The sequence below is a fragment of the Chenopodium quinoa genome, unplaced genomic scaffold (genome assembly GCF_001683475.1).
Source record: "Chenopodium quinoa cultivar QQ74 unplaced genomic scaffold, ASM168347v1, whole genome shotgun sequence".
NCBI classification, from domain to species: Eukaryota; Viridiplantae; Streptophyta; class Magnoliopsida; order Caryophyllales; family Amaranthaceae; genus Chenopodium; species Chenopodium quinoa.
In genome coordinates, this window is record NW_018744362.1 from 1,157,897 (window position 1) to 1,229,985 (window position 72,089).

The window sequence follows — 72,089 nt, forward strand, 5'->3', positions numbered from 1 at the left end:
TAAACCATCTAATCTATTTCACAAAAGTTCCATCTCCTATTAGCAAAGTAGCAATACCCCACAAAAAAACTATAAACTTTCACCAAACAATATGTTAGTGTTACATTCAAAGAAAAGATGATTTAATATATCAAGCAGCAAACATAAGAAGGTCCAACAAATGAAAGCTTATATAATATGGTCTGGTAGCAAGATCCTAAATCACTTCTTCAGTCTAAACCCCACTTGATAGAACAATGTCTACTACAAGAGGGGGGGTGAATTGTAGACTATAGAAAATTTTGCGGAATTAAACTATTTACTAAGAGAGAAGACACTTAGAGATAGGCAATGAATAATTTCACTATGTAAAGATGAATTACAATCGCTAATATTCTGCCTAGACTCAAGTTCCGTGAGGAACTCAAGTTACCCAACTACGATCCCTCAATCGCAGTTTCTCACTCTTTGTGATTCTACTCCGAATCACTTGCACAATGTGAAAAACTCTCTCAAGCCTCACACTTACAACTCTCACAAACCCCAATCCCAATTACAAAGTAATTACAGGATTTTCCTAATGCACTCAAAAGACTATAGAAGGAACTCTGGTTTCAAAACAATTAGAAACTTTAACGCTAAGAAAGCTTCAATTGTTTTTCCACACTTTAAAACAGCAACGTTGAACTCTTTTTATGGAGAGATTAGTTAAGCCTCAACCATGTTCCCACTTCCCCCTCAATCCCACGTTCACCATAACTGGGAAGTTAGGATGTAAGTTGAGGAAGTGGAGATACATGGTTTCACTGACTTGTCTCCCAAGTTCAACGTGATTCCTTGAATTAAGCAAACTGAATTTTTTACCAAGTCAAAAATCAGTTAGAAGAACTTTTATTAAAAGATAATTATTTATTTAAAAAATATATTAAAAAAAGATAAAATAAATAATTATTTAAATTAAACTTATCTTTTAATTTAAAGAATTATTTAATATTTATTTATTTCTAAAACAAATATTTTCAAACTGATTTTATCTTTTCCTTAAATCAAGGACTTTGAAAACCATTTTAAAACTCTCGTAAAAATCGTTTCTAGTCATACGTCCAATAATATACTTTTGCTTCAGGAACTTCGATTTTATCTTCAGGAACTTCGAGTTTCTTATTAGTTCCTTCCAACACTTTTGCTTCCCAACTACTTACAATAATATACTAAGTATTTGGAGCTTGTGAGGATATCTTGAAAGCTTGCTAGTAGGAACATTTAGCTTTTGTACCTGAATCTTCTGTTCAACCAAGACTTCAACACTCATTAGTCAAAGTTTGTTTTATGTATGTCAGTCATCAAAATATTAAGGTAGTCAATTCAACACCACTAAAGTGTTCAAAGAGGAATTCACAAGTTTTCAAATATTTGTATTTCCCCTAAACATTACCAAGAGTGCAACAAAATTCTCTTTTCTTTTTGTTTTTGACCTCAAGTAAGCTTCTCAGTGGTGAAGGACATGAAAGAAAGAGTACCTCCTATTATGCTTCTATGTCTCTATAAGCTTTTATACAAAATAATCTAACTTCCCTTATATTTCCTTAAAAAAACTAGCATATATATATAAATAACTCAACATCCAAGTTTTAACAATGATGTATTTAATTCCTCATGAGGCCAAACTTCTAGACATTATCAGTTTATCACCAACTTGAGGTTCCAATCATTAGCTAGACATCCTTAGGCAGTCTATTGACCATTCACTTTAATAGCTCATGCTATTATCATATTGCTTATAATTGGCTTTAGTCACTAATAATACGTAGTATATAATTTATAATTCAAAACAAAATAAATCTTAAAATCACAAAATAACCTAACAAAAATTGAAGGAAAAGGGTTAAAACCTAGAAACCCAAAAAATTGCTTCAATAAATTAAACCCACATGATATGCTCTCAACTAGAGCGAGATTAAATTATGCAAACTCTGCATCAATTAGCTGCAACTCACATCACCCGTCATTAAATTAAATCCTAAAATTAAACCCTTTCTACTTAATTAGCTTAAATGAAAGTAAATTCATATCACAATAACATGTAAATTGGTAGAAATTAACAAAATCACAGCTTTAAAACATCAATAACATAAACCCTAATTTAATAGGGAAAATATAAAGGATTAAAATCTAAAAAAATATAGGATTAAGAGGGAGAAGATTACGAATAGTGACTTCGTCAAAGCTCCATCGGCTGAAAAGCTTGACATCGTTTTGCAAAGGATCATGAGACTCAACTGGAACTGCTACATTTGTCGCCGCCATGGGAAGAGATTGGGTGAGGAAAGAAATGGAAGAGAGAGAAAGTGAGAATTGTAGAAGTAAAAGCCCGTAAAAACCCTAGAATTCCAAGCTATAGGAGAGATAAAAGGAAAATGAAGAGAAAAGTGGTGGTCGGTGGTGGTTGTGGTTGCGGCAGTGCGGCTGCACCTCCATCTTTGACGGGAGAGAGGAGACAATTAGAGGAGGGAGAGAGAACGGATAATGATTGAGATGATGACATCGAGAATGAGAAGAGGAGAGAGATAGAGGAGTGAAGGAGATAGAACGAAATGGAGAGAGAGAGAGAGTTATTTTCAGTTTTTAATTTTCCCACGTCCCAAAATAAAAAAAATGTATATAATTGTAACTGCCATTTTAATTGATAAACTTTTGTACAAAATGACCTTACTATTTGTAATAGACAATATTTAAATAGTTACAATTACTATTCTATTTGTAAAGGACAATATGTTGTCAGTTACAAATAATATGTTTAGATATTTTTCAGTCATTATTTGTAACGAACTTTTTTCCCAGTTACAAAAAAGGTATTTGTAACTAAATATTTTTTGTTGGTTACAAATAGCCCGTTACAAATAGGATTTTTTTCTACTATTGGATGCCTGGGTGAACTTCACAAAGAGTCCGGAATTCTAGTTCCTTCCGCCGTAGTTGTTCCCTTGGCTTAGGGAATGATCTCCCTAGAAGTTTTGGCCTTTTGGGTAGGTAAATCCTCTCTTCTTTTCTATCTTCCGGTTCATTCACTAGTTTATTTTACTTGTGAATTTATATTAGGTAGCTCTTAAATTCTTACTTGAACTTAATTACTAAACTAAATTGACCCTTTTAACTTATTTTTCCTTGTCCGAACTCATCTAGAGAGGTGAGAATATTTTCACTTTGGAAATGCATTATTTAATCTTTTCTTCTCTTATTAAATATGATAATACAATAGTTTGGCACGATAGGCATGTAACACCCCGACCCCAAATTCACTCATGCGCACCCCGAAAAAACTTCCCAGGAGGTCACCCATCCCATGACACTACTCCTAGCCAAGCACGCTTAATTGTGGAGCATCTTAGCATATGAGCTCCCTAAAAGGAAGATGCACCTTGTTGGTATGAGTAGTATATTAAATCCTTTTTAAAGCAATCATGAGGGGTATTACATATACCCCCACTTGAGAACGACAACGCCCTCGTTGCGCCAGTATTACGCCTAATGGCAACTTGGTAGCCAAAGTGTTACATCCAGTTTGGATACGGCCATATGGCACCAGAATTCTCCTCTACTAGGCAACTAACATAGGATTAATTATCCACGATCAGTACGCGGTCGCAAGGTTACTATAATACCATTTTTAACGCCCTGACCCCAAACAAATTAGAAAGGGGCCGATTGTCACGAAATGCGCATCAAGAGCGAACAACTGTCCCCACAAACCAACACAAGTTCTTCTAGCGCATTTTGTCCTCACTCATGCGCACCCTGAGAAAAATTCCCAAGAAGTCACCCTCCCAAGACTACTCCCTGCCAAGCACGGTTAACTTTGGAGTATCTTAGCATATGAGCTCCCTAAAAGGAAGATGCACCTTGTTGGTATGAGTAGTATATTAAATCCTTTTTAAAGCAATCATGAGGGGTATTACAAGGCATCTATACTTGATAACGTCCGAACAAGCATTATAGATTTTTTCTACTATAACAAGTTCATGTTCAATGAACTAACTAATCTGCAGGAATGGTCTCAACACATTAATAAAGAAATAATAGGAAAAAAAAACTTTCATTAGTTGCAGATGACCTGTAATGCAGAGTCTGCTAAGAGACTGTGATTGGGATTCAGAAGCAAGTGAAAGAGAAACCAAAGAAAATCTGAGATATGTTAGCAAAGTTTTTTTAAGTAGTAAAGTATAGACTAATCACATATGCCATTCACATTCGTTGTTATGTTTTTCTAGGCAAAACCATTATTAAGAAAGAATTACACCAAAGAGCTCTTCGATCTTGCTCTTGATAACCACTTCAACTCAAAATAGTTGAAGCTTAATTTTTTTTATTTTGTTAATTTCTTTCGAGTATGTTGAACTTAGCATATCTAAAGAATTTTTGTCTTTATTATTGTTTGGTTGGGTGGGTGTTTCGTATCTTTTTAGGTTATCGAATTTGTCTATGGTATTTGGTAGATTTTATTGGTTTGATTGTTTGAATTGATATCGTTTAAAAAGGTTTTTTTTATTTTTATTTATTTATTTATTTTTTAATTTACTTGTGAATTTGTTCTTTGTTTATTTGAAATTTGCTTATTGAAAGTGGGTTTATGGTCAGATTTTTTCCCCCGGAATTGATATTCATAGTTGGAGGAAAATAAGGGCTTGTTTGATTTCTTGAGGCTGCTTGTGGGGATTTGGGAGGAGTTCGACATAGATAGGGTTCTTGATTTATGGTTGTGTTTATTATTAATCAAATATTAATTGCAAAGATATAAATTGTGGAGATAATAAGAACAATAAAGGAGGTTTTTTACTCATTGAAAAAGAAATTTGGGGTTTTTATGTGAATTAGATTTATGGTAATGGTTTTGGTGATTTCCATCACCGTGGAGATGCATTTGAGATTACGGATAATTGTAATCTTTTATTGTTCTTGGAGTTGTTCAAAAGAGTGAATTGAGTGGCTTTGTTTGGTGGATTGGAGGGTTTGGAGGTATATAAACATAGTGCATCTAAAATCCCTTTTTTTATTGGATAATTTATTTGAAATTTTATGAATATTACTAAGAATTTATGTTAAGGTTTTTTAATTTTTCATTTGTTACTATATGACGCCCCGTTTTGAATTACTGATGGGGCTCGGGGAAAGGATATTGCTTAATATATGTCGCCTTTCTAATTGAGTAATTGTTGTTCTAAGTCATAGTAGTATGTTATTGTTGTTCATAGTAGTTTGTTAGTCTAATCATGTAAAGGTGTGATTGAGTTGTAGAAGTTAGCCAATATACCACTGCTAATGAACTTTGAACACTATTTGTTTTGGGGTTTTTTGGAATCCCTCGGGATACAGGTCTTGAATATAGCCAAATGGTCATGAACACTTGCAGAACAACGAATATTCGCCTCCTACGATCAAGTTAGTGATCGGAAAACAAAGTAATTTTAGAGAGAGAAAGTAGAGAGAAGTTGGAGGAATTTAATACACTTGAATGATATGTCTCAATCCACCCCTTCTATCATAAATGATTGGGATATTTATAGGGGTGGGAAAGTGTGTCATCTAGGGTTTGATGACCTAGAATGGTGTGCTCTGATTGGCGGCGCAATCAGGAGAGGACAAGTGTCCTTCTGGGGGCGCCGTTTTAGCGCTTTTCTCGGGAATTGAGCCTCCTGGCATAAGGAGGCCTTTCTCTCATTCAGGTGTTCTTAAGGTTGCCAGTGTTATCTTCCTATAGGTACACGGGTCGCCCTTTTATTGCGCCACTTGTCACTATGGGATTGGACCACATGTTGGGGTATTTTTTACCCTAAATATTTGCCCCTCAGATGGGGTGGCTCGTACCTTACAGGCCGCCTCCTCTGATCTTTACTCGTCCAGTATCGTTTGAATATCGAGCTGTTATTAAAAAGACGCGGACTGTTCCGTCCGTCTGGTCATGGGATTATTCCTTTAGGCTATTTGCCTTAATCGGTCCGCCTGATTACATAAGTGGGCTTAAGTCTTCAAATCAGGTGGATGGGTGGTTCCCCTAGTATTAAGTGGGACACCTGTCTTCTGTATTTTCAGACTAATGGTACAAATTCTGCTGACCTGGTCGTTTATTTTAACGCGCCGTTAGGTTAGTCGTACATCTTCCTGTCTTAAATGACGGGGTGGTTTTTTTAATCGTTTAAGCTTCTAGATTTTCAAAAGTAATCGTTTGAGCTTCTTGGCGGGAAAAGTGGTTTTACCATTTTTCCCTCATAAACTTTGCCTATTAATAGAACCAATTTGACTTCATAAAAACACTTTGGATTTTTGTGTTTTCTAGAGAGAAGTTAGAGCTTTTAGAGAGAGAAAGTGATTTTATTCCCAAATCTTCAAGAGCTCCGCCGTGTCTTTCACTTTTCCGTTCGAGTTTCCTTGAGTTTTTCGGTCAACATTCAAGATCTTCAGAAACTTTCAAAGTTTTCTACTTATACGGAGGTAACCGTCTGCTTTCCTTTACTTCTTCTTTTTTCATACTTGTTTTATTTTTTAAACACGAGTTGGCACAATACTCGGCTTCGTCCATTTCTCCTCATGAGGTCAGCCGTTCGCCTAGGACTAAGGAATATATAGTGGATGGAGACGATTCCTCTCTTTGGAGTGGTTCCATTTGTAGTGCGTACCAACTCACCCCACCTATTCTTCTCTGTCCCTGCAATCAAACATGGCGTGTAAGAGACAAACGCACGAACGGGGCGTCCCTAGAAGACCAGAAGACAGTATGGTGGACCCCTTAGTCCTTTATGATCCGAGTAATACGGACAGGGAGAACACGGACACCATTATTAGTGGTAGTGCATGCTCTTTAGTAGAAATGACCGCCTCTTTTTAAGAGCGCCAAATAAAATCAGCAAGGCACTTCTTCTTCTTCTAGGGAGGCATCTGGGAAAAATCCGGTATAACGCCTCTCCTAATATACCTGCTCAGTCTTGATGCCGTCCGAGCTGCCATCTTCTGAAAGGCATCCATCTGGAAATCAGGCGGACGCTAGGTCTGGCCGTGTGAGGTCGTCCGACCAAAATCCCCAACAACCCTCATTCCAAACTACCAGGTCGGTTAGGCCTAGAATTGGCATTCACATTGTTGAGCCGACCGACCTGCCCCCTCGCAAAACTCCTCCTTTTGGAAATCAGACCAACGTTGGAGGAAAACAAGATAAGGGCAAGAAACCCTTGGTGCCTGAAGGCACCATTGTTACTAAAGGTGGTCAGGGCTCCAAGGGAGGGAGCTCAGCCGATGCTGTTGAATTGGACACAGTGTTGTCCTTCGAATTTGGCTCGGCCAGGGTCCTTGCACCCCAAGCCGCGAGGGAGAAGTCGAGAACCTAGACACCGAGGAGGCCAACGGCGATAATTTAAAGGACCCGTACACCTATACAGTCGGCGATGTTTCCTTGGCTTTTCTGCATTTGAAATTTGAGAAGTTCAAAGAGTCCCACCATCTGGGAGAAGGCTACGAAATCGTGGCGCCTACCCGCTCTTACTCAGTGGTCGCCTGGGAGAGCAAGAGGCAGCGGAAGAAATGTTTTAGTGTCTACCACGCCACCTTGGAAGTGGGCCTTCGCTTCCCCTTACATTCATTTGTCCAGACTCTGCTGGACGAATACAACATTGCTATCTTCCAGCTAGTGCCAAAAGCTAGGTGAATATTTTTGGCTATTTGGTGACGTGCCTTCGGTAAGGCTTCAAATGGGACGTCCTAGTTCTCTGTGAAATGCATTCCATGGTCCGCCTGGATTCTGGGACGGATAACTGGTTTATCCTGAGCCCCTAGAAAGAGTATCTGGTAGTTCTGAATAGGCCGTCCAAGTGGCGAGAATGGAAGCACCGACTCTACCGCATCAAGACCAAGGACGAAGAATTTAATTTGCGGATGAATCGGTTCAATGCCGATCCAACTTAACTTGGACGCGGGCATCACAGACCCTCAAATCCACCTGTCTACCTTGACAACAGCTTTCAACTAGATTACTTTAAAGTCAAGAAGGTAGTTAAAGATGGAAAGACAGTGACCATGCCATCTAATTGGATCCCCCTAGGCGAATGGCTTAGGAACCCAGTATTTATGTTAGCCTACGACCTATACCGAAACTACCCTCAAGGTGGAACCTTGTGACTTAACCGTTCGAATGCTCTTTCCATCCTGAAAATATTCTAACACTTTATTCATTTTTCTTCTTTTCAGACGTAGCTCTCGGAATGTTGGATCCTGAATAGAAAGGAGAGACCAACATGTCCGAGCTAGACGTGATGCGGTACAAACTCCGCCAACAACAACGTGAACAAGCCCAAGAGGTACTGATAGTTTCTTTTTTTTCTCTCTTTTTTTTTTTTTTTTTTTTTTTTTTGTGCCGAGCTGATATGTTGGGAAGGTATCCTTTCCAGATTTGCTTGGACATCATCTTTTGACTTCGTTTGCCGAGCTAGTAGGTTGGGAAAGAGTTCCTTCTTAATTTTGCTCGGACATCACTTTTTAACTTTGTTTGTCGAGCTGGTAGGTTGGGAAGGATTTCCTTCTCAGTTTTGCTTGGACACTTGTTCCATTTTTTGACTTTGTTTTGTTCTTTTCAGGCGGCCACTCCCACTCCTTGTACGAAGAAGAAGCATTCGGCCTCGGCTTCCAAGGACGGCCAATCTTCCAAGGCTAGGAAGACAACAGCCTCGAAGGCTAAGTCTTTTTCTAATGCGGCCAAGACCAGGCCTCAGGCTGCTCCAAAGCAGTCTAAAGGAGAGCCACCCGAGCTGTCACCTAGTGAGGTCTCTAAGTCCGTGGAGCCGCAAACTGAGGCAGTCCACGATGAGTCCGTCCATGTAGGCGATGGGGGTAAGTCATCCCCATCTAAAAAGACTGGCAACTCGGCCTCGACTCCGCATGTCGAGGTGATTGATAAATTTGAGTGGCAGAAGGATGCCTCTCAGTTGGCCGAAGAACAACTGCCGAACTCAAGAGGAAGGGGATCAACCGCTGCCCCCTCACTCCTCTACATTTTAAATTCCATCTCCTCCATATTTCTCGGACAGTATGTTAAACATTTGTACGCTTCTTACTTGTGTTTTCATGAAGTTGTTTGGTCAATCTAATATCCTTTCTTACTTGGCGCAGACATTGTCGAGGAGATGCATATGAGACTGCCCGGCCAGTCGCTCACATGCGCTGACCGGAAGGCTATCCGGGTGGCCATGCAGTGGGCCGTCCCTAAAGAGCAGCGGGACAAATTTTGCGGTGTTGTTGAGGGCTTCCTCGACCCCATGATCAACTGCAGCACCGAGGTAATGTCCTTTATCAGCACTCAGCTTAATTTTTTATGCTCTAACACTTGGTTTATTTTCATATTTTGCTCTTGCTAACTTGTATTTGTTTGAATGCAGATCTTCCTTAAGCTCAGTGCCTTCATAGACTGGAAGGCCAAAGAAAAAGAGAAGATCAAGGCGGCCTAAGTTACCATAAAATGAATAACTGATGAAAACATCGGGACAATTGCTATGCAGGAGATTCATCACAAGGCCAACATTAATGCACTGTCCAAAAAGTCTGCTCGGCTGGCCAAAGATATCATCAAGATTGGCGATGCTGTCAAGCAGGAGCGGCTGGTTTGGGAGACGCTGCAGCTAGAAAGGGATGAGGTGGTCGTGAACGCCGCTCAATGGAAGGAGGGCTTTAATGCCTCCGAAAAAATGAGGAACGAGTTGTCCTCCTCCTAAGAAGCTCTCCAGACGGCCTGAGATGAAGTAGACTCCCTCAGGCTTAAGGTTGAGAGCTTGAACAAGTCCATTGCGGACTTGTCTGAGCAACTGAAGATTCCTCGGGCGATTGATCCTGAAGAGGCCATCCGAATTGAGCATAAGGTCGAGGAGAAGCTGAAGAGCCGCTTCTATGAGGACTTCTCCATGATGGTTAACGAAGGCGAGACGACCTATTATCAAGAGCGCTTCACTCGCCGTCTCGAGCACGTCTGCCTCAAGGATGAGGCCGAAGCTATCGGTAAGCCTCATCCTGAGTTTGTTGAGACTTCCTCTGACTCCGAGGTCGAGGAAGATGTTAAAGGAGAGGAGCCAAAGCCGGTTGAGTGAGGAGCTCGTGTCCCTCTGCTGTAGTTTTCAAGCTTTTTGTACTTTAATTTTTTATTTCCTTGCTTTGAACAATTTCAACTTTTGCCGCCTGTTTTGAGCGATCTTGTAATATACTCTCGTTTTATTTTTCCGTCTTTTTTTAACAGCTTTAATTTATGAAGTTTTCTTCTTTCACCTATACTTAGCATTTTTAAGCAACTTTTCATGCTTTTATTTGCTTTTGCGTACGAATGATTTTTGCTCGGGGTATGCCCCTTTATTTGGCATTTGCCTAGTCCATATTCAAAGAGGTTTGATTAACTTAGTAGATTTTATACCTCAAAGGGTATGATGACTAGTAAGTTAATCAAATCATAATAACGATTGCCCTTAGACTAGGTGAATGCTGAATGAATTTTAGTCATACGGTCGTTTAATTGGCTTGTTCCGAGTCGTCCTTTGATACTATCTCTCGGATGCACTCATGAAATTTCAAGTATTATCTCAGCCTGATCATTTCAAAGTGTTTGTAGGGCTTGGGAGCCTAGGTATGCCCTTGCCCTTAGGGTAAAAATACCTTAGGCAATTTTTTGGACTGCCTTATGTTTCATCCGTCCGTCATGCCACATGGCCGGATGAAGCTAATAGCATTTTGACCATTATGGATGAGTTGCTTTGGGAATGCCCTTACTAGGCGTTTTACCCAACCGCCTAAACATGCCCCGTTGAGGGCCGAGCTTCTATGTTGCAAGCAGCCTCGTTTCTGTTTTTGGGCGGCATTTCTGCTTATCACAATATAAATGGCAACAATTTGATAACAATGTTTGACATTGTCATTAATATTGTCAAAATTACATTGTTTTTGGCCGTACGACTTTAATTACATTGCTCGGTCATTCTGAACTAGTTGCATATACACATTTCTAGCTAAGTACAAAAACTTTATGCATAATATATTTTGAGATTGTCTGTATTCCACGTTCGGGAAATGGGACGTCCATCTAAGGCTTCAAGACGGTAGGTACCATCTCGCACTTCTTCCTTAACTCGATAGGGCTTTCCCAGTTTGTGGTTACCTTGCCATCCTATTTTTCTCAGCCTACCGCTTCCATTTTTCTCAGAACTAAATCTCCAATCTTAAGCGGCCGCTTTGACACTTTGCGATTATATGCCCTTGTCGTCTTTAGACGATAGATTTCATGTCTAAGCGCCGCATTGCCCCTAGCTTTTGGAAGGAAGTCTAGAGCGGTCTTCATGGCCTCCCAATTGGCCGATTCGTCATATAACATCACTCGTAGAGTGGGTTCATACATTTCAATTGGGGGCACGACCTCAGACCATAGACTAGAAAAAATGGGGTCTCCCCTGTTGAACTTTTTGCTGTCGTTTGAATGGACCATAACACATTGACCAACTCATCATCCCATAGGCCACCTGCTTTCTCAAGCTTTCGCTTGATGCCGTTGGAGATCAATTTGTTGTATGCTTCAACTTGGCCATTGGCCTTTGGGCGTCCGACCGAAGCAAAGCAGAGTGCTATGCTCTGGTCACTCAGCTAATCCCTGAGTTGGTCGGTCTCGAATTGCGGTCCATTACCGAACACCATTAATTGTGGCACACCAAAACGTGTGATTATGTTCATCCAGATGAAGGCAGATACATCTCTCCATTTAATTACTCGGACAGCCTCGGCTTCTACCCACTTCGTGAAGTAGTCAACTTCTACTAACACGTACTGCCTTTGCCCGGATGCAGGAGTATACGGCCCCAAGATGTCCATGCGCTATTTTGCAAAAGGAAGTGGACTACTTATGGCCGACAAGCTGTTTGTCGGGCGGTGAATAAGGGTTGTAATTCTCTGGCACTACACATTTTTCACCATTTCCATGGCGTTTGAATTCATGCTTGGCTAATAGTACCCCAGGTGGGTAACTTTCTCAGCTAAGGCCCGTCCGCCTATGTGTGATTCTTAATGCCCCTGGTGGAGGTCGTCCAGCACCTCATGCCTCCTCTCGGGCGTAACACACTTTAAGTAAGGCTTTACAAATGATCTTTTGAACACGTCCTCTCCCTTCATTTCAAACCATGCCGCCTTTTTCTTCATCAACCAACTCTCCTATGGGTTGTTCGGAAGAACTCCATCTTAGAGATAGGAGATTATTCCGTTCATCCATGTAGAGCTTTTGTCAATGATTTGCACAGGCTCGTCATCGATACTCCTCTTTTCCTTGACTTCCCAGAACACAGATCTAAGAGTATCACATGGTGTCGAGAAGGCTAGCTTGGACAGGGCGTCCACTTGATGATTCTCGGACCGAGGGACTTGTTGCAGCGTGAAATGTTCTAGGCTCTCGGCCTCATCTTCCACCATTTGCATATACTTCATCATTGTCGGCTCCCTAGCCTCGTAGTCACCATTCACTTGGCTGACTATGAGCTGAGAGTCCGAGCAAGCATCAATCTTAGTTGCCCTGGCCACCTTACACATTCTAAAGCCGGCCATAAGGGCTTCATACTAGGACTCGTTGTTAGAGGCTTGAAACTGAAATCTCAAAGCATATTTAAACTTATATCCTTCAGGAGATAGATATATGATACCAGCGCCACACCCGGTCGCTGTTGCACTTTTATCCACAAAAACCTTCTAAATCTGATCCCCTGCCGGCTGTAAATCCGGCCGTGTCATTTCAGCCAAGAAATCTGCAAAGGCTTGGCCCTTGATTGCTTTTTTGGTACAAATGTGATATCAAATCCTCTCAATTCTAAGGCTCATTTGAGCATTCGGCCGCTGGCCTCCAATGTCGTGAACGACTTCTTCAATTGTTGGTCCGTGTAGACCACAATTGAATGAGCAAGAAAGTATAGCCTTGGCTTTTTTGATGCCATAAACAATGCCAAGCCGAACTTTTCAATGGGTGGATAGCTAAGCTCGGCATTGTGCAGAACGTGGATAATGAAATACACCGAGATCTGATGGCCGTCCCTTTTAGCAAGTAGGACGACGCTTAAGAAATGATCTGAAATAGCAAAATACATGTATAGCTTCTCATCTTTGAGGGGACTAACGAGTCGAGGAAGGGTATGCAAATGATTCTTTAACTGTACAAAGGCTTCCTCGGCCTCCTCTGTCCACTCGAACATTGCTTTTTTCTTGATAGTCTGGAAAAAATAGCGACACTTATCCCCTGATCTTGACAGAAGTCGTCCGAGTGTAGCTAAGCAGCCGGTCAATCTTTGAACTTCTTTTATGGTTTTGGGAGATTTCATGTCTAAGACCGCTTGACTCTTTTTAGGGTTGGCCTCAATGCCACACTAATCAATTAAAAATTCGAGAAATTTGCCGGACTTAACACCAAAGACACACTTCTTTGGATTTAACATCATCCTATGCTGCCTGAGTTTGGTAAACATTTCTCAAAGGTCACTCAGATGGTTGGTCAGCCTCTTTGATTTAACAATCATATCATAAATATAAACCTCCATGTTCCGGCCAATCTGATCTCTAAAGACCGTATTCACTAGTCTATGAAAGGTGGCAGGGGCATTCTTCAGGCCAAATGACATGACTTTGTAGCAGTATAGCCCCTGCTCGGTCACAAATGCTGTTTTTTCTTGGTCTTCTTACCACAAAGGGATTTGATGGAATTCGGAGTATGCGTCCATAAAGCTCATCAGGGCATGCCCAGTCGTTGAATCAACCAAGCGGTCAATTTTAGGCAAGGGAAAGCTATCCTTACGGCATGCCTTATTGAGGTCAGTGTAATCCACGCACACCCATTTGGCTTACATTGGCCACCCAATCAGGGTAGTAACATTGCCGAATGAAACTGACGTCTAGCAGCTTCTTTACTTCGGATGCGGCCGCCTGATTCCTTTCTTCACCATGGTTCCTCTTTTTTTGACGGACAGGTGTCACAGCCGGATTCACAGCCAGCTTATGAACTGCTAAGTCTTGTCTGATACCAGACATCTCATGAACCTCAAACGCAAACACATCTCTGAACTATCTTACCAGTTTCACCAAGTCATCTCCAAGCAAGCCCATGGCCATAGTGCCCACTTTCACCGTCCGATCAGGTTGGTTTGGGTCAAGCACTATGTCCGTATGTTCGTCGGCCGGTTGTGGCCTCAACTCTTCTGGCCAACCGATGGTCATTAGCTGCTATGCTTGCTCTTTCTTGGTCGACTTGCGCTTTTAGCCGACTTGGTATGCTTGGAGTGACCCTTCTTCAGAATTTTGCTTGTATGCTTTTCCCTGTCCATGTGCTGTTAGTTTTACGGCCAACTGATTACATTCTTTGGCTATCTTCTGATTTCTTTGGGTGGAACCTATCTTCTCATCCGACCGCTCAAATTTCATCAGCATCAAATGAGGGACTATTACTGCCTTTGCTGATATCAAAGTTGAGCGGCCGATGATAACATTGTATCCGGTGAGCTCCTTAACAACTAGGAAGCGGACGACCATGTCCCTTCCTTCTCCCTTCTGCCCAAATCGGACAGGCAAGTCTATGCGTCCGATTGGATGGATAATGCTCCTACCAAACCCATCTAACGGGTGGGAGTATCCTTTAGGGAATCCTCTTGAAACTTCAGATTCTTTAAACAAGCTAAACTGATTATGTCGGACGAGTTGCCTGTGTCTTTTAGCACTCGTTCGACCTTTAAATTGGCGACTTTCACGATGAACACCAAGGGGTCATTATGGGGGGCTTTGATTTTACCTCGGTCTGCCTCACAGATCATCACCTCTGAAAAGGGCTCGACCTTTACCCCTTCAGCGAGCATAACATTCCCTAAATTCCAAGCGTCTTGCTTGATTCCCTTCATGGTTGGGCCGCTTGTAGAAAAGCCGCCTGATATGACGACCACAAACCCTAAGTCCATGCTATTTCCATTGTCATCTTTTTCCTTTTCTTTCTTTTTCTCGGACTTGTTGTCTGTCCGAGAGTAAGTGAACTTGGACTTCAGAACATATGAGTTGAGCATGCCCTTCTCGGCCAGCTTATCCAACAACCTTTTCAAATTATTGCAATCGTTCGTGTCATGCCCCACATCCTTGCGGTAATGACAGTACTTATTCTTGTTTCTGTACTGGGCCGGCCCTCTCAAAGGCTAGGGCTTCTCAAACTCGAACTTATCTTTGATTTCCATCAAAATTGAATAACTATCTTTATTGTACTCATACTGCGGCTCGTACGTCTTTGCTTTCTTTGACTTTGTCTGTTAGTAGTTAGCCACCCAGACCTCTTTTCTTTTGTTGTTCCCTTCCTTCTTTTTGCCGACCGAGTCTTGCTGAGAAGATTGTTTCTTCCCGGCACCATTGGTCGGCTCTTTTGTTTATGTAAGCGAACAAAAATTAGCTGCCTCAATATATGATTCGGCCTCCCGCAAAACACCTGCATATGTTCGAATCTTTTTTCTGATCAGATCAAATTTGAAACCATTGTGCCTTAATCCTCGGAGAAACTCTGAGTAGGCCATTTTATTCGGCAGATTCTGAATTTGTTCCTTGTCCATATTGAACCTCTATACATACGAACGCATCCCCTCTTTCTTCCCTTGGACGATGGTCACCAAGTTAAGACTAATCTTGCGGGGTGGTATATTGTAGGAGAAGTTTCCAACGAACAATAAGCTGAGAATTGTGAAGCAGTTAATGCATCCAGCCGGCAGACTATTGAACTAGTCTTGAGCCACACCCTTAAGGGTGACCGGGAATCATTTGCACCAGGTGGCATCATCCACACTTTGCAAGTACATCAAATTTCTGTACGAGGAGATGTGTTCTTTTAGGTTGCCCATACCGTCATAAGCGCCCACAAGTACACTCTTCACTTTAGCTAGATGAGGAGAGTTGAGAATTTCTTGAGAAAACGGAGGCGGTTTGTCACCAAGATTCAACAAGCACATTTGCCAATCAATAAGCTGAGTTTGTGCGACTGGTCCTCCTAGGTGTACGACCTAGTTATACAGCGAGCGATATTGCCCATACTGCCCGTACACTGGGGTTATAGGCGGCAAAATTGCTTCATAGTCATGGGGCATCTGAAACTGAAGTGGTTAAGTTAAAGGAACTAGAGTTAGAGTATGGTGAGCTTTACTCTTGCTGGTCCTGGCCGAGCTGGTATGCTTGGAGAGGGTGTGGTTGGAGAAATCATCCGGAATGGTTGAAGTGGAGGCAGTGTCCAAGTAGTAGGACTGTGTTCGCTCTTGCCGCTTATGCCGGAGATAGTCTCTAGCATCTTTCCAACACTGGGACGACTTGTTTGGCTGCCTCTGTGGCTGCTTGGTCTGCCCCCCAGGGGACTTTATTTTCTTAAGTAGCCTGAACCAGTTCATCCATGGCACCCTTGGTGACCTTGCATGTCTCTTGAACGGAGTATTCCCGGCATCCTTAGTATTGGCCGTCTTGCCCTGGGGTTGCTTTCGGACACCCTCTCCTTCTCTTCTGGACGACTGTTTAGAAGAAGAGGGGATCTTACCCTCAAGCTCCTTTTGGAGCTTTTCTAAGGCGGCCTTTAAGGAAGCAGTCGTGACAGGTGGATTCTCTACCTTATGAAATGAAGCGGTCAAAGGATCGCTTGTGTTGATTATTACAATGAGATCCTCTACATGGCCGTCATGGCCAAGACCGAGTATCTAACCATCTTTAGCCATTTAAGACGTGTATCCCCACAGACGGCGCCAAATGTTTTGGGGTTTTTTGGAATCCCTCGAGATACAGGTCCGGAATATAGCCAGATGGTCTTGGACACCTGCAAAACAACGAATATAGTCAGTGATCGAAAAACGAAGTAATTTTAGAGAGAGAAAGTAGAGAGAAGTTGGAGCAATTTAATACTCTTGAATGATATGTCTTAATCCACCCCTCCCATCATAAATGATTAAGGTATTTATAGGGGTGGGAAAGTGTGTCATATAGGGTTTGTTGACCTAGAATGGTGTGCTCTGATTGACGACGCAATCAGGAGAGGACAAGTCTCCTTCTAGGGGCGCTTTAGCGCTTTTCCCGAGAATTAGGCCTCCTGACGTAAGGAGGCATTTCTCTCATTCAGGTGCTTTTAGGGTTGCCACGTGTCATCTTCCTATAGGGACACATGTCGCCCTTTTATTGGGCCATGTGTCACTATGGGATTGGACCATGTGTTGGGGTATTTTTGACCCTAAACACTGTTGATAATCTCTTGAGGGTTAAAATGATTTTCTGGTAGTTAAAAGATGATGAAGCGAACTGCGCAGTTCTAACGTCCCCAAGGAGCTATAGCAGTGCTGTAACACCCTAAAAATTCCTTTCCTTTAAAATACTGTCTCCGTTCCTTATTTTTTGCCCAATTTGACTTTTCACGGTCTCCAAGACGCGTCTTTAAACGTATATATCTCTATTTTTATGCGCGTAAAATTATAAAAATTTGATATTAATAAACTATACAATGAAACGGTTCTAACAAGACCATACATGAATATATTATTACTTATCGATTAACGAGAATTCATGGTCGAAGTTTTAAAAGTTTGATCCATATTTTTGCAATGGGGCTAAAATTAAGGGATAGAGGGAGTACCTGTTTTGCCCTTTTCAAAATACGAAATAGAAAAATCCAAGACTCCATCATGATAACGGCTAAATCAATTATCAAAGACACACAATGGAACACTTGTCTCAAAAACCTTTCAAAAATATAACTAACTTCAATAGTCAAACAAAACAAAGTAAATTCAAATTAAAGTCAAACAAAGTCAACCTACAACTTGGAACCATTGTAGATCCTTTCAAAACTCAAACCAATATTTAAAACAATGCGTTAGTCCAATCAAGCCAAAAAATTATATTTAAAGCAATTAAGCAAATCATATACTCATAGGAACTAAATAGGGTTCACTCTTCAATCAATCCCCAACATGAATATGCTGCATTACCTGAAAAGCTTCTCTCTATTTGTCCCCACTACTCGCCATAAGAAATGGGTCGTCGTAGGGCCAATATAAAAACAAGGCCAAACAACCACACAAACACACAATCAACAATGATGAGTACATAAGTGTAAACGAAACACACTAACATGCATTCATCCTAGCAACATTCGGCTTACCTGTAGATAGCTTAGAATTCAACATACACCCAACAACACAATTCACAATACAATTTATCATTTACTTATATTGATTATGCATCGAACGAGTTTTCCATCAAACCTGCCCCATTAAAGGGGTACTAACATGTGAGCTAATTGTGCTAGTATAAAATAAACCACCCGAAAGTGGCAGAATTGCTACACATAATGAAAAGGAAAATACAGCGTCTTGTACTTCCAGTAGAAGTTATGGTTATATATAAAACCCTATAACCCCTCATATGTTCAGACTCTTGGTGTATATATACGTTCCAAGAGTTTTGGTACATAACCTCTTTCATTTTACGTTATTTACATATTTTAAACTAAGTGATGACTCTCAATCCTTAAAACAATCAATCAACAAAGCTCATTCAAGCAATCAATTATTCAAATTTAATTCTTGAATATTTAGTGATCACAATTACTATAATGTTGAACTCTTTTTAAACTATCTCGGTGTAGAAACACCTTACACTACAAGAAAACAACCGATTTCCGATAGACACGTTATTTCGTCGGAAAAGTCAAAATTTCCGACGGATTTAAATTTCGTTCGTCAGAATATAATTTATTTTAAAAAAAAAACCCTAAACTCTATTTTTCCTAACCCGCATTTCGCTTATATCACTTCTACACCTCTTTCTTCCTCTTCTCTTCTCTAATTCTCTCCTCTCTCCTTTTCTCTGTTCTCGTCCTCATCTCCTTCTCCTTTTCACTATTCTCGTCCTAATCTCCTTTTCCTCTTCTTATCCTTATCTCCTTCTCCTCTTCTCTCCGCTTGTCCTCATCTCTCTTCCTCTTCTTCTTCTCTTTCTTTCTTCTCTTATCTGATGTTTTTATGGTTTTAACCCAAAGACCTGGTCATGGGTTAGGGGTTTTGGTGGTGGTGGGTCGTGGGATAAGGGTTAGGGCTTTTAGTGGTGGTGGGTTGTGGTGGATATGGGTTTTGGTGGTGGTGGGGTGAATTTAGGTGGTGATGGGGGGTTTTGATGGTGATGGGGTGGATTGCGGTGGTGGCTTAGGAGGAGTGGGGGTACAATTTAGGGGTTTTGGCTTTTTTTTATTTATTTATTGAAATTTTTGTCAGACTTTTTCGGGCCGGAAAATCTTTTTCGACGCCTGAATTCTGTCGAAAAAGGTAATTTTTCAAACAAATACGTTTTTGACGATAGTTTCTGATGGATTTCCGTCGAAAACACGTTTTCCGACAAAAACAGGGTGTTTCTGACGGAATTATTCCGTTGAAAATTGCTTGTTTTCCAGTAGTGTTAAGCGCATAATGCACAACAAATAAATCCTATCCCTCGGTGTTTAAAACACCTTAAGTTCACGTAGGCACCAAAATATAATTTAATCCTCGTGTATTTAGACACTTAATAGCTTAATTCCTATGCTTATAGCATAAAAAAAAATTATATGAACCGTAATAAAATTCCACTTCAATATTCCAAACCAAATCAAACATTTAGTTTAATTAAACATGCCTTTAATCATGCCAATAATAAAAGTTTGGTTCATACATAACTGTTGAGGCAAATACTATTCCTTTATTTGAACCCTTGTGGGTCAAATATTTCATAACTCAAGCCCACTTATTTATTAAGCACAACCATTTTCTTCCTTCTCTACTCTGTAAATACCTCTTAAAATCCTAAAATTTGCCACATAAAGAGATAAAAAATATCAATGTGAGTTTTCTAATCATTGTCCTTAATTTTCTTTTCCTTTAATTTTTCTTCTTTTTCTTTCTTTTTTCTTATTCGTTTCTTTTCTGTTTTTCCCTTTCTTTTTCCTTGGGTGATGCGTGAACCAACTTGTGTGGGAATTGTGGCTTGTTGTCACCGCACCTCACGCATGAGTCCCCATGCAGCCACCTCACACCGACCACCTTGCTGCCATGTCACCAACGGTGGAGCATCGGCTAGTCGTCGTCCTTGGCCACCACCCACGGTGGTTCCCTCATTTTCTCCTCCTTGTTTAATTAACTAATTATATAATTATATGTTTTAGGTTTTGATTTTTAATTATTGAAATATGATTAGTATGTTGTGTAATTACGTTTTGATTATTAAAGAGTATAAATTTCAGATTATAAAGTGTTTTCATTTAAGATTTCTTAAAGTATTTAAAGTTAGGGTTTGATTTTTAGGGTTCTAACTTGCAATCAAATTGATCTTTTTGTATACCTATTGTTTATAATTCATAATTAGCTCTAAAGAATGTGTTTTTATAAAGTTTTAATGAGTTTTTTTTTGTTAAAATAATGTTGCTGGAATTTTTATTTAAACACCACTTTGTGTTTTTTGTGAGAAGGGTTTAATTACCCATAAGTGGAGAAGATTTAATTGGTTTTAATGGAATTTTTAGATTTATTTGAGGGGTTTAAACCTTAAAAAGTGTGCTGGAATTTTTATATAAACACCATGAATGAGTTTTTACTCTGTGGTTTTAATTACCCAATTAAAGAAAGAGTTTTAAAGGTTTTAAACCAAAATTTCAGCTTATTAGAAAGGTTTTAAAGTGTTTAAAAGTTGCTGGAAATTTGTGTAATCAAGGGAATAATTGAGTTATGTACAGTATTGTAGGAGACTTTATATTTGAGTGATTTCTAGCATTGTGGCTAGTTGAAAAGATGATCTAAGGTACGTATGCGCGTAGGATGTGTTAATTATGAGTAGTATCATGTTAAGAAGTTAAATTGGTAAAAAGTATGAGATTAGTATCATGTTAAGTTGTTGTTGTGATACTTGGAATGATTGGTTGTTTATTCATGTCTTATTATTATGAGCTTGATACATGTTGAAAGTAATTGAATCATGTTATATTATTTATTAGCTAGCTCGGCCAGCGCACATGCGTGGATGCTGGGCTTGATACCAAGGCTAGAGCATGGTTAGCAGCCTTTCTTGCCTAGGATGCCTAGTCCTCGATTGGCTAGGCCAGTGCGAGCTAGGTCTTTGCCCTGATGACTTGTTATTTGACTTATTTTCTCGTCTTCTCGATCCGTTGAATCGACTTGACGTTCGACGCTTGGCTTTAACGCTTTAAGCTCGAAATATGATGTCTGAGCTTGTAAAATCTCTATCGACTTATCTAATCCTTCGGATTAATTCGTCACCTTTGTTCGGTTACACAATTAGGTGTGACCTGTAGGGTTCAGTCAAGAGTAAGCTCTAATATTAATATACATTAATATTATTGATCGAAAGCGGCCTCTAGCTAGGAATTTTGATCACTTGAATTCACTAAATAATTAGCTTTCCTAATTAATTCCGAACTCTCTATAAGAAGAAGACACTTATTCAAAGGACACCATTCCTTTCACATAATTTACACAAGCCCAAGATCAGACATAAACAGAAATTAAAGAGTTAAGACATGATCAAAAACATGCTTAGATACTTAGTTTCAAAAGAACTAAGAACCATGTAACACTTCATGTTTGAGTACTTAATTCCTTAGCCAAAAGTTAGTTCAATTGGACAAAAGAAATCGAACCAAGGAAACCATAACATTTGATCGATCTGAAGTGTGCTAGTTCATACATATTAGAGGATAAATCACAGCTATCTCCTTGCTCTATCTTCATCATTCTTCCCAAGATTTTTAGTGGAGACCTCTTTGCTTTTCTTTTTCGCCTCTTCTTTGAGGGCTCACCTTCAACTCTCCTGCGTTTGTGGCTTTTCTTCCTCTTCACTGGCTCATCCCCTAACACCAGATCAGGGTTGAAGCCAAAACGCGCATTGCCAAATGTAGCCTGGCGATGGAACTCAACATCTTCTGCGTGCCTTTTTAGCATCCTTCTCCATAGCATCCCACTTCTCTAAAGCTAACACCTTTAGCTCTTGGTTGTCCTCATCTGAGCAAAGCTTCTCTATCTCAGGGAATTCCATTAATAGTTTATCTATGTCTATATCAACTTTTATTGTCTTCCCCTTGGGATGAGACTCGGCTGTGCTAGAGTTTGGACTCTCCATAACAAAAGTGAAAGAAAGATTGTTAGGAAGATTTGAAGTGGATTTTCAGACAAAAGATTTTTGTTGAGAGAGAAGATACACCTTGTGTGTTTCGAGTAAAAGTAATTTTATGATCTCAACCTATATTTATTAGTTAACATAAATAATTAGATCACTTTTAGATTATATAATTTTCAGAAATTACCTAGCAATTACCCTATAGAAGCTATCAATTGTGTTATTTGATAAGCTTTGTTTAATGGTAATTTAGTAATTTCTTAATTTCGTTGCTTGATTTCCAATTAACAAATTGAGCCCTAAAACGTTGCGTTAAAGGTTGCACAACTCAATTCCAATTAGGAAATCAATTTCTTTTTAAGTAGATTCTACCAAACCATTCAAATAGTTTTATGTCTGAATGAAATCAAACGGTACAATTTAACTAACTCTCCAAAGCTTGGAAAAACCATAAAAACCTTTAATGTATCCTTCACAAATCTCATCACCAATTCACTCTCTAATCTTTAAAACTTTTAACCTTTAAATTTTCGAACCTTACGAAGTAAAAAATAACTTCTCTTCCTTTGCAAGAAGTGCTCAAATCCTTTCTTGTAAAAGATTATTTAATTGAGGCTCATGAATTGTGCAAATTGATAAGCAAATACCCTCAGAACTTTAAATCATACTTCCTATGGCATATTTCATCTTCGACCACCAAAGAAGGTGTTTTGAAAGGCACTGCCTCTATAGGGCCACCGTTTCACTTTGACCTTTCATCTCCAGATGCTTTGCAAGATTTTCGAAAGGAAATTCAGCCCAAATTATCCAAGTGTATCCTTGTTAAAGGTGCACCTTGCCCTGCTGCATTCAATGAATTGCATCCAAATGGAAATTGCATTTTAAGCCAGAATCTAATTAAAGGCTGGGTACAAGACCTGGCAGCCAGGGGCTGGTTTATGCGGCTTTCCAAGTTCCACTCCTCATGGGAGAAGAAGAGAATTTTTGGTGTCCTCAGACTAGCGATGTATGGCAAGATTCCATTCAACGGATCGCTGACATGTGCCCTTATATCGCTCTGGGATCCCGTGTTAAACTGTTTCATCCTGCGCTAAGATTGCAAGACTGTTACCCTTGCTGATATGGCTTTCCTTACTGTCCACCTTATGATGATAAAGGTCAGCAAATCAGAATATTCAGCCTGATTGAAGGCGCTTAAACTTTAAACAACAGAAGTCACAACCTTCGGAAGCAAATGATGGCAACGTCCATAAGTAGCAAGATCGGCTTTAATGCCTATATCTCATACTTTGCATCGTCATTATATTCTGCTAAGGTATCGCAGGAGGAAGAGGTACTTTTCATTTTATTCGCTCTTACTCGTTTAATGATGTGCAAATCTAGTGGTATTATTGCACTGTTATTGCCACTTGCATTGAACATTTCCCATATAAAGTCTTTTGTAGCGCTAGGTCCGATCTTATTAGGACAATTGTACAGTTGTCTTTTTAGATGTAGGGAAGCTCTTAACGAAGGTTAGAGCTTAGAGAATATAGGTGTACTTCTATGGTTGGTCACCTGTTTGGGTTTTCTCTACACTATTTTTTGGTGGTCGAAATAGTTAAAACATATTTTCGCATATGAGAAAAAGTCCACTTTTAATGTTTTCTCCCTACAATCAAGCTTTGATACACACAAAGTTGTTTAGTAAATCATGAGCTGGACGGATAATTCGGATCCTAACAGTATCTTGGTCTTTGATGCAACTCCAAAGTGGCTTAAAGCGGTAGGCATGAGGATAACCTTTGATGAGGACTCCCCTTTTTGGTGTTATGTGTTAGCTTATAGAGATTTGCTTGCACGAGAACCGGAACACTTTGGTTTTGAAGCCTATAATCCTCAGATGTTAGCCAGACAATTTGGTTTGTGCCAATTTCTTGCCATCCCCTTGTTAACCACATGTAACATTCCATAGGATTTTCGTCCAAAATTTCATGAAGAAGATGTTTGGAAGAGCTAGTGATTCCCTCACATATCCTAATGTCATTTTGCAACCCAAGAAGTCAAGAGATGTGGTTTCCTTCAGTTACCTTGAATGGTGGTATCATGGACCACTTCAAGCTCATGCTGTTGAAGATGTTAAAGCACACTTTGTTGTGAGTGTGAGTAATTATAACGGTATGAATTCCTCTAAATGATTCCTTCACTTGCTTCTTAATTTCCACTCATAATTTACTTTTTAGGCAAGAAGAAGACTATTGTATCTTCAATCAAGATAAAGGGCAAGTCCGCTTACCATCAAATTGATCACTCAACTAAGATTACTGCAGGGTTCAATTATGAACCCATGGCCATAGATGATTCATACAGAAGTATCATTCATCCCCACACTGATAGGGTTGGATTGAGAAAGATGGTTTCTCCTTCGACCCCAAGTTCCTTACAGAAATCAAGGAGTAACAGGCATAGGAATACCCCATGTCAAGTCCTAGCACAAGGTCTCAATATGCATTTAAAACAGAACCAGAGATAGAAACTACCGATATCCCTCTTTCCAGTAAGTGCATTAGCTCTAATTTGTCCAAGCTTCTTTCCAGTAAACACAAGGTCTCAATATGCATTTAAAACTTACTATGATTTCCTTCATATCAAGTCTGGCTACCAATACTAAAAAGAAACAAATGTATTCAAAAAAGACCACGCCTTCCAACCCTTTTTCGATTGACAGTGATGAAAAAGAGCTTGGAAATACAGTAAGCATTCCAGATCTCTTAGAGAAAACTGCTACTTCTAGCCTACTGTCACTAGAGAAATCACCACCTCGTAATCCTATATCTTTTCCTCCAACAAGTCAAGTTTCTAACAAGAAGAAGAGAAAAGGTCATGGCGGCTCAAATAAGAACTAGAGTTTTGTTTCAGACAAACAACAATTAGGGAAAAATTCATCATCTGGTGGTGAACCAAAAGCTCGAAACATTGAAGGTGATGTGGGTGTGCAAGTAAGTCCTAGGCAATCAAATGTTAAGGTTCCTATTTCAAGAACAACTTCAGTCTCTTCTCAACAATCTATAGCTTATACTGCCATACGAACAAATCAGCGTGCTCAAATTGTTGATGTTAATATTAATGTTAATGCCCCTAGTTTCTGACCCATCGCCTATGACTTTAGAGTCTATATCTGAGCCAAAACACCTTTTATTGATTTTCATGGCAAGGGAAAAGCTGTCTAGGATGACGCTGAACAAGGGGAAGACGACTTTGTATCCACTCCAACTCTAGAATCTTTACCTAAATCAACACAACCTTTTGTGACAATTCGAGATCAAGAGGTGGAATTTCATGATGATGTTGCATCAAGAATTACAGAGTCCATTCCAGTAATGGTGCACAGTGACACCATAAATGTTCAAACTAGGGATGTTGAGCCTCAGATTGATACTACAGAATCAAATCTTCATGAAGAGGCCCTAATAGAAAATAGTGCATCTCCAGATTTAGGTAAATAACACATGTCTTCCTTTTGTATCTCTTTATTAGTATCTAACATGCCTATTATTTCCAGCATTGACAACCATTGACCAAGAAAATTAGAGCAACAAGGCTTCACCATACAGACGTTAGATGAACGTTAGCATCCTACATTTATAGAGTCAACATGCCTATTAAGTCTTTACCAATGCCTGATTGTTGAACACATGTCTCCCAGCATCTACATCTTTAGAGATCAAACTTCTTGACGAATTCCTAACTCTTTGTGAGAGAGGAGAGAGTAGAGTTACAAGAAGCGCCAAGTACGCAGATTAGGTTATCTCTGGAACTTATGGATCAAGTTCACTTGTTGGGAAACAATGATCCAGTTGTATGGGAAGATTTATTTGTCGCCTGTCAAGCATGTGCTATTGAATTGGCCAGCAAAAGATCATCACTCCTTCCTTTAATTATTTTTGATATATCCCAACAAGTGTCCTATGTCTTCCAACAACGAGATCTTTTAAAGAAGAAATACGTGGAGCTAGATGTAGAGATGGGCCACTTCTGAACTAAGATTGATGAAATCATGGAAGAAGAGAAGAAGCTTTAGGCCAGGAAAGCTATGGGAGAAAAAAAGCTTCAGGACTTCATAAGAGAGAAGAAACAATTGAAGCGCCAGATTTATGAGAATGCTCCAATAGTTTAAGAAACTTTGTCTCAATTTGATCGCCATGGTGAACAGATGGCGTTGATGAACAAGTGCAAGGTTCTTCTTTCTCAGGTTAAACGTAAGGAAATGAATGAAAAGTTACTCCGTTTGTAAATAATACACATCATTTTTCTAAAGCCTCTAATGATGGATGCTTTTGTCGTAAGTTTATATAGTGTTCCCATATACTTAGGTTGTACTGTTTTAAGAACTTTTCATTAAGCGCTCCTGGAAACATCTCCCCATCTAATTCTTGCAACAAATAGACATTCCCAAACATGACTTTATGAACTCTAAATGGACCCTCCTACTCAGAAGACCACTTTCCAAAGATATGATTAGGAAGTTTTATCTTCCACACTAAATCTCCTTCCAAAAAGATTTTATTTTTCACCTTTTTGTTATAAGATTTAGCTACTTGTTTTTTCTGAGCTTCAATTTTAGCTAGCGCTTGGACTCTCTCACCCTCAACGTCCATCAATTCAATGGACATAGATTGCTAGAGTCTTCTTGGCTTATACCCATTTGTTTAGCTACCATAGCGGACTTAGCGCTTAGCTCTGCTAGTACAACAGGTTCATTTCCATACACTAGTTGGTAAGGAGTAGTCCCTATTGCATATCTCCTTGATGTTCTATTTGCCCAGGTAGCATAGCGTAAAAGAATGTGCCAATTTTTAGGATTTTCATCCACCATCTTAGCAAATCCCATAGAGATTACTTTATTAGTGGCTTTAGCTTGTCCATTGGCCTGAGAAAAGTAAGGGGCAGAATGAATCCGCCGTCCTAGAAGAAAAAAAAGAGAGTTTAAACTGTACATCCCTAAGTACGAGTTTAACAAAGATTGCTTCTCTAGCCGTATGCTCGAAAGCAGGAAAAGGTAAGGTAGGCCAATAAACGGGCGGCTGAGTCCTCTAACCTTCCTCAGTATTAGACTACAATAATTGACCTTGAGACTAAAGCTGAGCTAATGTCACAGGCGGAATCCATCAAGTAGCTAACGACTACTCTTGCTGAGGCTAACCAGAAGGCCACAAATCTTGAGGTGGCACTCAAGGATGCTTAAGCGGACCTCAAAACACTGGAGGACGCTGACAAGGAGAACACCAGTCTCCGAGCAGACGTCGACCGCCTGAAGAGTGAGATAGCTGCTTCCTAGGGAAACTTTAGAGTAACTCTAGAGGCTGAGCAAAGATGCCTCATTGAGGAGAACGAACGAGATTGTGAAGACCAGATGAAGATGGCCTAGGACCTTGTGCATCAGGATTCTGATTATGGCGTCTAGGCCTTGACCTACCAGTACGCAGATCTTGTTCTCTCCACATGGGCTGAGGGGAAGCCGGAGCCTGAGCCGTTTGAAGAGTGGGCCAACAAAGAGACCTCAGACGGTGAAGAGGTGGCTCAAGCTGTAGGGGAGGGAGAGGAAGAGGAACCGAAAGATGAAGCACAAGTGAACACTACTCTACCTCCGCCTAGAAAGGATGCACCGCCTCAACAAGATTGGCTTTTGATATTTCTATTAGGCCTTTGGCCGTCTGCATTTCCGGCCTGCGTGCCAAGTATTTTTGTATTTGTTTAACAATCTTTTCATTTCCCGGACGTAGATCTGGTTTAACAATTACTCTCTCGGCCTTTTGGTCGGGCTTTATTTTATGAAATTGCCGGGTGGGTCGGTTTTTGTCATTTGTTTCAATTTTTTATATTGATATATTTTGCTAAGTGCAACCCGATGTATTTGCCCCTGGACGGATGAGCGCTTGGTTTCAAAAGTGGGTTGATTACCCCAAAACAAGCGGACAGTCGTCCATTAAGCATCTGAATAGAATATCAGACGATCATTGATAGTATCAATATTGCCAAAGGGCTTTTGATTTATGAATTGATCTCTTAACTAGGTCAGTAATGCCTCCGTTGAACAGGCATACCAAACAATAGGAGACTTTGATCCTGGGCCGTCTGTATTGGAACAGGCGGCTCAAAGTGCCTTTGCCTCATCTGAGAATGTCTTAGGTTACTCAATTATTATGACATTAATCTAAGTTGGAATGTCGATCGGTTACCGGCTGGTGTCAATAAGACGTGCGGTTTTGTTTATGCCGTTTAGGTTCCATTTTAGATTATTCAAGTCAAACGACTGTGAACTAGACCTTATTGGGTTAATTAGTCTTTGCCGCTTGTGTTTGTGTTTATAAAGCAATGTACCACCCGGGTGGGAGATGCTCTCTGCGACGAATTACCCAAATGGGCGTTGCCGGATGTCTACTCATGTTGGAGAAAAACGGTTGGTCGAGATTTAAGCCGTCTGTACATTGCACTGGCGGTGTTCCCATTCGAAGACATATCTAATAAAGCATAAATAATCAAAGTTGAAGGCAAAAAGCAATTTTTTATTGATAGGATTTTCGTTTACAAAAATTTACAAAGTCTCAAAAGTAGTACTTTTGTAAGTTATCTATATTCCTAGTTCTGGATAACTGCCTGCCGTCTAGAGTTTCTAGGCAGTAGGTGCCGCCTTTCACTTCTTCATAGATCCGGTAGGGGCCTTCCCAGTTGGGAGTCAACTTTCCTTGCTCATTGGCCCTACCGGTTGCCTCCATTTTCCGTAACACAAAGTCCCTTCTTTTTAAGGGCCGCTTGTGTACTCTTTTGTTGTAGGCTCCCATCATATTAAGATGGTATCTCATGACGCAAGGAGACATTGCCCCTGTGCTCCGGGACAGAGTCCAAGGCTAGCCGCATGGCCTCCCAGTTAGCCTCTTGTCATACAGTATGACCGGAGAGTCGGCTCATTGTGTTTAATGGGAAGGACGGCTTCTGCGCCGTATGCCATGAGAAATGGGGTTTCACTGGTTGCCCCTTTTGCTATTGTTCTGATGTCCCAGAGGACATGAGGCAATTGATCTTCCCATAGACTGCCTGCTCTTTCAATTTTCTTTTTAATGTCGTATGAGAGGACGGTGTATGAGTCTGCCGAACTTTTGACACTTATCACACTTTTTCACCATTTTTAGGGCGTCTTCCTTAAGTGTGGGCCAAAAGTAGCCTTGCCGCCTAGCCCTACTCGCTAGTGCTCTGCCGCCTACATGAGAGGCGCAGTAGCCCAAATGTAATTCCTCTAGAATTTCTTGCCCCTTTTTAGGGGTGATGCATTTCAAAAGAGGTTGTAGAAAACCCTTCTTGAAAAGCTCTCCATTATGAATCTCAAAGTTGGCCGCAGGTCTTTTCATTGCAGCCATTTCTGGATACATATTTGGAAAAGTATCCTCTAGTAGGCAGGCTTGGATGCCATCCATCCAGGTTGAACTCTGGTCTAGCATTCCAATGGGATCTTCTTTAATACTTCGCTTTTCCATTACCTCCCCAAAGTCGACTGAGGTGTATCACAGGAGGTTGATGAGGCCAGCTTAGAAAGAGCATCTTCATGACTGTTCTCTGACCTTAGCATCTGACTTAGATTAAATTCATCAAGTGTTCTAGCTTCAGCTTTAACCGCCTGAAGATATTTGATCATAGCCGGATGGGTGGCCTCATAGTCACCATGGTATTGGCTAACGATCAATTGTGAATCAGAGCAGGCGTCAATCTTTCTTGCCCCTGTCGCCTTGCACATGCGGATGCCGGCTAGCAAGGCTTCATATTCCGCCTCATAATTTGAGGCTTGAAACTTGAACTGTAGTGCATATTCATACTTGTCTCCTTTAGGAGACTGACATTTAACCCCTACACCACAGCCGTTCATAGTAAGGCTCCCGTCTACATACACTTTCCTAACCTGGTCAAGATTCTCCAGCTCAGCCGGCCTTGCCATTTCGACAATGAAGTCGGCAAACTCCTGACCCTTCACTGCCTTCCTTGGTTCGAAAAAGATTTAAAGACTTTGCATTTCAATAGCCCATTTGAGCATCCTACCGGATGACTCCAAGGTTGTCATTGGCCGCTTGAGGGGTTGGTCTGTGTCAAGAAGTAAGGCTTCAACTTCTTGACTGCCATGAAAAGAGCCAGGCTAAATTTTTCAACCATTGGGTATCGTAGTTTAGCATTTCGAAGAACATGGCTGATGAAATAAACCGGGAGCTAGATGTCGTCTTTCTCAGCAACGAGAACAGCACTGAGAGCATGATCTGAGATAGCTAAGTACATGTAAAGCGCCTTCTTTGGCAGAGGACTAACAAGCCTCGGAAAAGTGTGTAAGTGTTCTTTTAATTTCTGAAAGGCCGCCTCAACATCATATCCCCATTCAAACTTAGTCTTCTTTTTGATAGGTTGGAAAAAATAGAGGCACTTGTCGCCTGACCGGCTGAGGAATCTCCCCAATGCCGCCAGACAACCTGTTAGCTTCTGAAATTCTTTGAAAGAGCGAGATGACTTCATGTCAATGACCGCCTGTATCTTATCTGGGTTGGCCTCTATTCCCCTTTGATCAATTAAAAATTCGATAAACTTCCCAGACTTAATACTAAAGACACACTTCTTGGGATTGAGCATGACCTTGTGCCGCCTAAGTGTTTCGAATGTTTCTCAGAGGTCTACCAGGTGATCCGCCTGTTGCACGGATTTGACTATCATGTCATCAATGTACGCCTCTACATTCCTTCCAATTTGATTAATGAAGACTGTATTAATCATTCGTTGGAAAGTAGCAGGCGCATTATCAAGCTAAACGACCAGGGTATCTAGTGAAAGCCTAAATAGGAGTCCATAAAGCTCAACAGAGCATGTCCGGCTGTAGAGTCGACCAGACTGTCGATCTTTGGAAGTGGATAACTATCCTTCAGACATGCCTTGTTCAAGTCAGTGTAATCAACACATATGCGCCAGGTACCATTCAACTTCTTTATAAAAACAACATTCGCAACCCAATCTGGAAAGTAACATTGCTGAATGAACCCGGCGTCTAACAACTTTTTTACTTCGGCGGCTGCCGCCCAGCTTCTCTCCTCGTCGTGGTTTCTTTTTTCTTTCCTAACTGGCTTCTTTTTGGGATCCACAACAAGCTTGTGGACAGCTAGATCCGGGCTGATGCTTGGCATCTCTTCCACTTCAAAGGCAAAGATCCATGCTAATGCCTGGCATCTCTTCCACCCAGTTTTGCAAGAGCAACCGTCCCCACGTTAACAGTATGATCTGGATGTGTGTCGTCCAGAGCAATATTTATGTGTTCACCAGATGGTTGGGAACGGAGTTCGTTTGACCGTTCTTTGGTCATTGATTGCTATTGCTTCTCTTTTTTCATGGCCACCAAATGGTCAGCCTTTCTCTTTTTGCCGGTTGCTGTTGGAATAGGCTTGGCTTCCTTGACATCAGCAAGGTCTATTGGCTCCTCACCCTGGCCGGATGCGGCCACTGTGGGCTTGACGTCTAAGAGATAACACTCTCTAACCGTCTTCTGATCCCTGTTCAGGGAGCCAACAGACCCATCATCCTTCTCAAATTTCAACAGCATGAGGGATGGAGTAATGACGACCTTGGATTCGTTCAGAGTTGGACGACCCAATATCAGATTATAGGCGGTCAGCTCTTCCACGACCAAGAACCGGACAACCATGTGGCGTCCTTCTCCTTTCTCCCCCAGCCGGATGGGTAGGTCAATTCGTCCTATTGGGTGCATAAATCCACCCCCAAAACCAAGGGGTAAGACACCTTGTGCATGCTTCCTAGCTTGTACTTCAATTTTGGCAAGCACTTGTGGTTGATGAGGTCAAACGAGCTTCCGGTGTCAATGAGGATTTGATCGACCTTCTGGTTGGCCACTTTGCCCCTGTCCTTTTTAGTGATGACGACCTCAGGAAAGGTATCAGTAGACGCCTGGCCCTCATCAAATGAACTAACATCCAGTCGTCTGATATGGTTCTTGCACCCCCTCCAGCAAAGCCGCCTGCTATTGTATAGATCGGCTCTTGATTAGTGTTCGAACTACTTGCAGGTTGGGCATCCTTTTTAGAGGACTTCCCAAGGTTAGTTTTCAGGGTCTCCTTAGACTTCAGTATATAAGACTTCAGCACCTCGTTATCAGCCAGACGGTCCAACAGCCGCTTGAGACTATAATAGTCGTTGGTGTCATGACCAATATCCTCATGGAAATGGCAGTACTTGTTTCTATTCCGGTTTTTAACGGAACCTTTCATAGCAGCCGGCTTCTCTATGGTCACCCGGTCTTTAATCTCCATGAGGATGAAGTAGCAATCTTTGTTAAACTCGTACTTAGGGACGTACAATTTAAACTCTTTTTTTTCTTCTAGGACGTACAGTTTAAACCCAGATCTCTTTTCACTTCCTACCCTCTTTAGCTTTCTTAGCTGGTTAAACTTACCAACTATCTTTTTTGTGAGACTTCTTAAGGTCTGACTGCTTGCTGATAGAGTAGAGCTCGGTCGCCTATATATAAGCTTCCGCCTCAATCAGTGCTTCCTAGAGGGTGGCAACCCTCTTTCTGACGAGGTCAAACTTAAAAGTCGACCCGTCCTTCAGACCCTTGAAGAAGTCTATATAGGCCACATCGTTAGACAGCCCTTGAATCTAGATTATTACCAGATTGAACCGCCTGACGTATGACCTTAGCCCTTCTCTACCCCTCTGTTGTACTGCACCCAAGTCTAAACTTGTTTTCTTAGCAGGGATATTCATAGAGAAGTTAGAGACAAACAAGTACGTACGCGTCTTGAAGCTATTGATGCATCCAACTGGCAGGTTACCGAACCATTGCTAGGAAATGCCCTTTAATGTAGCCGGGAAGCATCGGCACCAGGTGGCATCATCCAACCCCTGTAAGTACATGAGGTTGGTGTAAGCCATTAGGTGATCTTCTGGGTTGGTGGTACCATTATAAGCACCTACCATAACATTTTTAACCTTGGCCGGCTGTGCTGCCTCATTGAGGTATTTTGGAAGTTGTCTAGGTAGGTCGATGTTGAAGCCGACTCAGACAGTTGGTGGTTTCTCTTCTGCTCGATTAGGAATCGGGCATCAGAGTATGTCCACTTCGAGCCATCAGGCTGGACAGGCCGGATGGCCTTCCTCTTTCCTATCTTAGGAAATCGGATCTTGGTAAGATCGATCAAGGGCCGCTTCCCCTCCTTTGATTTAGGATGCGAAGTGGGCTCTCGATCCCTGACTAGTTTGTTTTTCTCAGATGGAGAAGGTTTCTTGGCCGATGACCGCTGTTGATCAGGTCCTTTATATCCCCCTTGAAACTTGTACTGAATTACATGAGTTTGTCTCGAGTGACTGGGGCTGTGCTTTCCGCCGCCTGGTGTTGTCTAGACGGCTGTCCGAATGACTTACTAGGACCAACTTGATCATCGCCCCGTTCCCTTCTTTCCTCAAGACTTTTGGGTTTCGTAGCGTCCAACACTACGCAGAAGAGAAACACGCCCAAGACCCGCTCACTAAGTAAAGTAACTAAGCATACAATCACATAATTAAACAGCAAAAGAAAGAGAAAGGGAAATGACATTCTTACGCTCGACGCGTTCTTCGTTCCTATAGAGCTTGGACTTCAAAGCCTTAGCTCCACAAGCGCGAGACCAAGAAAAGACTAGAGTATTACGAACTTAAAGGTTTTCTCACCTATAGGGAGATGCCTTATTGAGTTCAACTCAAGTGGTTTTTCACAAACCCAAAACTTGGGTATTTATAGGAAAAGGAGACTTGATCTCCCTTGTCCCATCAATGTGGGAGAATTGCATTTTTCCACCAATTTATTTTAATAAAAAACAAATTAAAATGCAATGCAATCAACAAGCTCCAAGTGGCAAAGGGTGAGCAAGGGCAGGTGAGGACCACTTAAAGGGGGGGGGGACCAAAATCCCCTTGCTTCCCAAGCAACGCCACCAAGCATTGGTCCCCACAAAAACTGTGGATGACCTCACGCATGGCAGGCTAGCAGCCTGCCTTAGCTGCCAAGGCTGCCCTGCTGGCACCTAGCACCAAGGCTGGGCTTGCTGGTCAGATTGCTATCGCATGGGCCCAGCAAGCAACAAACGCATTGAGGGATGTTGGAGCGATGCGTTACTTGGCTGCTGCTTGGTGCTACTACGCTAGCAAGCACACATAGCACTCGCACACATAGCACGTTGCTACGCTGCATGTGCTGTGCGAGTGCACTGCTTGGTGCGAAGCTGCGAAGGGCTGGGGCTGCTTGGCTAGCAATCACACACAACCACACATAGACATGTGTTGTGTTGTGCGATGCCCAGCATGCTACGATGGTTAGTACTGCTTGGCTAGCAAGCACGCACAGCTATGTACGCATAGCCACAGCACACACACGCATGGCATGCAACTTGCGATGCTCGTGTTGTGCGATAAGCGTGTGCTTGGCGATGCGTTGCTCGCTAGCATGCATGCGGTTGGTGCCCTCGCCTAGCCTAGCACTCGGATGGCTAGACCAATGCAATGCTACGGCTTGGCTCGTACTTGTCGTTTGCTTGATTTCTCGTCTCATCAAATTCTAAACTTGACTCGACTTATGACGCTCGGTTTCGACGCTCCAAGCTCGATATCCGACGTCTTTGTTCGTAATACTCTTACGACTCATTTAATCCTTCGGATTAATTCGCCGTCTCGGATCGGTTACTCGATTGGTGTGACCCGAAGGGTTCAGTCAAGATTAAGCTGTAATATTAATTACACATTAATATTACAAATCGAAAGCGGCCTCCACCTAGGCATTCCGATCACTTGAACTCACTGAAATATTAGCTTTCTAATAATTCTAAACCCTCTATCGGAATAATACACTTATTGGAAAGACACCCTTCCTTTCAAGGACGGGTGCATCTGGTTTTTAATGACCCATCAGCGGCCATTTACGTTTCGACTTCAAAGTCGTCATCACTATCATGGTCCGAATAGACCTCAGGTTCGGCCATAGGTCGTTTCTCATTAGGAGGCAGTACAGAGTGTTGTGAAGCCATCTTAGAGGTACTCTCCCCACAGACGGCGCCAAATGTTTCGTTGTTTTCTATCCCTCGGGAGAGTTACGTGACTAAGTCTAGACTCCGGGTGCTTGTACCTGCAAAACAACGGAGACTTCGGTTAGATGGAGTTCCGCCTCCGACGATCAAGTTAGAACATGTACGGAGAATGTAAAAAAGTGCGGAAAGTAAAACAAGATCTTCTCGAATTCCTAGATGATGTGTTTTTTCTCTGTTTTTGAGAGAATTTAGTGTTTATAATGAATGAATATGTATTTAATAATTGAATCTGTTCATCCCCAAGGAGGGTAAATCTCCCTATTTATACGTTCATTGGAATTCGTGCCCCCGTCCTAGGATACGAAAATGTAGGACTGATATGCTGCGACGCTTTTTGGCAATCTTGATAATTGGGCCATGATGATTGTCTTTTTCCCAATGATTGGGAATGCCACGTGTCAGCCAAGGAGAGGTTCATTTTGAACCTCTCTTAAGGTGACACGTGTCACCATCTAATTGGGCCACGTGGCCTTGGGGTTTTTTTTTACCCAAAACAAGAGACTTGGATGAATTTGAAAGCATTAATAAGATCTTGAACAATAGATGAAAAGGTCATCGCCAGAGGTGATATTCCTTTATATTCTTTGCTTACTTAAGTTATCACCTATTGTGAATCGCCTAATACCTTAACCTTCGTAACTCCCATATCTTTTAGTGTCCTTAAACAAATCACTAAGGCTTCAAACTCTACTATATTATTTGTGCATTGAGTTGAGAAAGTGATCGCCATTTTAGTCACTACACTAGAGGGTGAATAAATTACAATCTCGGCTCCAGCTGAATCTCTCCTTCTAGATCCATTAAAGATCATTGTCCATGGTTTTTCTACTTGGACTATAACATTCTCCATAGGGGGATGGTCGGCTAAAAAGTTAACCAACGCCTGTCCTTTCACAGCCTCTGAGGCACATAAATCAGCTTGAATTGTAATGGATGCATACTGTATTTACACAACCTTCCTTTGATGAAAGGGTGATTTAATAAGTATTTGAGTACATCTGTTGGTGAAATGATCTCCACCGAGAAAGCCATAAAATAGTAATTATGTTAAATGGAAGCATTATACAAACTCAAGCACCACTTTTCAACATTAGTGTATGTAGTTTCAGTATCATGTAGGATATTAAATTTCCTGTTCATGACCCTATTCATTCTCTTGGGTTAACATGCTTGCAATTGAATCCTTGGTAGCTGAAAGATACAATCTCAATGGTTTTCGATTTTGCTTAGGAGGAATTAGTACTGGTGGAGTTGCCAGTTTCCTCTTTATTTGTTCAAAGGCATCGTGATGTTTAAGCTCCCAGTTAAACTCTTCTCCCTGTTTAAGTTTAAGAAGAGGAGAAAATGCTTTTGTTTTCCCAGCCAAATTAATAATTAACCTTCAAACATAATTAATTTTCCCTAGAAACTTATGAAGTTCCTTTTTATTAGTTGGAGGTGACGCTTCAAGGACAGCCTTAGCCTTGTTCTGATCAACCTCAATGCCGTTCTTATGGACAAAGAATCCCAAGAAGTTACTCGCTTTAACCCCGAAGGCACATTTGAGGGGGTTCATCTTCATATTGAGCTTCCTCATCATTTCAAATGCTAGAATGAAATGTTCCAAATGCTTTGATAAGTCATAGGATTTTACCAAAACATAATCTATGTAGACCTCCATAAAGTCGCCAATAATTTCATTAAATATGAGATTCATTAGCTCTTTGATATGTTGTCCCTACATTCTTAGGTCCGAATGGCATCGCCACATATTCATAGAGTCTCAAAGAGCCAGGGCACCTAAATGCCGTCTTTGAGCGATCATCTTCAGCGATCCTTTTTTGGTTGTACCCAACAAAGCCATCTAGCGTTGATACAAACTCATGTCTTGATGAGGCATCTATCAACATATCTGCTACAGGTATGGGGTATTAATCCTTTGGGGATGCACCGTTGATATCTCTATAATCTATACATATCCTGATTTTTCCATTCTTCTAAATTATAGGAACAATGTTAATTATCCACTTTGCATATTTGGTGGGACGTATGAATCCTGCCTCCAAGAGTTTGGCAATTTCTTCCTTTATTTTAGGAATTAATTATGGTTAGGGGTGTTCAAAATTGGTCCGGACCGAAAAAATTGAGTGGATTGGTCCAGACCAAATTAATCGGTCCGATCTCCGAGTCGAGAAATTTATTTTTCTGGTCTTCGGTCCAGTCTGGTCCAAAACCCTATAAAACCAAGTGTTGGACTGAACTGGTTTTTTGCTTAAAATTATACATAAAACCTTAAATAATAACTGAGATTATCCTTAACAAGCTTGGAAAACTTTAGTCGTATTAGCTTTTTTATACTAAACATATAAAAAAATTTAAAATATTGTTTTTCCTTTTATAATTTTTCGAGTTTTCCATAAATTATTTAAAATTTAGGATTTTCTCTTTTTTTTATAAACATTCTAAAATCAGTCCAAACCAGTCCGGTCCGGGTTCGGTCTTAGACCGATGAACAACCCTAATTATGGTGTTAAACGTCTTGGATTTTAGACTATAGGATTTTAACCAAGTTTAATAAGAAGCCTATGCTGGATGATAAAAGGATTTATACCAGGCATTTCGTAATGCTCTCACGCGAAACAATCCTTGTATTTGTGAAGTGTGTCAATCAATAATGGCTTTTCCTTACTGAGTAATTCCTTAATTATATAAGTGAATCTAGGACAATCATTAGTTCCAAGATTGACTTCTTCTAGAGGATCATAGACTTCCCGTTCGATATCTTCACTCTTAGCCCATACCTTTTCATTCTCTTCTCCACCGTAAAACTCCTTACCTGAGTTTGGCGATGATCGAGTATGGTAATTAGAGTTTGAGTAATCAGATAAACATTTTGAAGCCTCCATGTTTGTGCTAACTTCTATATTATGTTGTGAATAATAGCTTGCATATTAATTTTGAAGAGCTAATAAAGTACCAAATCTAAATTTGCTTTTTATGTAATCATCCATAATAATTGTTCAAACTACCAATGTACAAAGAAAAGATACTAAACATATCCAATCTTAAGTACTCCAAACTAAGAGCTAGACTCTGCTAGTGAATTGTGTTTATCTACATCTACATCCGCCTCTTCTATCCTGGCGATTGCACTTGACTCCACCTTTAGTTTAGGAACTGACTGGGAATCAAGTTTGAGTACAATCTCATCTGTCTTTGGTGTTGACTTCACAAGAATCCTGGGATAATCTTGGTTAGTATCAATCATAAAGGCTTCTACATCAGCATAAACTACTTTGTATTCATCACTATTTTCATAATATTAAATTTTGATGCAAATAAGAAGGAATAGCATACGTTTGATGCAACAATTCTCTACCTAAGATAGCATTACAAGATGCTTTTCCTCTCACTATAAAGAATGCTGAAATAGTTTTAGTAGTACCTACTTAGATCTCAATACATGCCAACCTTTCAATACATTCAGACTTACCATTGAAACCAACTATATTCATCTTAACACTAGCCAAATCTTTTTTGCTTTTACCAATCTTATTAAAAACAGACAAAGGCATTAGATTTATTGTGGCTCCTGTATCGCCTAATGCTTTCCCTAGCTCAAACCCTTCAAAATTCACAGTCACAAAAAGAGGTTTGTTATGTGAATTATTAACATTGTAATTTCTTAACAAATGCAAATGACTAACTGTTCATGATCATGTGTTACTGATTCTGTACTAGGTGAGCAAGATGATGCTTTATTTCAATTCAGCAGATATAGTAGAGAGTGTCTACTTACCTAGCAGCTTCTGCCCGATCCACTTCATCTACCCATGAATAGGTACCAGGCTTCACCATTTGAGCTCTAAATTCCCCTGGTAAAGTCATAGTTATCCAATCTGCCTCACAATCCTCATCTGAATACTTTGACAGAAATTCAAGATCTGATCTTGAAACTTCCAGATCAAGACCTTCTAGGTCATAGTCTAATAACTTAGATGTTGGTTGATCTGTGACCATCAGATTCTCACCTAAGCTTTCTTCCTTATAATATTCTAGAGTTGGGTCTGAAAGGAATGGTGTCCTTCCAACAAGTGCATTATTCTAATAAAGGGTTCAGAATTATTCGAAAGCTAATTCTTTAGTGAGGTCAAGTGATCGGAATGCCTAGGTGAAGGCCGCTTCCGATCAGTAATATTAATGTACAATTAATATAACAGTTTAATATTGATTGAACCCTTTGGGTCGAATACAATCGAACAACCAATTCGAGATGAGGAATCAATCTGAAAGATTAGATGAGTCATCAAAGTATTATGAACAAAGAAGTCAGATATCGAGCTTAGAGCTTCGAGACCAAGCGTTGCAAGTGGAGTCGAATTTACAATTCGATGACGTGAAATCAAACAGGCAACAAGTTCGAGCCTAGCCGTAGCCTTGCATTTGCCTAGCCATGTGAGTGCTAGGCTAGGCAAGGTCCCAAGCTATGTGTGCCTAGCATCCTCTAGCACACGCTCATCGCATGACACAAGCATCGCAAGATGCGTGCATGTGTGTGGTGTGGCTATGCATGGCTGGGCCTGCTAGCATAGCAGCCCTAGCCATCACATCATTCTAGGGCCACGCACCAAGCCTAACGCTAGCTCGTAAGCATCGCAAGGCCAACAACATGCTAGGCTTGCTGGGCCTTGCTATTGCAAGCAATGCAGGCATGGTTCGTTGCATGCTTGCTAGCGTGCTAGGGCCTGGCACATTGCAAGCAGTAGCCTCGCACACCGCACAATACCACGCACCAGCCAGCAGCGTGCTAGGCTGTGCGTGTGTGCTAGCAAGCAACAGCCTCACATAGCGGCGCCTAGCAGCACACACCAAGCAGCAGCAAGGCATGCGTGCTGGCTGGCTATTCCAATTAACGTGCCTACTTAAAACTAGTCAAAGTTGTTTAACATTTTATGTGATTAAGACGCAATTAGTTAATGAAATTAATGAAGCTCCCACTAAATTCCGCATCCAACTTAATTAATCCAATCAATTAAGCTTGTTAACCCAAATTTTATGAAAATTAATTTTGCAAGTGGCGGAGGAATCGAGGCCTAGCCTCGTTAAAAAAGAATTAGTAAAATAATTAAAACTAAAAAATTTCGCAAAACACATAGCCCACGTAGCATAAAAATCAGCCCATCCAAACCGAGTGCCTAGCATCTAGCCATGGCGCTAGGCTTGCTAGGCATCAAGGCTGCTCTTTGCGTGCTTAGGCGCAAACATGCCTGCCCAGCAAGCTAGGCTAGACCTGCTAGAACCAGCAGCATCGCAACTGGCGTGCTAGCGCTGGCAGTGTGCGGCTAGGCTTGCTGTGGCTCGCTGCCTTGCTGCCCAGCAGCACTTGCGAGCAACACCAGTAGCCACGCACCACACAACAGCACACACAAAATGCACATACCCAGCCCGCCACACAACAGCACCAAGGTGAGGTAGGACCACCACCATGCGCACCTAGACAGCCACATGTGGGCTGCATGAGCAGCCCGACTAGCCTTGGTTGCGCTTGGGTGATTTTACCTTGATTTGTGTGCTATTATTTTGGGATTTTAATCCCGATATATGTGTGACATAAAATTAATTCTAAATTTATTTTAGAATCAATTTAGAGCAAAATGAAAATTAAAATGAGTCCAACTTAATTAAATTCAATTTTAATAGTGCACAAGCCTAGATTATTCAAGAACCATTCTTTAAATTGAAGGGCTACACTCATAATTAATTTAATCAAATGTAAATTAATAATGAGATTTGACAAAATTAAAGGGGTTGGAAAATTAAACCCTTTCATCGAATGAAAAATTTTCAACCAATAACTTGTGTAAAATTGAAATATTACATCTTCCAACATGAAGATTAATTTAATTTCAACAACAAGTTTTGAACTTTTAGGACTTTAATCAACTCAAAAATGATTAAATCCAAATATTAGTTTAACATGGAATTTAGCAATCAAAGCTCCAACCACATAAACAATTAAAGATTGGATCTTTGAAATATTAGGAACTTCAAAAATTACAAGTTCACCATAAACATTCACACTTGAAGCAATTTATTTGCAACAATGTGAAAGATTCAAGTTTATGTGAAAAATGAAAACACCAAATTATGCACCAATTATGACTTCATAAACATGCTTAATGAGGTTTATAATTGCAGTAGATTAGGTATGCAACCATACATTTAATCTACCTTCAAAATGAAATAATTAATCAAGGTTAAAAGATTTAAAATTTTTCGTCAAAAAACAAAAAACCCCTCGGAAAACATGTTTCTGGGTGGATTTTGGCTTCTAGACAACCCTAAAAGGGTCAAAAACAATTAAGAACACCGATATTGCAATTGGGTTTCGTAGAGTCCAACTATACGCGAAAGAGAAACCCGCTCAAGACCTGCCCACTAATTAAGGCAACTAAGCATGCAATCACATAATTAAACAATAAACAAGAGAAAGAGAAAAGACATTCTTACCCTTGACGCGTACTTCAATTTGCTCGAACCCGAGCTCTTACTTGAGAAGCTAAACCTCGCAAGCGCGACGGTCTCCAACGGCTCGTACCCACGAACCCGACCCGAACGACCCTACTCCCGAAGGTTAGTCGGGACATGACCAATAAAAACTAGAGTATTACGAACTTAAGTTTTTCTCACTTTTCTAAGGAGATGCCTTTTTAGTTTCACTCAAGTGTTCTTCCGAAATCCCAAAACTTGGGTATTTATAGGGAAATGAACCTTGATTTCCCATTCTCAATCAATGTGGGAGATTTGCAATTTCCCTAATTTATTTTAATAAAAAACAAAATAGAAATGCTTAATCAATCAACAAGTTACAAGTGGCAAAGGGAGGAGAGGGAGAAGGTGATGACCACCAAGGGAGGGGACCAATCCACCTTGCTCCCCAAGGCAAACATAAACCATTGGTCCCTACACAAAAACCGGACCACTCCTCCATTTGGCTGGCTGGCAGCCTGCCTTGGCTGCCAAGGTTACCAGCTGGCGCCTAGCACAAAGGCTGGGCAGCCCAGCCAGCCAGCTAGCACATCGTCAGCCAGCCTGCAATGCATGCGCAGCCAGCCAGCACACAGCTAGCCAGCACGCACGCCTCGCTGCTGCTTGGTGCGTGCTGCTAGGCGTTGCTATGTGAGGCTGCTGGTTGCTAGCACACACGCACCACCCAGCATGCCAAGCACACTGCTTGCCGGTGCATGGTGCTGTGCGATGTGTGAGGTTGCTGCTTGCAATAAGCCAGGCCCTAGCACGCTAGCAAGTACGCAAGGGACCATACCTGCGTTGCTTACGATAGCAAGGCCCAGCAAGCCTAGCATGCTGCTGGCCTTGCGATGCTTGCGAGCTAGAGTTAGGCTTGGTGTGTTGTCCTAGCATGATGTAATGGCTAGGGCTGCTATGCTAGCACGCCCAACCATGCATAGCCATACCACACGCATGCACGCATCTTGCGATGCTTGTGCCATGCGATGTGCGTGTGACAGGGGATGCTAGGCACGCATAGCTTGGGACCTTTCCTAGCCTAGCACTCACATGTCTAGGCCATTGCTAGGCTACGGCTAGGCTCAAACTTGTTGCTTGCTTGATTTCACGTCTCGTCGAATTCTAAATTTGATTCGACTTGTGACGCTCGGTCTCGTCGCTCTAAGCTCGATATCCGACTTTAGTTGGAAGTGTGCTAAGCAGAGCACCACTACAGATTCTGTAACTGAAGCCGGATACTTGGCAGCTTCGAAAGCAGCTTAGGAGGCAGTTTGGATTCGTAAGTTCATTGGTGAACTTGGTGTTGTACCCTCGATTAAGGGTCTAGTAGAACTCTATTGTGATAACAATGAAGCTATTGCTCAGGCCAGGGAGCCAAGGGAACATCCAAAGGTCAATTATGTCAAGCGGCAATTTCACATGAAAAGGGAATGGAAATCCGAGGGTGAAATCACAATTTGTAAGATTGGAACGGACGACAATGTAGCCGATCCTCTGACTAAACCTTTGTCTCAAGTGAAGCGCGACAATCACGTTAAGGCAATGGGAATCAAGCATATTGGAGATTGGCTTTTATTTCCCTATATAGGTGTTTTAATTAAACTCGATGTCTTAATGTAAAACACTATGTTGAACCATTCAATTTTGGAGCAATTAAATTTTCTGCAAATTTATGATTACTCCATATCTATTTAATTGTGATTTAGAATTAAATAATAAGTCCATTCGATTTATGATAGTCCCTAATCGAGGTCATTTAAATGATGGACGATTAATGACCACTTGAGATTAGTGTTTAGTATGATTTATAGCACCGTTTCTTGTGCTACAAGGACATGATAGTCATAAATCATTTGCATAAGTACTATTTTGGAACTATACCGGATAGACCTATGAGAATACTTTAAAAGATATCAAATTGTCATAAGTATTTTTCTCATTATAGCTATCGGAACCTTTTTCCTCGACCATGAGTATTGCAAGTTCTCTTGTTTGAGTACTAGTCGTTTTGATGTTGTCAAATGTCTGCCGTAAATGGGGATTATAATGGCAACACTCAGGCGACTAGGTCCTCTTAGTAAGGGAAGCTTACAGTACAAGACAGGGAATGTCCCCCTATTAACAATAGGGAATATGTCTTTGTTGTAGAAGACGTCAGATATCGAGCTTAAAGCGTCGAGACCGAGCGTCGCAAGTCGAGTCGAATTTAGAATTTTACGAGAAGTGAAATCAAACAAGCAACAAGTTCGAACCTAGCCGTAGCCTCGCATTGGCCTAGCCATGTGAATTCTAGGCTAGGCAAGGTCCCAAGCTATGCGTGCCTAGCATCCTTAGCACACGCACATCGCATGGCACAAGCATCGCAAGATGCGTGCATGCGTGTGTTGTGGCTTTGCATTGCTGGGCATGCTAGCATAGTAGCCTTAGCCATCGCATCATGCTAGGGCCACGCACCAAGCCTAACGCTAGCTCGTAAGCATCGCAAGGCTAGCAGCATGCTAGGCTTGCTGGGCCTTGCTATCGCAAGCAATGCAGGCGCGGTGCCTTGCGTGCTCGCTAGCGTGCTAGGGCCTGGCGTACTGCAAGCGGCAACCTCGCACATCGCACAGCACCACGCACTATCAAGTAGTGTGATGGGCATGCTAGGTTGTGCGTGTGTGCTAGCAAACAGCAGCCTCGCATAGCGGCGCCTAGAAGCACGCACCAAGCAGCAGCGAGGCATGCGTGCTGGCTGGCTGTGTGCTGACTGGCTGCGCATGTGTTGCGGGCTGGCTGGCGGTGTGCTAGCTTGCTGGTTGGGCTGCCCAGCCTTAGCAGCTGATAAAGTCATAAAATATAATATTTATATATATTAAACTCTTTATTTTATATTGATATTTAATGCTTTAATGATATATTAAGTAATTTTATTACCGAGACACGTACTACTACTATTTTTTTTATTTGTGTGTAGGAAAGAAAGTATTGGTACAATTTGCCTTGTACGACACTTCCGGTTAAGAGAAGAAAATTGCAAGTGGTTGACTCTCAAGTATTTCAAGCCTAAAATTATTTTACCGGGTAAACATATATAGTTGGGCTTAAAATATAACAATATGTCACAGAGCTCAAAACTCTTCGTTGCTCTAACTGTTATTGCCTATAACACACAAAACAAACTACCTTGAGCGAAATTTCTGGGATTGAAATGTCAAGCAAGAGATAAAGATGAAATTGGATAATAATTGGAGCGAGAAACTAGGATTAGCAGGAGATCAACTACACCGAAACAGAAAGGGGAGGGAGTTCCGTATTTTTTGAGGGAAGAATTTGATTTTTAAGGAGGAGATTATAGAGCTTATGGGAGAGCCGGCTGGGCAGCGAAATTGAGAAAAAAATCAGAAGAAAAGCAGCAACATCAAACTCAAGGGAGCGAAGAACAACGAAGGAGGCTGGTTGGGTTGTTTTCTGGTCTAGCGAAGTTGCTGCAAAGTAGCAGAGTAGCGGCGGCGAAGTAGCTGAGCAGTGGTGAAGCAAAGGAGAGGACGACGAAGTCGAGGTGACTTATCTGCTCCGTAATCCTTCATTTGCTACAGGGATAAAGAAGCTTTTCTTGTCTTTTGGGATAGCAGAATAAGGAACTTTGTTGGAGGTTGCTATTTCATTGATTTGATATTCTGGATTCTATTTTTTTGTTTACAACTCTTGCATGTGTATTTCAATAGTTGGATTTAGTAGAAGTTTATTTCTGTTCATCAACATTTGTAGTAGATTAAGAAGTAACTTCAAGTATTATTGGATTCATTTACTTGTTTAAATTTATTTCCTTATTCCCTTTAAGTAATATGATTCATATAGCTTTCATTGTTATACTTTTACTTTTCAGTATATTATGCTAGATTATTAGTGGGTACGGAGATATATTACACATTGGATTATTGCGTTGTGAGAATAAGAATGTGGTGATTTGATAGAAATATGTTTGTATCTTGATTGGATTGGTATTCTGTTTTATTGGTATGAACGATTAGATTATATTACAGAGTGGCCATCTTTAGTGTAATTTGTTAGTTTAATTGCTAGAATATTACCGTGAGATACGTAATTGTCCGGGTTAGTATTCCTTAGTAGCACTTAGGTATTTGATAGGTGACTAAATCTTGTCTGATGCCTATGATTATCAATCCTTTAAGTTGTACGAATCCGAGCTTGTGAGATTTGTGGCTTAATTTAGTTGCTTCATAGTTATTAATGCTGCTAATTAATCAGAGTCTAGAGAGCTTGTTCTAGATTGTTAGTTAGTTAGACAATACTCCAAGAGCTTGTTTGGTTTATTTGTAATTGAGGGAAGTGTCGAATGCTTGTTTGTGTTCATCAGCTCGCATTGAGATTACAACATTATTTATATAATTCGATGATCAATCGATATTCCAATGTTATATTATATCTCCTGATCCCTATTTTGTCATTCTTGATTTTGATCATTTAATTTTGTCAGTTTAATTTCTCCGTAATCATTTTGCTTTCGAGCCCATAATTTATATTTTAGATCATTTAAGTTCATCTTTAAAACATGGGTTTCTAACATTAGCAAGGAATAATTTGATAAATCCAATTCTCTATGGGATCGACCCTAGCTTACCCTACTACATTTTTAGGAGGTTAGAGTTAGGTTTATTTTTGGTAGGCACGCGACAGTCGTACCAAATTTTGGCGCAGTTGCCGGGGAATTGGCCTTTTATTACATTATTACTTGTGTTTTTGCTAACTTTTCCTACTAACTTGTCATCTAGTTCCTTGTTTGTGTATGTGTGACAAAAGCTCGAAGAATCAAAGATTAAGGGAATTTGCAGCAAGGAACCAGGGACTTATAATTCATCCTTTTTCTACTCTTCATGTAAAAGGACTCGTGCTCAAATACTCGAGCAAGCTCGTCATATTCCGTTACCTCACAGTGAAAGTTCATTTTTGGACGAGGAGGGTGAATATATTTTTGAGATGGGTGATCAAACACTAAAGCAGCTCGCAGCTCCAACGTTTGATCCAAATTTATTGTGCATAGTAGACGATGAGGCAGAAATTGAGATCAAGCCTGGGTTGATTAGAGCTCTTCCCACATTTTTAGGTTTCTGTAATACTAACTCCTTGGGTTCAATTCACATAAATGAGGCTAGCAGATTTTTGAAGGAATTTCACATAGCATGTGCGGGGATGAAACCGGCTGGGGTCACCCTCAACCAACTCAAGTTAAAGGCATTTCCTTTTGCCTTGTCTGATGCTGCTAAGGAATGGTTGTTTGAAGTACCTACTGGAACCATCACAACATGGGATCAAATGCTAAAAGTATTCGCAGAAAGATATTTTCCAGCATCTTTGATAGTCAATATCAGGAAAGAAATATGTGGGATTCGACAGGACGATGCAGAGACACTTCATGAGTACTGGGAGCGTTTCAAGAAACTATGTGATAGTTGTCCAAACCATCAAATCAGTGAGCAATTATTAGTGCAGTACTTTTACGAAGGACTCAGGGAGACAGACATAAATTTAGTTGATGCAGCAAGTGGTGGAGCACTGGTTGACAAAACACCTGTGGATGCAAAGAAACTGATTGCAAACATGGCTGCAAACTCTTAGTATCGAGGAGATTGAAATATCAAATCCACTTCTGTACGTCAAGTTAATGAAGTGGTGAGTTCTAACCTCGAGCAACAAGTAGCTAAACTCACTTCTTTAGTGAAGCGAGTAATGATCGAAAAAGGGCAAGAAAAAGCATGTGGCCTATGTTCAATGGTAGGAAACCCAACTGATATGTGCCCTACTATGCAAGAAGAACAAGTGAATTCTATTGGTGGTGGTCAGGGGCAGCAAAGACATTATGATCCGTTCTCTCAGACTTATAATCCGGGGTGGAAAGATCATCTAAACCTGAGATATGGTAATGCTCAGCAGCAGGCAGACAACTCTAACCTCAGACCATCAGCTTTCCAGCAACATCAAGCATCTAATCCTCCACTTGGTTTTCATCAGCAACCACAATATCAGCCGCGACCTCAAAATCAGCAAGTTTCCCAGCCACAATCTGGTAGCATGTCTCTGGAAGATATCGTGAAGGCAATGGCTGACAACACTTTGCATTTTCAGCAAGAGACAAGAAGTGGTCTATAGAACTTGGAGAACCAAGTCTCTCAGTTAGCTAACACAGTGGGAAAGCTCCAAGCTTAGAACTCTAACAAGCTTCCGAGTCAACAGAGAGAAATCCAAAGGAGAACGTGAGTGCAATATCACTTAGAAGTGGCAAGCAATTAAAGATCCCATCAAAAAAGACTGAAGGGCTGGCAGAACACCAAGAGGAATAGGAGACTACTGTTCCAGAGCAAGATAAGCAGCCCCCTAAGGTAAGTAATGTCGTTTCTCCTAATACTAATCAATTTTCTTCTTCTGTTCCATTTCCTAGCAGGTTATCATCTAATAATAAGAAGAAAGAACATGAAAAGGAGAAAGAGACCTTAGACATTTTTTGCAAGGTTGAGGTGAAAATACCTCTACTGGAAGCTATAAGACAAGTGTCGCGGTATGCAAAGTTCTTGAAGGAGTTGTGCTTTATCAAGATGAGATTGAGTGGAGATGAAAAAGTTAGTGTAAGTGAGAATGTGTCTGATGTGTTATAGAGGAAAGTTCCTCCATAGTGCAAGGATCCAGGTATTTTTACTATACCCTGTAAAATAGGTAACACGAGATACGATAAATGCATGCTAGACTTAGGAGCCTCTATTAATGTCATGCCTTTATATATCTATCAAGCTCTGAACTTAGGACCTTTGAAAGACACTCGAGTGATTATTCAGCTTGCCGACCGTTCTAATACATACCCTGTACGAGTAGTTGAGGATGTCTTAGTGCAAGTAAATGAATGTAGGGATCCGTAGTGACCCACACTACGCGGAATGAAACCCGCCAAGACCCGCCCCCATAATAAATGCAATTAACAAGCAAAACATAATTTAAAGCATAAGAAAGGATAAATGATTATACCTTTGACGCGTGCTTCGCTCAACTATGAGCTCTTACTTGAACCCCGATGGTGCAAGGTCTTCGACGGGATCGTACCCTCGAACCCGACCCGATCGTCCTAAGCCTCGAAGGTTAGTCAAGGCCCGGACAAAATAAACTAGAGTTTTACGAATTTCATGGTATGCTCAACAAATGGAGGTTCCTTTACTTTTCAACTCAAGTGTGTTCTTTCCCAAATACCCATGCCTTGGTATTTATAGGGAAATGAACCCTTGATTTTCATTCCCCAACCAATGTGGGAGAATGAGTAATTTTGATGATTAATTTAATTCCAAATTAAATTAATAATCAAATCAATCACAATGCAACAAGTATCAAGGGGGGAAAAGAGAGTTAGGTGAGGACCATGAACCTTAGGGGGGGACCATTGCCTTGCTCCCCAAGGCATGCTCCAAGCCTTTGGTCCCCACTCACCTTAAACCACCTCAAGCAATGGCTGTGCTGGCAGCCACCAATCACGCCAGCATGCACCAGCTGGCATGACTAGCACGCACGACATCACTGCCCAGCACGTAATGTGCACCAGCCAGCACATGCGTGCTGCTAGCGAGCCACACATGATGTTAGGCTGCTGGGCGCTGGGCGAGGCTCCCTTCGCTGCTGCTGCTTACTGGCCAGCATGCACTGCCCTCTCGCATAGCTAGCATGCACTAGCACTCGCACTCGCACACCCACACGCACACGCACAGGGCGATGCCTGGCATGGTTCTGCTGTGCGAGGCTTCTGCTGCGATGGTGCGAGACACACACGCACACGCACACACGCAAGTGCCTAGCACTGCGATGGGCTGTGCTTGGTGCGTGTGGCCTACGATGGCGCCTAGGCACCCAGCACACTCGTTGCGGTGCTGATGTGCCATGCGAAGGCACGCACACACGCACATGGTGCTGCGATGGGTAGCCTAGTGCGCCTAGCACGCATGGCGCGCCTAGCACACACATGGTGCGCCTAGGCTTGCGATGAGCTAGCCTAGCCTAGCACTTCACATGGCTAGGCCAATGTGATGCTACGGCTATGCTCGCACTTGTTGCTTGTGATTTTGCGACGCTCGGCCTCGACGCCCTAGGCTCGATATCCGACGTCTGTGTTCGTAAAACTCCAACGACTCATTAAATCCTTCGGATTAATTCGTTGTCTCGGATTGGTTGTTCGATTGGGTTCGACCCGAAGGGTTCAGTTAAGATTAAGCTGTAATATTAATTATACCTTAATATTACCGATCAGAAGCGGCCTCCACCTAGGCATTTCGATCACTTAACCTTACTGAAGAATTAGCTCTGTAATAATTCTAAACCCTCTATCAGAATAATACACTTGTTGGAAGGACACCATTCCTTTCAATGAATTGGTATTTCAGACTTTTATGTTTTAGATATGCCAAATGATGAATCCCCTAGTGCAGCACCTATCTTATTAGGAAGACCATTTCTGAAAATGTCCAGAACTAAAATTGATGTTCATAGTGGGGTGTTGACCATGGAATTCGATGGGGAGATTATTCAGTTTAATTTTTTGATGCCATGAGATACCCCTCTGATTGTGAATCTGTTTCTAGTATAGATGTCATTGATGCACTAACTAAGAAAGTATTTTGTCTCTCTGGTTATGATGGTTTAGATATTGTTTTGACTGAACCTGTGGAAAAAGAGAAATATACTGACTTGTAGGAACATTTTGAGCTTGAAGATGAGATCAAGGAAGCTTTCTCTTCCCTGGAAGTGCTTCCAAATAATCAAGGAAGGTATGCAGATCGTTTTATGAAATTATCTGTCACATCTAACAAACTTCTACGTTCTATTTTACAGGCCCCTGAAGTGGAACTAAAGCCACTACCAAACCATCTCAAGTATGCATTTTTGGGAGAAAATGACACTCTGCCAGTCATAATCGCAAGTAATCTAACTTTGATTCAAGAGAAAAAGCTGGTGCAAGTTCTGAAGGAGCATAAAATAGCGCTAGGGTGGAAAGTTGCTGATATAAAAGGAATTAGCCCTTCTATGTGTTAGCATAGAATCTTATTAGAAGAGGAAGCTAAACTTGTGAGACAATTGCAAAGGCGACTTAATCCACCTATGATGGAAGTGGAAAAGAAAGAAGTAATGAAGCTTCTTGAAGTAGGGGTGATATACCCTATATCAGATAGCCCTTGGGTCAGCCCCTTGCAAGTGGTCCCAAAAAAGTCAGGAGTCACAGTGGTAGAAAACGATAAGGGAGATATGGTTCCCACATGAGTTCAAAATGGGTGGAGAGTTTGTGTAGATTATAGAAAACTTAACTCTATGACTCGAAAAGATCATTTTTCCTTACCCTTTATTGATCAAATGGTAGAACGTCTTGCTGGTCATGCTTATTACTGTTTTCTTGACGGATATTAAGGTTATGTGCAGGTACCTATATCTCCGGAGGATCAAGAGAAAACGACGTTCACATGCCTGTACGACACATTTTCGTATCGTCATATGCCATTTGGACTGTGCAATGTTCCAGCGACTTTTCAGAGATGTATGGTAAACATCTTTTGAGATTATCTTGAAAATTTCAAAGAAGTTTTCATGGATGATTTCACTGTGCATGGAGATTCTTTTGATAGTTGTGTATAACACCTCACTTTGGTTCTTAAACGTTGTCTTGAAACTAACCTTGTGCTTAATTCTGAAAAATGTCATTTCATGGTTCAACAAGGTATAGTTTTAGGCCATATTGTGTCTTCTGAAGGAATAAAAGTCGATAAAGCTAAAATAGATCTTATTTCTTCTCTGCCTTACCCCGCCTCTGTGCGGGAAGTTCGTTCCTTTCTTGGCCATGCAGGTTTCTATCGAAAGTTTATTGAAGGTCTTTCGAAGATTGCACAACCACTATGCAGACTACTCCAAAAAGATGTGGAGTTCCACTTTGATGAGTCTTGTAAGCAAGCATTTGACAAGCTGAAAGACAAGTTGGTCATTGCTCCTGTTCTACAACCTCCTAACTAGGAGCTCCCATTCGAGCTGATGTGCGATGCTTCTAATTGTGCTGTAGGGGCAGTGCTAGGCAAGCGAGTTGGAAAAGTTCCCCATGCCATCTACTATGCCTCGAGGACTTTGGATGCGGCTCAAGCTAATTATACTACAACTAAGAAAGAACTTTTAGCTGTAGTTTTTGCTTTAGATAAATTAAGGTTAGTTATTTAAGATGATGAAGATAAAGTCCCAATCAATGAAGAGTTCCCGATGAGAAACTTCATGCCTTGAACTCAGGAACTCCGTGGTATGCTGATTTGGTAAATTTTCTAGTATCTGGGAAGTTTCTAGCCAGCTACACCAAAGCACAAAAGGACCGGATGCAAAGCATAGAAAAATACTACATATGGGATGACCCATATCTCTGGAAATATTGTGCTGATCAACTGATCAAAAGGTGCGTACCTGATTCCGAATTTCTTTCTATACTAACTTTTTGCCATTCTTATGCATGTGGGGGACATTTTGGATCGAAGAGAACCGCACGCAAGGTTTTAGAGAGCGGATTCTACTGGCCCTCTATATTCAAAGATGCATATGATATATGTAAGACCTGTGATAAACGTCAAAGGACAGGTACATTAGGTCCTTGGAATGAAATGCCCCAAACTCCTATTTTATTTTGTGAAATTTTCGACGTTTGGGGTAATGGATTTCATGGGATCCTTCCCCTCTTCTTTCGGTTTTTAATATATTTTGCTTGTTGTCGATTATGTCTCGAAATGGGTGGAAGCTATAGCCACCCGTACTGATGATTCTAAAGTTGTTGCAGAATTTTCGAAATCAAATATTTTTGCTAGATACGGATTCCCAAGAGCCATCATCAATGACAAGGGGACACACTTTTGCAATAAGACAATAGGAGCTCTCTTGAAGAAGTATAATGTGTTTCATCGAGTGTCCACTGCGTATCACCCACAAACAAATGGACAGGCAGAAGTTTCTAATCGAGAAATCAAGTCCATTCTAGAGAAGACTGTGAATCCAAACAGGAAAGATTGGAGTCTCCGCCTCAACGATGCTCTGTGGGCGTACAGAATAGCGTATAAAACACCGATTGGGATGTCTTCTTATAGGCTACTGTTTGGCAAACCTTGTCACCTTCTAGTAGAATTGGAACACAAAGCTTTTTGGGCCGTGAAGCAATGCAATATGGAGATGGATGCAGCGGGTGAGCAAAGTAAACTTCTGTTACAAGAGCTTGAGGAAATCCGAAATGATGCTTTCGAGAATGCGAGAATTTACAAGGAGAAGACTAAGGCATTCCATGATGAGCGCATAACACGAAAGACATTTATAGTGGGGCAGAAAGTTCTTTTGTACCATTCTCGGCTCAAACTTTTTCCCGGTAAACTCCGTTCTCGATGGGTGGGGCCCTTTATTATTACCAAGGTGTATGACCATGGTGCGGTTGAGATTCGTAGTGAGGAGACGAGGAAGGAATTTAAGGTGAACGGTCATCGACTAAAGCCTTACTATGAGGGTTATCAGGTCTAGAACATTGAAGTGATGGAGCTAGAAGCTCCAAAATATGAAGACTAGTATGCTGGAAAGACGTTAAGCTAACAACGATAAATAAAGCGCTCTTGGGAGGCAGCCCAAATTTAGGAATTTTTTTTGATAATTTATTTTACTTTGTTTTCTTGTTAAAATAAATAAATAAATAAATAAATTCAGCTCAGATATTTCGTTTGCTCCTATTTTTAAGCCCCCTATAATATTCAGGAAACTAATTATGTTTTTATTTGGTATCAGTTGTTGTAGGACAGTGGAATTGGCCGGACACAATGGTGGAGTTAAAGTTGAGCTAAAACAACACCTGTTTACAGCAAGACTTCGTGATCAAGTCAACGCTTGGGGGGATGCCATCAGGCTGGCTACACAGTGAGTACCCTACAATATTTAACTTCATCCGGTGAGCTCGTTTCCTTGTCTCTTTCTATATTTATCCCCTTATTTTTTTTACAGTCACACATTAAGGGCAATGTGTGAATTAAGCTTGGGGGGGAATGCATTATATTCGGTCTCTTGCGGTCTCTTGGTATGTCTCTGGGTATGGTATTGAGTCTGACAATGAAATTTGGACAATACTTTGCATATGAACAATACATTCACTCTACGATGCTTAACTTTGGCTGATAGACTTGTATGTATGCAGAAAAAAAAATTAAAATTGATTCCATAAACAATAGTTAGCCTGGTGGAAGTCAGCTTATGGTGGAGTAAAAAGAAAGAAATGAGTTAGGCATCAAAGTTCCACATAAGCCAAAAAGCTTACCCATGACATGATTCTTTGTTAAACTCAATTTGAGCTTTATAGACCTACTTTTCTTGCAAAATGTCTGAGACATGAAATACTTTCCTATAATATTAGTAGAGCATATCAAAGGGTAAATTGAATTATCGTTGTGGTAATGATGTAAATTGGTGGTGAAGTTTGTATTTTTAAAAGTTTCATGTTAAAGGCTCTACGTACCAATGTATGTAAAAAATAAAAAAAAATAAAAAAGTACGTGTGATGTTTTATGTATCGAGATTGAGTAACTCGAGTTAGTAAATCCGTAGGGGTATCTTAAAACCTAGTGCCTTAGGCCAATTGGACCGGGAGTCACTGGTTGAAAGCTCGCTACATGGGTTGCTTGTCAGATACTTGACATTAAGAGTCATGAAACACTTTAAAAAAAAAAAGTAAATAAATAAATAAATTCATGAAGTTGGAAGGGCCTGTCATATGAGTTCTTATGTTGTGGTTGTGGTTTTGTATATTTTTCTTTGCTAATCTTAATCCTTCTTACCACATTCTGCAATGTTCTCTAAAAACCTCACTTTACCTTGGCCTTGTTTTATCCTTGATTCAAGTCCTGAGGGTCTTTGATTTACTCCACTACATTGTTGACGGAAGGTAGGCTGTAATTGTTTTAAGAGTTGGTAATTGATTTTGTAATCATAAAATTGATTTTCCTCCTGCATATATACTTGACTTGACGTTGTTATTAAGCAAAGTGGAGTGATTATTACGGAATGCTTAGCTGTTTTGATGTGTCAATATACTTGGCTTGAAGTTGTAATTGAGCAAGGAAGTGATTGTAACAAGTCAGGTTGCATATTGTTATATCAAGAGTCTAACTCCTCTGTATAAGCTTGGGGGAGTTTGATAAAGTCATAAAATATAATATTTATATCTATTAAACTCTTGATTTTATATTGAAAATTAATGGTTTAATGATATATTAAGTAATTTTCTACGTGAGACACGTACTACTACTATTTTATTTATTTGTGTAGGAAAGAAAGTATTGGTACAATTTGCATTTTACGACACTTCCGGTTAAGAGAAGCAAATTACAAGTGGTTGACTCTCAAGTATTTCAAGCCCAAAATTATTTTACCGGGTAAACATTAATAGTTGGGCTTAAAATATAACAATATGTCACAGAACTCAAACCTCTTCTTTGCTCTCACTGTTATTTCCTATAACACACAAAACAAACTACCTTGAGTGAAATTTCTGGGATTGAAATGTCAAGCAAGAGAAAAAGATGAAATTGGATAATAATTGGAGCGAGAAACTCGGATTAGCAGGAGATCAGCTACACCGAAACAGAAAAGGGGAGGGAGTTCCGTATTTTTTGAGGGAAGAATTTGATTTTTAAGGAGGAGATTATAGAGCTTATGGGAGAGCCGGCTGGGCAGCGAAATTGAGAAAAAAATCAGAAGAAAAGCAGAAACATCAAACTCAAGGGAGCGAAGAACAGCGAAGGAGGTTGGTTGGGTTATTTTCTAGGCTAGCGAAGCTGCTGCAAAGTAGCAGAGCAGCGGCGGTGAAGTAGCTGAGCAGTGGTAAAGTAGCTGAGCAGCGGTGAAGCAAAGGAGAGGACGACGAAGTCGAGGTGACTTATCTGCTCCGTAATCCTTCATTTGCTACAGGGATAAAGAAGCTTTTCTTGTCTTTTGAGCTAGCAGAATAAGGAACTTCGTTGAGGTTGCTATTTCATTGATTTGGTATTCTGGATTCTATTTTTTTGTTTACAACTCTTGCATGTGTATTTCAATAGTTGGATTTAGTAGAAGTTTATTTCTGTTCATCAACATTGGTAGTAGATTAAGAAGTAACTTCAAGTATTATTGGATTCATTTACTTGTTTATATTTATTTCCTTATTTCCTTTAAGTAATATGATTCATATAGCTTTCATTGTTATACTTTTACATTTCAGTATGTTATGCTAGATTATTAGTGGGTACGGAGATATATTATACATTAGATTATTGGGTTGTGAGAATGTGGTGATTTGACAGAAATATGTTTGTGTCTTGATTGGATTGGTATTCTGTTTTATTGGTATGAATGATAATATTATATTACAGACCGGCCATCTTTAGTGTAATTTGTTAGTTTAATTGCTAGAATATTACCGTGAGATACGTAATTGTCCGGGTTAGTATTCCTTGGTAGCACTTAGGTATTTGATAAGCGACTAAAACTTGTCCGATGCCTATGATTATCAACTCTTTGAGTTGCACGAATCTGAGCTTGTGAGATTTGTGGCTTAAGTTAGTTGCTTCCTAGTTATTAATGCTGCTAATTAATCAGAGTCTAGAGAGCTTGTTCTAGATTGTTAGTTAGTTAGACAATACTCCAAGAGCTTGTTTGGTTTATTTGCAATTGAGGGAAGTGTCGAATGCTTGTTTCTGTTCATCAGCTCGCATTGAGATAAAAACATAATTTATATAATTCGATGACAATCGATATTCCAATGTTATATTATATCTCCAGATCCCTATTTTGTCATTCTTGATTTTGATCATTTAATTTTGTCAGTTTTATTTCTTCGTACTCATTTTGCTTTCGAGTCCATAGTTTATATTTTAGATCATTTAAGTCCATCTTTAAAATAGGGGTTTCTGACATTCACAAGGAATAATTTGATAAATCCAATTCTCTACGGATCGACCCTAGCTTACCCTACTACAATTTTAGGAGGTTAGAGTTAGGTTTTGGTAGACACGCAACAGTCGTACCAGCAGCCAAGGTAGGCTGCCAGCCAGCCAAACATTGGAGTGGTCCGGTTTTTGTGTGGGGACCAATGGTTGATGTTTGCCTTGGGGAGCAAGGTGGATTGGTCCCCTCCCTTGGTGGTCCTCACCTTCTCCCTCTCCTCCCATTGCCACTTGTAACTTGTTGATTGATTTAGCATTTCTATTTTGTTTTTGATTAAAATAAAATAGGGAAATTGCAAATCTCCCACATTGATTGAGAATGGGAAATCAAGGTTCATTCCCCTATAAATACCCAAGTTTTGGTATTTGGGAAGAACACTTGACTGGAACTAAAAAGGCATCTCCTTAGAATAGTGAGAAAACCTTAAGTTCGTAATACTCTAGTTTTTATTGGTTAAGTCCCGACTATCCTTCGGGACTAGGACCGTTCGGGTCGGGTTCGTGGGTACAAGCTGTTGGAGACCGTCGCGCTTGCGAGGTTTATTTTCTCAAGTAAAAGCTCGGGTTCGAGCTAAACACGCGTCAAGGGTAAGAATGTCTTTTCTCTTTCTCTTTTTTATTGTTTAATTATGTGATTGCATGCTTAGTTGCCTTAATTAGTGGGCGGGTCGAGGGCGGGTTTCTCTTCCGCATAGAATCGGACTCTATGAAACCCAGCAGGGTCCTTTTCTGGAACGCTTTCCATCAGTTCCCTTACTATGGGATGATTTTGGATATTATCGCTAGGCGGTTCGGTAGACTTTACACAATTCATTGATTATCCAATTGTTGTGTAAACTCTAGGCTGGACAATTTGTGATGGAATGGTCCTGAGGACACCTTTCTTCAAAGTATCTTCATCCAATTGAACAGTCATCGCTTGAATCTGGCTGCTTAAACGTTTTCTGACTAATTTTGCCATTTTTTATGGATTTCCTTTTCTCCTTGAGCTTCAGATTATCATTTTTTGTCACTCTGTCTTTCAATACTCTTTTTCTCCTTTTCATGCTCACATAGTTGTCCCTTTTGGCCGTAGGTAAAAAAATTTCGTTTCCTTCATTCTCCTTATGGCAACTCAGCCTGTTTTTCATAGAATGAGTTATATTGTTGATCTCTATCCTCTTCTTATGGTGAGTTTTTGGTGTCTAGGTATCTAATTGGGATCATTTGGAATGGTCTCAGTCTTGACCATTTAAAAATGTAACAAATCAGCACAAAAATGACACAGATTATGCCGTAATTTCTTAAGTCCTTCAACTGCTTTAGTTTGCAAGAGAAAATAATTGAATTGCCACTTTGTCAGAATGTGCCTTTTGTTTAAGATTGCTCATCTTGTCAGGTGACCTATTAGCCTTTTGACCATTCACAACAGACTCAGCTTTGTCCTTTTTCCCTTTAAGATTGAATTCAACAAGTTTCATCGCCTAATATTCTTGCTTTGAAATGATTACTGCATTTGTTTTGATCTTTTTATTCAAAAACCCTTTGAACCCCAACATTTGCTGGTAGCATAAGCAAAACTAAAGTGCCATCTACATATCACCATATCTTTATAGTCATTGTCTTGGCATAAAAGTGACACAATTACTCCTTCCTTGACTAGCCTCTCATACAATCTGACAACAACAATAACTTCTTTCAGTCTTTGTAGTTCATCCTGCACAATATCCATGTCAGCACTTACCATAAAATAATTCATTTCATAAACTTCAAACTCTGAAGCAGACTCTGACTCTACTTCACAAGAGCTAACTTTTTCATCAGGGAAATTTATGTATTTTTTATCAATCTCATCCTTAATCTTATTCCTAAATATTATGCAATCGCTAGTTTTATGAGTAAAAGCGTCATGCCATTTACAGTAGTTCTTTCCTTTAACCTCATAAGGATTACTTGTTTTATGGCTAATGAGTGCCATTTATGGCACACAAATGGCGTTATTTAGGACGATTTCAGTTGCTTTTATAGCTTTCTTTCTATATTTTCTCTTAGTTTTGATCTCTTATTCTATAGTTTGTCCCTTCATTTATTTTACCTTTTCTTCTATTTCTTATAGATTTTATCGTCTTTTCGCTTTTATTTGTTCTCATTTCTTTGTTTGTAGGTATAAGGTGAAGTCCAAAAGACCCTTCATAATAATTTCTTGGGTTAGAGTCTGCTCAAAGTATAAGGTGGAAGCTCTTATATATCTCACAAGGCACAGAACGGCTAGCTTCAAGAATTGGTAATTGCGCTCACAAGCTGCGCTCGCATGAAACCGTGGTGTTGAACCCACCTTAAACTCCATTTCGGGACTGCCATATCGAATGACATTAAGAGGAGAACTCCACCTACATCAAAGAGCGCATAGAGGAGATTCCCTGTTCCAGTGGCGCGGGCATGCCTATCACCTGCGCGGGCGCGCCACCTAGGATCCCTGTTCTGTACCCAGAGTGTTGCGGGCGCGTATGCTCGTGAGAGGGCCTGCCCGTACAGGTTTATTATTGGACGTCTTACTTATTTCTCATTAGTTAGTTGTACTATAAATAGATTTTCCTTCTACTTTTGATGAACAACTAGAATTAGACTTTAACTTCCATTTTTGTACTAGATTTTAGCAAGAGAAATTGATGATTTTTGCATTTGATCTTCTTCTAATTTGAATGGAAGCAAAATTTCTTTGATTTGATCAAAGTTTGTAAGATTATTTTCTTTTAGTTCAATCACTTTGCATTTGATTTTGATTAGTTGTTGTAATTTTAAGTTTATTGATTGTTTTGATCTTTATTAGTTTGTCTCGCAATGATGATGATGAATTTGATGATTAGTTTAGTTTTTCCTTTTCAATTCCCCATGATTAGTGAGTAGAATCTTTGCTAGGATGATGGTGAACCATGTATGAATGATGGATCATTGCTAATTGAAGGATTTTGATTGATTGAATGTTTTAATTAAATCGGTTGATAGAATTGTGCATGTTTTTGGATTGATAGGAGTAGCTAACCTTGGTTTTCAAGATAGATTGCATTGTGATTCCTAATGACATGACCACTTGATATAGGGATTGCATTTATTGATTGAATTCGATTTGTGATTCTTCTTGCAAGTCATTCATAGAGGAAACCTAGCTTGACTTCTAGGAGATAACCTTTTGAGTTCTTTTGATTGCAATCTCTATTTTCCCTTGCCACATTTGGTTGATCGATTCCCTTCAATTAGCATTCCTATCATGATTGCATGTGGATCCTAATCCCAAGTGCTTTTGATATTGAATTTCTTCATTGATTTAGTTTCTTTAAACCATAGTTTACACAATCAACACCTTCCCATTCTTCGAAGTAGCCTAGGCTATAGTAACCTTTCTCGCATTCCTCGTGGTTCGACCCTTGACTTACCCCTATACTTGGTTTAGGATTGGTCAAGTGTTTACAAATTTTGTTGATAAGATTTTGAGCATATAACGACGTGTTTAGATCCTCTATCAATGCCTCCCTGTTAACTTAATCTTTTTAAGACTTAGAAGCCAATCAAAGATTTCATCATATCTCCTAATATCGAAGGTATATTCTCTATTTTAATCAAATGGCGCATTTGTCGGTGAATGGTGTAGTTTGTTTGCTATAGTTGTTGAGTCTATTTCATTTAATTTGAAAACACAAAAAGATTTTCCTTTTTAGGCTACATTTGTAGACGTGCTACTGATTGTTTCCTTTGAGATTGTATGCATAGTGCACGTGCCCGAACTCGAGTGCCTGAAATGGAAAGGACAATTTCAAGAAGGAGAGTGGCTTCAAGGTCCATGAGTCGGAACCATTCACTAGAGGAAGTACAACAAGAAGAAGAAAAATCAATCATGGGTGAAAATCCGAGAGTAGCTTTGAAGGAGTTAGGGATACTCGGTTCATATAGATTTGAAAGTGGCATAGCACCACGCACCACTCCCGCAAAAGACTTTGAAATAATACCCGTAATGATCACATTGATAGAGAGGCGACTATTTAGTGTAGCTAAGCACGAGAGACCTCTAAATCACCTCAAGGAATTCAAAAAGTATTGCAATACCATCAAAGTAAATTGAGTTTCTCAAGAATTCATCCGCCTAAAGCTTTTCCCTTCTTACTCATAGGGAGAGCTTTTGAATGGTTGGATAAAGAGTTGAAGCCTAATTCGTTGCATACTTGGGATGAGGACACAAAGGAATTCCTATCTCGATTCTACTCCCAAAAGAAAACGGCGAAAGCTAGAACACTCATCCAAAGCTTCAAGCAAAAGCCAAGTGAGAGTTTATATGAAGCTTGGGAGAGGTACAAGGAGTACCAAAGAGAGTTTCCTCATCATGGGATTCCAACCTATTAAATAATTCAAATCTTCTACGGAGGCTTAAATCCTCAAGGCAAGTCTTTTCTAGATGCAGGAGTCGGAGGTCTAATCATGAATAGAATGGAGGAAGAAGTTGTTGATATCTTTGAAGATGTAGTGAGGCATTACATGGATTGACATGATGGTGAGCGAGAGTCCACAAGCAAGAGTAGCTCCATGGTTTATTAAGTTGATCATCTCAATGCCATCAACAATTTGTTATCCCAAATTTCAAACCTAGGGAAGGATATGACCTCTATCAAAGCCAAATTGGAGAGTGCTTATTTACAAGCGCCTATTCTTCCCTCCCAAAATAATGGGAGAGGTACATGTTCTAACCTTACTCCTCCTTCTACTTCCAATAACTTGCCTAGTGGATGCTTTTTTTGTGATGTGTGTGGTTCATATGATCATGATACTTCTAATAGCCCTTATTCTTTTCGGATACATGTTATGATTTTTATAATAATGAGAGTGAGCATGTGAACTTTGTGTCTAATAACAATGGGCAAAAATTTGATAATGAAAAAGGTCAAGGCAATAGGAATTTCACTACCAAGGGATTTTTGACAATTATAACCAAGGTGGTGGTTATAGGAACCAAGGAAACCAAGGTTTCCAAGGTGACTATAATAATCAAGGTTATAGTGGCCAAAATCAAATCCAAGGCTTTGGTAATCATAACCAAAACTTTGGAAATCAAAACAAAGGTTATGGTAACCAATACCAAGGTAGAGGTAATTGGAACAACAAAGGTATGGGCAATTTTCAAAATAATTCACAAAGAGGCCCTCCACCCAGTTTTGTCCTAAAGACCTAAGCCCAAGGTGATAATTTCTTTGCACCAAATGCATCATCTAGGTCTAATCTTGAAGAAATTGTTGAGAATCAAACTAAGTTGCTTACTACATATATGGGTGTGAGTGACAAAAAGTTTAATGAGATGATGACACATAATAAGATGCTTGAGACCCAAATCACACAACTAGCCAATGCTTTGAAAGAAAGTGCTAGTCCCTCTTCTCTACCCTCCCAAGGTCTTGAACCTAAGAAACCGATCTATTCTATTATCACTGGGAGTGGTAAGGTCCTTGAAAAGAGTGTTTTTAGGAAGAATCAAGAAAGTTAGAGGGTGAGTGATTCTTTCAATGTTGATAAGCATAATGTGTCTAGCAAGAGGTGTGAGGTTTCTAATGAGAAATCCAAGCTGAGAGAGAGTGAGCAAGATGAAGTGATCAAACTCAAACATCCCTACCCCCAAAAAATCTTGAGGAATAAGATTGACGATCAATTCGGAAGATTTTTCATATGCTTAAGGAAATTCATCTTTCTATCCCTTTCATCACTGATGCTTTGAAACAAATGCCAAACTATTCTAAGTTCCTTAAGGAAATCTTGAGCGGCAAAAGAGAGTGTAATGAGGTTGATTCGGTAAAGCTTGGGGAATGTTGTAGTGCTCTTATCCACAATGACTTACCTAGGAAAAAGAAAAATTCGGGTCAATTTTTGATACCTTAAAATATCAATGGAAAATTGTTTCAAAATGCTCATTGTGACCTTGGTGCTAGTTTTAGCATCATTCCATATTCCGTCTTCAAGAAGCTTAAGTTAGGTGAGCTCCTCCCTACCAACATGACCTTACAATTGGCCAACCGTTCTATTAAGTTCCCCAAGGGTAGGATTGAGGATGTCCCCCTCAAGATAGGAGAGTTCACTATCCCCGTTGATTTCATTGTGCTAGATATTGCAGAAGATGATAACATACCTATCACTTTAGAGAGACCATTCCTAGCAACTTCGGGTGCCTTAATAGATGTTAAAGGTGTTATTATTACTTTGTGTATTGATAAAGATTCGGCTAGTTTTAAGCTCAAGTCCATGCATGAGTCCTTTTCTTATGTGCAAGGAATTATGTGCATTAATTTGTTTCCTTTGAATGATATTGCTTTGCATTTTTTTCGTCGTCTACTGATGATGTTCTTGAAGGTTGTGACAATTCTTCTATAAGTGTTGATACCAAGTTGGTTAGTGAAGGCGAGAAAGAGACCTCAAGGCTTGAGGATGTGATTGAGATGCCAGATTGTTTTGGACTTTGTTTGCATGATGATGAGAGTAGTTTTTCAAGCATAGATGGTATGGAGTTCATAGCTCCAAGGAAGAGAAAAACAAAGAAGAGAAAAAGAGTTCCCAAGAGAAAGAAGGAGAGGTTAAAGTTCAATAAGTTTGATTGGGTTTTTGTGATGCAAGATAATGAATCTCATAATGTAATTTTATCAAAGCCTGGCAATGATCTTACTCTCTCCACCACTTTAGAAAAGGTGGTTTTCTTTTACCCTCCATGACTTGGATGTAGGGTCAATCTAGGGACCTTAAACTAGTGCTTCCCGGGAGGCAACCCGGCCATCTAACTTTTCTCTTTTCATTTTTCATTTTTCATTTTTCTTTTCTTATCTTCAATGATTCTTTTCTTATCTTCTCTTTTCATTGCTTGTTTTTGTGTTTGTTTTTGTTGGGCGATTTTCATGCGATTTAGATTCATTTGATCAAGAATGATGCGTCATTTGGAGGTGCTTAGTGGTTGTAGTGAGAGTTTGTCCACAATGTTTCTTGATTTCGAGCCATACGAGGAAGGTAAATGCACTTAAGATTGCTAGAACAAGGTGGAGATTGGAGAACAAGGTAAAATAAGGGAGCACGAGCGCGAGGATATGAGGCGTAGGCACTCCAAGGATAGGCCGAGAGAAAATCTGAGTGCACCTACGCGACCCATGCGTGGGCGCATAGGTGGCTAGGGCGGGCGAGCCCGAGCCCAGGCCATAGCTTTTCTTTTTTCTTTCCTTTTTTTTCCTCATTCCTCATCTTCTATATTTCGGACATCTACTCCTTCTCACTCTACAATACAAACCCTAACCCCCAAATCTTACAAAACTTCATCCAAATTCACAAATTTCCCTCATAAATCACTCATTTCCCACATATTTCCCTTCAAATTACTCATTTCCAATACTACTACTCACCATTTCTTCTTCTTCGTTCAAGCTTCAATCTCCATTGGAAACAAATTTGGGGATTTTGAAATTTTGGTGAATTGGTGCTCTAATCTTGGTTATTCTTGCCTCTTGTATGGTATAATCATCTTCTCAACTCTTTATTAAACTTGTTTTATCACATTTGCATGAGAATTTGATTTTTCCATACTTATGAATAGTAGTAGTATTGATTTTGAGCATTTTGTTGATTGAATTGATAATGTTGATTCATGTTCTTGTTCTTTGCTAATCTTTAGTTCTTAACTTTTGATTGTTGTTGATTGTTTAGCATTATTATCCCTTTATGGTGAGATTGTGGTAAAGTTTGAAGTCGGTATTCACTTGGGTATTTGGTGTGGTTGCATTGTGGTCATTGATAGTATTGGTGTTGGTGGTGATTGTGATTGCTTATTTGAGTTGTTTGGATATCATCTTGGTTGTTAATAATGTCAAGAGTATTGAGGTCTTTAACATTAAAGAGGAGGAAGGGGAAGGAGCTCCAAGTTCGAATTAAGGAACCACAACAAGAACTTCAAACACAAACCAATACCTCCAATGAACCCTTACCTTTTCCAACTCTAAAATTCAACAACCCATCACACAAACCAATCTATGCCGACATTAAAAAAGACTCCTTAGACCCTCTCGCCATTAATATAGAAAATACATGATTAAGTTAGGCATTAACGAGGATTTATGGATGCTCTTTGCAAATCTTCGGATAGGCACATTTGTCAACACCGCCTTATGAACATATGTTGAGCCCACAAGGGAGTTCCTATCTTCGTTTGAGGCCACTCCAATAGATGATACCGATTATGAAATTTCATTTCAACTCTTCAACGTAACTTATACTCTTTCCCTCCAAGAATTCAATGAAGCACTTGACTTCGATCCCGATGCCAATCTTTTATTTCCCGAGCATGAGCATTTTAATGGGTATGCGGAGTTCGCTTGGTGGGATGCTATTTCCCTCTTCTTTCTTGCTAGTGACATGCACCAACCTTCTCTTCATATCTTGCATAGGCTTCTGGAGTATTCAGTCTTCCCCAAGCAAGATTTAGGTAAAATGACAAAGCTTGAGTTGGTCGTTCTTTGGTTAGCCACAAAGGAGGTGTGGTGAGGGAGGTTGAACATGGGCCACCTTTTCATGAAGAGTTGTGAGCCTATCGTGGGAGGACAAAGAACGGGATAGATAACTTGTGGGAGTATGGTGACTAGATTGGCTATGAGATTTGGTTGCTCTTACTACCTTGCTTCTTGCACCCTCGTGGGTGATGCAAAGGAAATCTATCTCGACATGGAACAACTTAAGAGGGTGAATTTCATTGCGAAAACTAATGATGATGATGTCGTCAATTGGTTGGTGAGGCTAGTGCATAGGTGTTATCTCCCTAATCCTTCATTGACTTCCTTGACGAGAGAGGCTCCCAATGTTTGGTATGTTCTCCATAGCATTAATATGGGTGGTGGTCTTGAGAAGGAGGATGAAGACGACGATAATGATGATGATGATGAACAACAACAATAAAAACAACAACAACAACAATTTCATCCTCAAGGCATGCTAGGCCTTGAAGAACAAATGGCAAGCATGCAACTTGGCATGCGAGGGCTCATGGAGATGCAACAAGGTATGTGTCTCCAACAACAAGCACTTCATGATGCGAGCGTCAACCGGGGCAAAATTGCCCCCACGGTCAATTATCCATATTGGCCGCCACAACATGGTCCCGTACCGTCTTGGGGGGATGATAACAAGCCCACATATGCATATTGGCAAGGTCCTCAAGGACTTAGTACCTAGTTGTTCTCTTTCCCCGATGAGCATGGTAACTACGATCATCGTGTGTCTGGTGGGAGTGACTATAGGGGTGATCCTAACTACCCCTATGTCGATCCCACTCACGCCGCCCCTCTTGCTTTGCCTCCCCTATATGCTCCCTTGATCTCTTAGCTAGAATAATGTCAATAAAATTCACACGAAATTCTATCATAAACCATGAGCGAAAATCAGAAAATAACCCAACCCTAATCATAATTTCTAACCTATTAATCCAACCCTAAAACCCAATAGTTCTAACACAAGGGAATAAATCTAGTTACCTTTTATTAGGAGGCATGAAAATTTAGATTAAGAAGAGCAAAGAGAAGAGTCACGAGATCAGACCACCCTCGCCTAAGATCACGCCTAAAACAACCTACTAGACACTCTTGCTATTCTTCCACTTTTGACCCTTCAAAGGGGGGTGAATATGGCACAAATTAGGAGCCCTTGGTAGTAGCAACTAGGGTTCAAATCACCCTTGATTTACCCCTTGAATGCAAGAATATATTGAAGAGAAAAGGAGGAGTTCTGCTGTGTTCTTTTGTGATGGAGAAAACCGAAATTTAAACGTAAAAGTGATGGGGAATGAGGAGTCTTTTGGGCAGCCTTCATTAGAGCTTTGATTGGCCATTAAGACAAACTTAAGAGGGGATTACTAGGGTGAAAAATATCATCCCCTTACCCTTTGATAGCTGTCGTGAGAATCATTAAAAATGGGCTCAAATTGAGCTCACCAAAAGGTCATACAAAGCTACACTAGTAGAAAAAAGTAAATGGCAAGCGGTTCAAACCCCCTAATGAGAAGCAGTTCTAAACCGCTTCGGTTTGGTGGGCTTCCCATTGGCCATTTTAAATGGAAAGCGGTTCAAACCGCTTCTCATTTGCAGGGAATGGCAAGCGATTTTGGCGCCAAACCGCTTCCCATTTGCATTTCACACATGATATGTAAAGTTTAATGGGGAGCGATTTTGGGGCCAAACCGCTTCCCATTTAGGCTTCTTTTTTTTTATAAAATTATTATTAATAATAATAATATAATAATAATATTAGTGAGCATTCATAATATTATTAGTGACCTGTCATAATAATATCAGTGACCTGTAACAATAATATTCATATTATTAATTAATAATAATATTAATATTATTAGTTAATAATAATATTAATGTTACAAACAATAATACAATGATATATAACATGAAATAATTATATATATCAAAAGTAACATCATTAATATATTTAATTAACAACAATATGTAATTACACTAAAATATATTAAGATAACATTTACAAATACTATGTACTAAATATATTTAATGTTAATATATAAAAAAAAATATATATAACTAATTAAAATAATGTTCATAATAACTAATAAATTCAAGGTCACTAATTAATTGGGTGTGTGTGCACCCACTCCGACAATTCCGAAATGCCATCAAATGTCACGAAAAAAGCCTACATGTCGCGAATTTCATTAATTTATTTGCTTGTTAACGGGCCTTCCCTTTGAATCTTCCAAACCTTTGGAGAAAAAAAAACCAAACATTATCATGCTTATCACAAAAAATGTATGTCAAATATTTCAAAATTAGTCACCAAAATTCGCAAACACTTAGGCATCAAAATTCACAACCAATTAGGCACCAAATTCACCAAAATTCACCAAATTCATCAAAATCCACCAAAATTCACCGTGCTGCGACGATTGCCTGGCCTGCTGCTGCAGCTGCCTGTGCTCCTACATCTACCTGGGTCATCATGTCTACAAGAGTGAAGTCATCATGTCTGACGTTGCACCTATTATTATCAACCCATTTACCCTTAGATAGACCTACCTTGAACTCATGTAATCCAGTTCCCATATTTCCTGAATTTGTCCGTAGAAGGATAATTGTGCGTCAACTGATGATGTATCCTTCGCACTTGCCAACCCTCTTGATGAAGCCACAAGAATGACACCACTATTTTGAGTCGATGAGGATTACTAATCAGGATGCTCAGCCCAGAATGTATACCCATTTATGTCATATCCCTCAAATGAATGAATATCTTCCTTTGGACCATAAAAAGCAGCCACTTTATTGTGTCGGAGACACTCTCATCCAATTGACGCATCACTCGATCATGGAACCATGTCACAAACATCTTATTATGCAACTGCATTAGTGCCCTTTCCCCTTTTGATGGAAATTCAATATGCAAACTATCCATGTGCTCTTCTAAATATGGGTGAACCTCCGCAACATGATGAAGCGTAAATAGGTGAGCTTGCAAGAACTGATCTCGAGCAGGTGAGATCCGTTTCGACCTGAGTGTTCCATGACCATCAAGTCTTCCTTCATGTCGGGAAGTGGGAAGCCCAATAGGTTTAGCAACGGCAACATACTCTGCCACGAAATCACCAATCTGCTCAGCCACAATCCCTTCAATCATACTACCTTCTGGATGGGCTGCATTTCTAACTTTGTCTTACAATGTACCCATGTGTCTTTCAAAAGGATAGCACCACCTCATAAAGACTAGACCGCACAACTTAATCTCACGAGCCAAATGAAGAATCAAATGCACCATTATGTCAAAAAATGACGGTGGGAAATATATCTCAAATTTGCACAAAGTTACAACAACATTCGCCTGGAGAGCATCAAGTGTAAAAGGATCAAGCACTTTGCTACATATAGTATTGAAAAACGAACAGAGGCTTGTAATAGCTTCACTCACGTGCTTCGGTAAAATACCATGAATTGCAATCAGTAGGAATACTTGCATCATCATGTGAGAATCATGGGATTTCATACTTGTCAACTTCAATTCTCCGTTTAAGGAAACGAATCTTTTCATGTTTGACGAGAAACCAGATGGAACCTTAATGTTATACAAACAAGCACAAAACTTTCGTTTTTCTTCCTTTGACAATGTGTAGCAAGCTGGAGGTAAATAAACCTTTTCATTCTTGCCTTTTCCATCATCTTTCTTCTTTGATAAACCGGTGTCGCCTTTTCCTTTCACTTCCCCTTACATTCCTTGCCACCATCTTCGCTTCCCTTTTCCATTACCTTTTCCTTCCCTACCTTTGGCTGGACCCACAATTCCGGACGAACCCCCCATGCTTCCAAAAACTAATCGCGCACTCTTTCCATCCTTTGTTTTTCCATGAATACCCGTAATTGTCCCAACAATTGCATCACAAACATTCTTCTCTATATGCATCACATCGAGACAATGTCTAACATCATGTTCTTTCCAGTACTCAAGCTTCCAAAAGATCGATTCCTTTTTAAAGAAAGCATGTGGGTCTAAAGGTTTCGATGTTTTACCAAAAACAGTAGGTATACCCTTCACTCGACCATACACCTCCTTTCAACTCAATGGCCTAGGCGCAACCCCCTCTTCTACTTTCCCATTGAAGGCCTTTTTCTGCCTACGATATGGGTGATCGCGCCTAAGCAATCTTCGGGTCCTTATGTACACATCTTTGCCATAATGATCAAGGTACACGTTTGGTGTGTCATGATGCAAATGGGACATGCTTTATGCCCTTTGTTCTTGTACCCGGACAGGTTGCCATATGCGGGAAAATCATTAATGGTCCACATAAGGGCTGCACGCAATAGGAACATCTCGTTCTTATGGGCATCAAAAACAGAAACTCCTTCATCCCACATCTTTCTCAAATCATCAACAAGGGGCTCAAGGTAAACATCTATGTCATTTCCAGGTTTCCTTGGCCCCGTTACCAAAAGTGAAAGCATTACGTATTTTTGTTTCATGCACAACCACAAAGGCAAGTTGTAGATCACTAAAAGTACCGGCCATGTGCTATGTTAGGTACTAAGAGTGCCAAATAGATTCATACCGTCCGTGCATAAGCCAAGCCTTAAATTCCTGACTTCATCACTAAATGCCCTAAACTTCATATCAATGTTCTTCTAATCCGGAGAGTCAGCCGGATGCTTCAGCAAACCGTTTTTATTTCTTCCCTTTGCATGTCATCTCAAGTTCTTAGCATCTTTTGGTATTGAAAATAGACGCTTTAACCTTGGAATGATGGGAAGATACCATAACACCTTGGCAGGAGGTCCCTTCATACCAGCATTGCAGCTCTTTCGCTTGTAACGCGACTTACCGCAACGTGGACACTCCTCCAACTCTTCATATTCATTTTGATAAAGAACACAATCATTAGGACATGCATGTATCTTCTTATACTCCAAACCAAATGGACACATGAGTTTCTTTGCATAATAGTAGGAATTAGGAAGTTCATTTCCATCTAGCAACATGTCACATAACGCAGTCAACAAAGAAGTAAAACTAGTGTCGCTCTAGTTATGCTTTGACTTAATGTTAAAAAGTGTTAGCACGGCTGAGAGTTTGGTGTATTTTTTAGACCCTGGATACAAAGGCTTTTTGGCAGCCTCTGATAATGACTCAAATACATCAGATCGATCACCAAATTCACCTTCAACATCATGCATCATCTCATCCAAGTGATCACCACCACTGTCCTCAATCTCATCCCCTTCCGCATCCCCATCTCCACCATCATCAGTCCCATAATCCTCTTCCACACGAATCTCAGCACTTTTATCATGCGTATCATTCCCAACAACATTCTCTCTATACAATCCCTTTTCACCGTGCCAAACCCACACATGATATTGAGGCCTAAACCTATGACATACCACATGATCCATAATGGTATCAACACTATCGACCATTGGGACATTATTACAATTGACACAAGGACAATAAAGGTCATTCACACCCGTTCTAAACTAATATTATGAAGAACTCTTGCAAAACTCTTGGACCCCATTAAAGAATTACAATGTATCACGTCTACCATAAATCCAACTGCGATCCATCGACGTTTTAAATTGCCTTTAAACATACCAACACATTACAAATAATGTACAAATTCAACATATATTATGTCAATCAAAGTACATAGTATATATCGTTCATATAGTGTAAAAATGAATGCTCTCAAAAGGTCCTTATCACTCCAACCTAACCCATCCTTGGACATCTAATCTCACTAGTGAATGTATGTCAACTTTCCAATTTTAAGGAAAATCTGGCAGCATTTCCCCCCAGTTCTCCAAGTACATAATGTAGGTAATTACTTACCTACGTATGCACCCAGAGAACATGGTGACAAAATGATAAGCTGAGATATTCCTTAAAATCGAGAAAGAGACATACATTCACTACCTAAGTGAGATTAAACGTCCAAGAACAGTCATAACCGGGGACTATTTAAGACTTTCTCCTAATGAGAAAGACTCGAACGGGTATCTAGGCAAATGAAAATGCAGGCATTCAATAATTTGCATTTGTTTGACATTCAACAGTACACAAATTCATTCATTCATATAATGCTAATTAGACTACCTACAAGCAAACTAAGCTTATTTACAATGCATTCATTAATTCATATAATGCATTATTAATAAACTAGGATTTTCCGATATTTGAATTATCTATTTCATTCATTAAAATTGCCAAAAATCCCACTACATTACATTTTAATAACCAAATTAAACAAACTAACTAGTTAACTAATAACTATTCTATTAAGAAAAATCACTTTTAGGCTACTCAAATTCAAATAACATATAAAATTTAAACAATTAATGTAACAATTAACATTATGGATACAAATAATTAATAAAATAATTAAGATAAAATTAGGTTAACTAAAATTGAAACTCTAAAATGCGGGAAATTGTTGAGAAAATATAGATAGTAAAATTCAGCATGAACTCACCCTAATTTGAGAGGGATAAAGAGAAGGAATGCGGGGTGAGAGGGAGAGGTGTGGTGGTGGTGCCGTGTGAAGTAGCTGCAGCAGGGGATCTAGAGAATGCAATAGGAGAGGGGCAGCAGGGACACGTGCCTGTGGTGTGGCCGACTGTGGTGGAGGCGGCGATGGTGGCTGCGGTGGTCGCGCCGTGTCAATACCCAATGCAGCAGCAACAACAGTAGTAGCAATGTTAGGTGTGGCGGTGGTGTGATGTTTTAAGCAACGACTTGGTGGTGGTGGGAG